A 72,089-nucleotide genomic window follows, 5' to 3' on the forward strand; every position below is an offset into this window, starting at 1 on the left:
AGGCCAAATTTGTGCAGATAGGTTCTGATAAAAAGGCTTTAGCTGCAAGTAAATTCCATGTGTGAGAAAATGTAAAATTTGCGCAAAAACATGCGAAGGACAGTGATGGACAATTTACGTGCCCGATGACGCCAACATCTGATACAGAAAATAGTCGCTACTTAATGGCTAGTCTAGGAATCCTTTCATTTTAAAATCTCTTAGGCTCTTCCTTTCCTTCCTACATAATTAACCTTTAAAAATACACATTTTAAAGGCCACACAAACATGAGCATTAAATGAATAATTGAATTCTTATGACTTCTAATAAAAATTAATGAGGGACTTCATAGCGGCCTGCACTCATTGCGAAAATTACTATCGCTACCATACGGTATTGGTTCTGGTGAAGGTAAAACCGATATCTCTGCCTTCAACTCAATCTTTTCGTCACAAAAACTCCTACGGCTTCAAAAAATTAGGGAAAGTCAAAGCAACAACTTTTTTAGTGGTTTCCCAACAAAAACTAAAAATGTTTAATAGTGAAGAAATAGTCCATACTTTCAGTAGAGTCGTAGGTTAAGTAAAATAAAAATCCTTCAGTCTTCCTCCACTTATTTATTAAACATTTAGTTAGCTTAAAATTCCCTACAGATTTCGGACACAGTGATGTCCATCATCAGGGGGTAAAAGGTTTAAAATTGGTAACAGGCATTATTTGATCACCATTATACCAGAGTAACTAGATTCAATAGAAGTAATTCATCTCATGGAGGTACTATGATATTGTCTACTAACAATGATATTTTTGGCGATAACAATAATTGATAATCTATTATCTGAAAAAATGTTTTAATTTTCTATTGTCTACCATGAGTATTATGACCTTTATATTGTTTGTATTTACGAACACCTGATGCTGATGTACATGAATTCTGTCAAAAATTACTGACCTTGCTAGAATTCCTGCCTTTAAAAAGTTAATTAATATTATGTGAATATCTTAATATTGATTTCCCTGGTGTGTGTGTGCTGCCTAAGTCTTTCATCACCTGAGTCTCTTAATAGTTATTTTGTAACTTGTATTTTGTTTCTTTGTAAATGTTGCAAAAGAGTCAATGAATACCATCTCCTTCCTATGGTCTACTTTTATAGCTCTATAATGTAAAATTTATACAGTTTCTTTTTTACCCCCGTAGTATTAGCAGAGCTTCGCAGTACAATAAATAACATTAGAAGCAATACATCATCTGGTACAAATAGGCTTACCCTAAAAATGTTTTCAAATCTGCCAGAATGCACCTTAAACCATCTTATAAATTTAATAGATAAGTTGGAAATTTTTTCAAGCATAAAGCAGGTGATAAAAAACAAGTTAATAATTATCATCCAATTGCACTCTTTCCTCATCGAACAATTTTCAAGAAAAGGCTTCTATCTTTTCTGTTTAAATAAAAAAATATTTACTCCCTATCGATTTGGATTCTTGAGTAACAATAACTATATTTTCCCTTTTTAGTATACAGGTATACTCTTGGCTTAAACAATGATCACCGGACAGCAACAATTTTCTGCTATTTCTCTAAAGCTTTCGATTGCGTAAATCATAATATCCTAATATAATATAATAGTTGTGCATAGTTTCTAAGGTCAGTAAAGTTATTATTGATATATTCATCGATACTAAAACCACTTTTAGCCACAAGATATTTTGTAATAGTACTTTAAACTTAAGAGGTAATATTCTATTTTGAGTGGCAATTTTCTTATAAAACATGGGACCATAAAAAGATTCTATGAAATTCGGTATGGATATTAGTGTTGTTTCTAATGAAATATGCAAAGTACATCTTTAAAAGTTTCATAGTTAATGATATGGTCCATGACTTGCCATAGATATATAAACATCAGTTACAATATTGAGTCTTGAGAAATACATTCTACACTTCGTCCTATAGTCCAGGTTTTCAAGGATCCTAATGGCCTTTCTCTGATATCTATATCTTTTATTCTAAGAAAGATAACCAGTGCATTGCTAACATTAGCCAAATCTAAATTACGAGTAGATATCTGCATTTATATTTAATTGGTGAGAATAAAATTAATCTGAAACCTTTGATTATGTCTCCTGTAGATTCATGTGTAAATCACCAAGTGCAAATGCCTTTTTTGTTTAGGTGTGAATAAGATCATTTATGTATATCAAAAAAAGCACTGATCCTTGAGAAACCCCAAATTTTAATTCCGCAAAATCAGATTGTGAGCCATTCAAATTAATTATTTGAGATCTGCCAGAGAGATAGGATTCTATTAATTTTATGCTACAGCTCGAAATGTTGTAATATCTTTATTTTATTACAAGGGTTTTAAAAGAGACACAATTGAAAGCTTTGCTCAAATCGCAAAATGTGACTTCAGTGAATTCCCCTTTTTTTTTATTTAAGACCCTCATTTATTATTTCTATAAAATGGTTAATTGCTATTGTTGTTGACTTAGCACTTCTAAAACCTCTTTACTGCTAAAAAAACCATTGGATTCAAAGAAAACTATAATTCTAAATTTTAGGGCTTTTTCAAAGATTTTCGAGAAGATAAAGACTATTGACATAAATCTATAGTAAGTCAGGTCATTGCGAGGGCCTTTTTTATAAATAGGTGTAACTCTAGAGATTTTAGGGACAGTGGAAAAAACGGAGTCACCTAGACACAAATTAAGAAGCTTTACTAATGGATATGTAATGATATTTACAATATGTTTAATAAACTTAGTATTCATTTCATAAAAATCACGACCGTTTTTGTTTTTTAATGATTTGATTAGGTCACACAGCTCAATGAAAGATATTTCGGTAAATGTGAATTTATTATCTGGGTGTGTATCAGCTGGGTGTATAACAGTGTAAGTGTAGATCAGCTATGTATTTCTTTTTTATCTTAATGACAGAAGTCAACTTGTTAGTGTTAATATGACGACGTCTTCTTGTAAGTTGATAGAATGTGGGGTGCCTCAAGATTCAGTCTTAGGCTATATTTTGTTTTTACTGTTTCTAAGTAATATCGCTAGTCTAGATATTAGCGATAAAATCTGTCTTGTCTTACAAAAATACGTTAGAGTCTTTTGTACTTCATGACACCAGTTTAGATGTCGTTGATTCTGTGAGGTTTTTGCGATTTATGGTAAACTTCTATAAAAGTCTTTAAAAATGGGACTTGCACATCGATGCCTTATCCAATAAATTTTACATGTAATGCATTTAGATCAGTTTCCAGGGAATTAAATTTAGTAACGCCTAGATCAGTATATTACGCCGTTTTTGAGTCGCATTTTCGATATGTCTTCCATTCTGGGGTACGTGTTGTGCGACTCAATTTTAGTGCATTTTTAAACTATAAAAGAGAGCTGTTCGTTATTCATTGATACTAAATAGTAGAACTTCCTATCAAAAGAATTTTGCTTAAAATATAAAATATTATCTTCTCCTTCTTTATTCATATTTCGTAATTCTTTAAGATCACGCTTGCTGCCGAGAGTATTATATATAGTGAACCATTTTTTAATTAAATAATATTAGAAGGTTATATATGTATATTCATTTATCTTTAAACTTTTTATTTTTTCTTACTTTTTTATTTCCTTTTTATTTTTTGTGCTATATCTACTATACTTACATATTGCGACTTAATATTTATAAATATTTATATTTTATGTTTTCTGTATTGTGATCTTTTGTTTATTTTTTGCACGTTTTTTATTATATAATTTGTCTAGTCTATATAATTTGTAATTTTTTTGTTTTGACAAGAAAGCAGAATATTATTATTAAATACATAATATTTTTATTATGCTGTAAGCAAATTTTAAAAGGTAATGAAAGAACATTATATTTTTATTTTTATATATCGGTTTTAAAATATATAGAAAAAAATAAAATGAGAAATTTTCGAAAATATGCATGTATGAATTTTCCTACAATAATGGTCATAAAAGTCCAGGCCGCATCTCCTGGAGTCTCACTACTACACTTCTAAATTTTAATAAATGCCCCTGTACCCTTTTTTGCTTAATAAAATATTATATTGCCTTAAAAAAACCTTTTCTCCGTAAATATTTAAGCACCGCTTTCAATGTTTCTTATGTCCTAAAGGCACATTACTCGAAACGGTCGATTCCAATTCCTGCCACACTGTATAAGTGACCCAATATTTTTGCACGTCTTCCTCTCGAAGGCCGCTTTATTTAAGCAATCAATTTGACAAAGCCAATAAAAATAAAGAAGAGACAAGGCAAACGTGGCAGAAAAATAAAATCTTTGGTTCCGACAACGTGACAACACTACACAACATTGTGCGATTTTTTTTCGAAGTTCTATCCGAGATTTGAGCCCGTAAATGGCCATTATAAACAGTTAAATACGTCTGTTAAGAAAAACTTCTTACGTAGTTTATTTAGTTACAATTAAAAAAATATATTAATTTTTAAGAATAAGAATAAACTAAATACGGCAAATTTAAATGACATTAATATATTAATAAATAATGAAAAAATTGATTACAAAAAAGATATTAAATATTTAGGAATTAACTTGGGTCCAAATCTTAATTTTTATTCACATGTTGATACGCACAAGACGCAAAATTTCTCGAAAAATTAGTTTTTTTTGCCAATAGATACCATGTTAAACATTATGTCTGTAAAAGAAAAAAAAATATTTAACACTTTTATGTTTACATTTAAAATTAAAAATAAATTGCTTTCTAAATAAATTTGTGAAAAAACAAGACTATTTAGTGACATGCACAATTATAGTACTAGACAACATGAAGATTTTATAATAACAGGCGCATTTACTTCTGAACGATTGACAAATAATATTCTTCGAAAAGGTTTGCAATTCTTTAATGAAATTCCAACTAATTTATAAAATTGTAACAATTTAAACATATTTAAAATAAATTTAAAGCGTCATATATTTTCCTTCCCATAAAGGGATTAAGACTGATTTTTAAAATTTATGTATCTAGAAATTTGATATTAAGCATTTTAATTCAATTTGTCCTTTATATCGTATTATGTGTTTATAGTACCATAGTAAATTTATATATTATTACTAATAGTTTTCAGTTGGTTGTACTTTAAAAAACAGGGTATGCGGTATTATTGCGAACGTAAGTGTGAAACTTTTTGTGCAGAGTATTATAATTATTTTTTGGCTTTTATATGTAGCTGTTATGCTAATAAAAACAAATTAATATTATTATTATTACCTTTTATTCTTAATGATACGTTATACTGAGTTGAGAACATTTGTATGAGTTTGAATTCTCCATAATTTTTTTGAACTAATTAATGAAAATATTGGTGGTTTACTCTAAGAATAGAATTTACGAACAATAGATACACATAAGTAATTTATTTATGCGTATCTCTGTTGCATAATTTTAAGAGAATGGAGTTCCAAGCGAATAAGTTGCTGCATAAATTATTCAAATACATGTGTGTTTGCTTGCATAACTCAAATAGGTACGATACACCCTTGTTTAGGTGAGATATAAATCTGCTAAATAAGCGTGTACGTTTCTGTAAAATTTATAGCTATATTATGATCGGAGTATTTATTATATTTTTGAAGTTTTAACAGTGGATCTTGGCTATTCTCATCAGTCATTAGGAGTTTTTTAAATTTTTCTAATTTTATATAATAGATTTATTCGAATATTTTTGTAATTTATAAGTAAGGCAAAGCCTATAATCTTAAAGTTCATATACATTTTTTATAGTTTCATTTAGGAATTAAGTCTTCCAAAAAAATTCAATGAATAATACCTAATTTATTTTCATTAACGTCAATTAAAATTTTCAAACCAACGTTAGGTTGTATTCAAGGATTTTTTGAACTCACATTTTGTTTCTCAATTTTCAACAACTTTTTTCAATTTTTATTTTCGTCTATTTAGTTTAATTCAGTGATACTTCCAAATGACTCCATTATTTTGCCTCATAACGATAAACAGTTTCTTCAGTTTCCTCCCCTGCGTCACTTCAATTACACCTAAGAATAACATTATTGCTAACCCGACCCTATTTAAGCATACTCATGAATTGCCGTCTCAAGACCTAAACCTCATTTTAGGGGCTAAATCTCTTAAAGCTTCTCGTTTCCCAAACGTTTATAGATTCTTAGGTTGAAATTTAGTTTTCACTCCACCGCCACGCCACGCTCCTGCTACTATCGCTTCGCACTACTTCAGTAAACATTTATTTCAGTCTGAGTTTGTCTTCGGTATAATTCATGTTGAAACCCGTCTCGCTTTCTTGCGGCTGAATTTATAAAGCTCGATATCATTAAAAATGCTGCTGATGTGAATGGATTTAAGCTGAAATTCAAAATTATCCTTATTTTTTTTTCAGAGACCTTGAAGGTATATAATGTAAGACGTGAATTTATTCTACTTATTATATTTTATCTGGTTTTTGTCGATCATTAAAGATTAATAAAAAAGGCAACGATAACCGATCGGAATGTTAAGGGCTGACATGTAAAGATAGGGACGAGCCTCTGAGAATCTTTAAGTTTTATGATTTTAAGAGGTTTTTCGGAGTTAACAAAATAAACAGAAATAGCACTTACTAGTACTTATGCGGGTGAAAAGGTCACCTCGGAGAAAATTATAATGGTGGGATGTTGGTATGTACAAGTTTTCAAAAACATAGGCGATGATAGATGTTTACCAGAATTCTTTTAAGGGATGTTTCTAAAATGATCCTTTTTAGAATTCAGTTCGACGGTAATTTTAATCGAAAAGAGTCGCGCAGCAGTACCCACTTGTTCTCCCGTAACTTGTCTCTGTAATCAAACCTGTCAAATTACAAAGGTGAGAGTTTTCACTGAGCATTGTTTTACCTTATGTTTTTCCCACTATTTAAATCATTATCAGTATAAAGAAAGTAATATTTAAATGCGCATCCTTCCGTGCTAGGTGTAGTGACTTGATACCTTGGTACGTAAAACAACGCTAGCTAGTGTAAGTAGGTGTGTGGCACTAGTGCAACCTAGAGTGTTGTGACACCTGGGATTATTTTGTAGACTGTGTAATTGGCCATTACATCAGTGTGTTGTTTTATGGAGTGCTTGCTAGCACTATCCCATCAACTCGATTTCTAATGCTGGACATCAGTTTTTGTTCTGCCTGGATTGGAGAACAACTCTTTAACAAGGTCTACTGATGTCTATAATTTGAAGGATGTTGGTCTTATTGATAGTTTTATGGTATTGTGTACAGGTGCTATAAACCTGAAATGGCCTTGTGTAAACTTATTTTACTTTTATTTAACAATCACAATAACTAGGGTAAAATATTTGCTCACAGGTACCTTTTACTTTTTAGGTATGTAGTATCGTATCATTTCATATTAATGATCTCGAATCCTGACGTAAGCAATACATCTATAGTCTGTCTTCTTACACGCTCCAAATATGCACCACAAGTTACTGTAAGTACATTTATCGTTTTGCTACTGTTTAAAAGTTTACTGTTTACAAGTTTATTGTTGTAATACATCCTGACAATATATTGTACATGTATTAAAATCAAATAGAAATAACTGTAAGTATTATAATACGCCCTCTCAAGAATTTAGGTCCTGACAATAATTTATAGAAAATATCACAAAGTAGAAGAATTTTGTTTTAAATTTTCATTATATTTGACAAATTAATAAATCAATAACATTTCATCAATAAATCCTTAATTCTTATTTTTTTTAAATTGACTTTAATTAAAAATCGTATAATAATATACAACTAGAGCTTTCGAAATGAGGAAAATGCACTTTATGAAATTAAAAATCTCATACTTTAATTGGTGAGAACTTTTCAAAATAAAAAAATTATTAAAAAATATTAAATATATTAAATAAAAGCAAATTAGAAATTACTATCAAAAAATAGTTAAATATTCAAATAACATAAATCTTATAACTTCTATGGACTAAAAAATGCAGATCTTGAGGATAAATTGTGAATTTTAAAGTATTTTAATTTATTTTTTAATGTTATAATTTCTCTCTAGCCTAAAAAAAATTATTATTAAAATTAAAGAAAAATTTAAAAATAATATTAAATTAAGTGTAAAAAAGTTGTAGAGGGAAGGTTTTTAATTTGATAGATTTATAAAAGTAATACATCCAAGATGAAGAATTACATTTTAAAAGTTTTTCAATTTAAAAGAATAAAATATAAATTTTGAAGAAAATACTTATTTTTTTAAATAAATAACAAATAAAATTAATTAAAAAATCTTTAAAAACTTGCAATGTAAAAAATTATTTTTATTTAAATTAAATTAAATAAAACTAATACAGAAAATTAAGTAGTAAATAAATCTTTGAATTTTTTTTTATTTAAAAAAAAATCGATAAATAGAGAATTAAAATACAAAAATCTCATTTATTATTCTTAAAGAGACCAACACAAAGTCGCTACACGTGTTTTTAAAGGCCTGATGATGCTCTAACTAGAGCGAAAGACGTGCATCCTGTGATTATATATTGTGAGACCGTGACTTTGTATTTTCTTTGTTTTCGTCAAGAGAATTAAAATAACAAAATAACTCTTATATTTAAATACTTTAATTTAATTTATTAATTGAATACATTTTTTAATCAGAATTAACATATTCGGAAACAAGTAGATTTAAAAAACACAATTTATATTTTTTAGAAAATATAGATTGTGTTTTTAAAAAAAATGTATAATTTTTGTAATTAATTATAAATTAAGTAGTCTAAAAAAAATATTTATTAGAGATAAAAAAACTTAAGAATAATATTTTTTTTGAAAATTTGTTGAGAGGTTTTTGCAAAATAATAAATAAAACCTTTTTAAATTTTAATAATCTTACTACATTTTAAAAACTAGTGCAGAAATATATAAAAGTTCTGTTTTTTAAAATTGAACACCCACACACACACATTTTTTGATTCTACATCGTAAATAAAGGCAGGTTTTATTAAGTCCTATGATACTCAAATTACGAGAGGGTTTTACCACTAACCAAAACTCTTTATTTTTACTCTCGACACGTGTTTCGCTAACGATGTTAGCATCTTCGGGAGAAGACTAATAAACTATACTAAAACTACTTATAAATGGCCTTATATACTAATGATGTAACCGAATGATCCGATGATGGCCGAACTTGCTTTGAGCCTGCTTAAGATTTAGCACTAACTGAACTATATAATTGACTATAAGAGATTAGACCTTTATCCCTGTTAAGAATCTTTATTTGATTTATGAATATTACTTAACTTTCGTAAGCATCTAATTTTCTATTGTTATTACCTGGCTTGAGTAATTTTAAGTTATCTACCCTTACAAAGTGACCAGTATTTAAAAAATATTCAACCACATTTGACTTTTCAACTCTTCCATATTTTACATGTTTCACATATTTATCTTCTGGTTCGTCCTATGTATATTTTATTGCAATCCTTTCAATTAATCTCATAGATCCCGGACTTTTCATTGTTCTTAATTTTATCTTTTGGTTTTCCTAAAAGATTTCGTATTTGGCCGAACCTTGATAGACCATTCTTAGACCTAAGTCTTTGAAAACCCTATCAAAGCCTCTCGTCAAGATAGGATTATATGGTATTGCAACGAAAGTTTGCTTATTTTTATCTTTTTGAAATGTGTTAAAGTTTTTATATTTTCTAATCGGCTTATCAATAATCGTATCGTCATAACCATTGACCCTAGCAATTGCTTTAATTGTTGGTTTTTTTTTTAATTCAATCTGCTATTACTTAGAAGAAATGATTATATGGTAAACGATGTACCAAGAAATTCATGGTAGCCATTTTATGTTGAAAACAATAGTTAGAGTCGCTAGTTACGTATCTAAAAGTATTTGTTTCTTTTCTACAAAATTAACAAACAGAGAGAAAATTTCAATGATAAATTTCTTAACACGCGTTTTCTCTTTTGTAACATATTTGTACTGAGGACCACTAAATTATGAAATTTAACAATGAAGGTCTTTCTATACCTAAACTTTCATATTTTTATTAAAATTACATTTATTTAAAATACATATTGATTTTTTACTATTTATTCAATACTAACCGAGTGTCGTTTAAACAACCCTGTATACGAACTCTATTACTAAGGTATATCGATAGTGTTTCTACAGACGAGAGTGACTTTAATATCTAATATAGATTAAAGCATCAAAGGCTTTTTCGTACTCCACCAATATGACAAGTGTTTTATTATAATCAATGGACTGTAATATTCTTTAGGACTTGGTGATGATCGTTTATACCATAGCCTGGTCAAAATCCATCCAGTTTCGTTTTTAATCTATTGACAATGATTTGAGTAAATGCTTGCATATGTAAAACAGCAGACTAACAGGACTATAATAGCCTTTTTATATACAGGTCCGGCAAAATTATTTCTCACATTTTAATCTTTAATAAAAACGCCATAGTAAATGCTATTTATCTTTTATTTTTACGCCATTTGTTTTTATTAACTTTTGACAATTACAGAGTTGATGTGGCGACCATTTTTTTCGGTACACGTTTGAAGCTGATTTCTGAAAGTTTCCATCACTCGAGCAGTAATTTGCGGCGATATTCCTGTAATTCCTTGGTGTGTTGCTGTTTTCATCTCGTCAATGGTTCGGGGACTACATTGAAAAACTTTTGCTAGAGTCTATTTAACTACTTTTGAGCTTTTATCTTCTTCGATTGTTCTGGTAACCATTTCATTATTGAATGATCAAATATCTTTACGCATGCTTTCTTCAGTTTTATGTTTACATCGTATTTACTCTACAATTATCTCCTCTTCTTCATTAAGTTTTTGTTTCACCTAGTGCTCTATAGGTTAATACTTGCACAAATTGTTTTCTTTATTAGCTGTTCATTCATGACATTTCGAAAGATGTCTGCGTTATTGGGTGAAATCCATTTCTTGTTATTTGTCTTCCTTATCTTCATTCGTTCTTTCTTAAGGTTGATGAATATTTTTGTTCTTATTATCCTTATAATTGCAATGTTAAAAAACAATTTTTCAGGAAAAAACTTAAAAAGTTTCTAATATAAAAATCAACTTTTGTATTAAAATTCCTCTTTAATGAGGGTTTTATTATTAAAGTGCAGTGTTGTAACAATACAAACATGACATGCCCGTGTTGCTGTAAAACAGATTCGACTACGAGCTCATTAATTTACAAAAGTGGGTCTTGGCCCGGCAACTGCCATAATGATGTCATTGTTAAGCCCGGTATTGCTGGTTGTCAGTTATACAGACTTCGGCCAAAATAAAATTAGCGACGAAACAATCGAACCGAAATCAAATGCGACGGCAATAAGCATTAATTTTCAATTGCAGCTGATTGAATGCCTCACAAATACCTAGGAATAACAGGCTTAATTTTGTGAAATAAAATCGGATCGGCGCAGTTTTGATATTCCCCGAATGTCGCACGTAAAAATGTTAAAAAATGCTTTTTCTAATCTTCTTTTTATTGATTTATATAATTATAAAATAATATTCCTAATACTTGAAAATTTTGTTTTGTTTTAACCATACTTTTGAGCCTTAATGTCAATCATATCCTGTTTCTAAAAGCTCTATAGAGTTAAATTTTACAAATTGTTTTAGATTTAAATTGTAAACTGACGTAGATTTTAAATACATTTTAACTAATTTTAATTAGAGAGTGTTTCATTACTGAAGCATTTTTTAGTGAACGGAAGTTTATATTAATAGTAGTATATTTACTTGGGTAGCATTTTTTTAAGGTAAACAGTATACTCCCTACAATGAAAGCTACCACGGAAAGTCAAATAGCAAAAGAATAGTTTTTTCGGCGTAAGACGAAAATCAGAACAGGTAAGGATAGTACATGCCGACACGTGTTTCTACTTTTGGGCTTCTTCAGGACAGAGCAATCCAGAAGAAAAAGTAAAGAAAGAAAAATAATCGTAAGGGATCATGAACATGAGCAAACAACCAATTTGAGCTTTATGATTCTCACTGCTTTATCTTGTTTGGTGTCACAGTGAGTACACCAAATAAGGATGTGTTCGAAAAAAAATGCTCGGACACGTTAGTTTTTATTTTTTGATATTAATTTATGTATACAAGGTGGACCAAAAATGAGCTACAACTATCAACTTAATTTCTTTAAATAGAAACACCAATTTTTTATTTTATTTTTTAGTTCTGTATAAAATTTTAAGTATATTTTGATTACCATGTCCTATACCTAACCTCAATATTTATTAAGAAATTTGCAGTTAAATTTTTTATAAACAACCATGAATTTTTGGAACAGTTTATAAAAAAAAACACAACAAAAAAATTAAAATAAATGTTCAGATTGTTGACCATTAACTTCCTGACAGTAAGCAAGTTGATATTCAGATTCTTGTAATACTTTACTTATTGTTGTATTTCGGCTCTAATTCTATTTTTTAATTCTTCTAAACTTATCTATTATAAGTTTATCAAATTAATCTTTATATTTTAGATAACCCCATAGATAAAAATCCAATGGGGTTAAATCTGGCGACCTAGTTGGCCATTCAATAAAACCCCCCCTTCCAATCCATCTATTTGGGAAAATGTTGGTAAGGTAATCTCGTACTCTTCGCGAATAGTGTAGGGGGGGCGCCATCGTGTTGGAACCATATCGAATCTGTCGGTATAAATGAGTTTTTACCATTTGGATAAAGTGCAATTAAACTAAGGACTATCTGATTTTAAAGCAACTCTAAATATTTTTCAGAGGTAGGTGCGCCCTCCATAAAATAGAGACCCACAATTGACGTGCCCACAATTCCTGCCCATACGTTTAACTTTTTGGGAAATTGTCTGTGACTTTCCATACTCCAGTATGGAATTTCTGGTGCCCAATAACGAAAATATTGCCTATTTACAGAACCATTTAAAAACAAAACTTGCTTCGTCGAAAAAAACAATTTTACTTAAAAATTGTGGGTTTGTATTACATTTATTCATCATTAATTCGCAAAACTCTATTTTGCGGATGTGATCATTGTTAATAAGCTCCTAAATTAAATGAATTTTATATGGACGCCATTTATTCCTATGCAAATATTTAGACACATGATTTACTAACCGACTGATCTGCAGCAACTTGTCGGGTTGATTTATGTGGATTTTCTTGTAAATCCAGCAAAATATCTAATTGTTTGTTTTCTGGAAGCGTGGGACGGTCCAGGTTATATTTGTCTCTAACATGACCAACATCTCGAAACTTTCTTTGCTTACTACCGAACGTGTAATAGGCCTCTCCGGGTACTTATTGTTAAACAACATTTCATTTTTATTGTTCGAGTCTTGTCGCCATATCCTATTATCATCAAAATTTCAATTCTTTCTTTTTTAGTTAAACGCGCCATACTTGTAAACTTTGCAACTGCACTTGACATTTGCTCACATTTACGTAAAGTAATACATACTGTTTCCATGCGATTAAATGATGACAAGGTGTTAACAATCAAATATACCTATTGAAAAACTATAAAAAAACATGTTTGAATATGCTTAAAACACCCAAACAGTTGCAATTTTATTAATAATTTTAGTATTAGGTATAAGACATGGTATACAAAATGTAAAAACTGAGGTTATATCGGGAAATAAAACTCACAGGTCCAGTGTTTACAAGCGACTTACTTTATTATTACTCATCCTTTGACAGTATGGTTGACATAAGAGTGACACATATTAAGACAAGTTCACATACAATATGTAACGTACCGTAAGTTGCTACATGCATTAAAAACATTTAAAGCATAATATTCAATACTCCCATCTGTGTAAATGTTTTCCAAATGTCAGTAAATACTAACCTAGCACTTAACAATTCCCAACTTATCTAAAAATCTATAATGCTTTTGAGAATTTAAACCTTTAGTCAATAGTTCAGCGAGCATATCAGCTGTCGGTAAATATTTCAACACTATTAAGTTATCAGCAATTAGCTCTCGAATAAAATGATGCCCAACATCAATGCGTTTCGATCTTTTATGCAAACTTGGATTTACAGCCAGCCTATGTGCATTTTGATTATTATTATAGAGAATTACCCCTTTCGATTCTAACATAAGCTGCTAAATGCGGACTAAATTCCTTAAATATATGGCTTCCTTAGATGCTTCCGAGATAGATATATATTTAGCCTCCATCCTGCTCAACGCAACTGTCTTTTGCTTTCTACTTTCCAATGACACAATAGGACTAGAAAGTTCAAAGCAAAATCCAGTATATGACTTTCTGTCAACTAAACCATTACCCCAATCAGCATCAACAAAACCTAGCAAATCTTGATTATCATTATAATATTTTAATCCATAAGATTTCGTACCTTGCAAATATTTTAACAAACGTTTAGCCTGTTTCCAATAAATCTCGTGATAACAATTGTTAAACTGACTTAAATAACTCATCGTAAAAGCAATATCAGGCCTAGTCAGTCTACCCATAGCTGCTGATATGGTAACCTTTCAACAGAAACATTATCCTTAACTAAATTAACATTTGGTACAATAGGTGTTGACACCTCTTTACAGGTACTCCTATTGAATCTCTTTAACAACTGTTCAATATACCTCTCTTGATGTATAAAAATCTCATTTTTATCCCTATTTATGGCAACTCTCATTCCTAAACATTGTTTTAGCTCTCCTAGATCTTTAATCTTAAAATTAGAAGCTAACTCACATTTTAAAAATTCTGTTTCTTTCTTAGAATTACCAAAAATGAAAAAAGTCGTCAACATAAAGCGCAATTACAATCATTCTGTCATCTTCACGTTTAAAGAATAAACAAAGTTCAAATTCTGATTTCTTGTAATTTAAATTTTGCAACAAAACCTCAACCTTTTTATACCAAACTCTTGAGGATTGCTTCAATCTATAGATTGCCTTATTTAACTTTAATACCTTATCAGAATTTGACACTTTTTGGCCTTTTGGCAACTTCATGAAAACATTTTCCTTCAGCTGTCCATTTAAAAATGCCGTTGTGACATCTAAATGACAAACTTCAAAATTAAGCTTCACAGACAAAGCCAACAACAATCTTAGAGTTGAGTGTCTGACAATTGGAGAAAAAGTTTCTTCAAAATCAATTCCATACCTTTGAGTATATCCTTTGGCCACCAACCTGGATCTATATATCACATTTTTGTCAGCATCATGCTTCCTTTTAAATACCCACTTACACTCTACTACACTACCATTTTCTGGAGCATTCACCAAATCCCATGCTTTGTTCTCAGTAAAAGAATCTAGCTCTTTCTGTGTCGCCTCCAACCAACAAAAACGCTCAGGTCTGGATACCGCTTCCTCGAACGTCACAGGATCATCTAAATCTGGATTCTCACCTATCAGGTAAGTCACATAGTCACTGTAAGTTTTTACCTTAGGTATTCTGCTTGATCTTCTTGCCTCCGCAGGTGTGTCTTCCCCTCTCACTGGTAAATTGACTTCATCAGGTAAGTATTACTCATAAGATTTATTTTCGCGAACATCAGTTAAACTGTCACTCGCCTCCTCCAAAGTTTGGTACTCTTCAGAGTCTCCCACTGAATCTGAGTCTCCTATTGAAACTGAGTCTCTAATAATTTCGGGCTCGTCCATTGTAATTGTTGTCTCATTAACATCAATTGGCTTCTCCAATATTATAACATCCCTACTTGTGGTTACAGCCCCTGTCTCTGAATTATATACTAGATAGCTCTTTATTGTGTCAACATAACCAACCAAGATATGTTTTACAGCTTTCTTATCCTATTTCAATCTCCTTTGTTTTGGAATATGCACCATCACAATGCTACCAAATATTCTTAGATTCCTGACATCAGGCTTCCTGCTATACCACAATTCAAATGGAGTTTTGCTAAGTCCTGAAGCCATACTTCTATTTCGTAAATAGACAGCTGTATGAACTGTTTCTGCCCAAAACTTCTTATCCATCTGCGCATCAAATAACAAGCACTTTGCTTTCTCAACCACAGTCTTATTCAACCTCTCACACATTCCATTTTGCTCTGGTGTGTAACTGTTAGTTTTCTGGTGTACTATACCATTCTGTGCAAAAAAACCTTTCTATGTCACGTCCAGTGAATTCTCCACCCTTATTACTCCTGATTATTTTAAGCTTTTTCTCTGTGTAGTTCTCGACTTTAGCTTTAAACTTCTTAAAATTAGATAAAGAGACCCACCTAGAGAAACCGTTTCCATTGGGCCACAGAGATCTGTGTGTACTACTTCCAGAACAAACTTGGCTCTAGTACCGTCCTCCTTGAATGGTAATCTTGACTGCTTAGCGTCGCAACAAATTTCACAATTTGCCTTTTCAGTTTTAACCAAACCACTGTAATCCAGCCCTTTCACCATTTCTTGCAAGTTCATCTGATTAAGATAACTGCTATTGATGTGGCAACATTTTTGTCAAATTCCACAGTATTACCATTCTTAATTAATTGACTTACCGACAACAAATTTGTAGTCAATTTTGGCACATATAAAACATCTTGGACCGTTACAGACATAGTTTTATTTCCAACCACTGTATTAATTAGAACATTGCCACAACTCTTGGCCTCTACAACTGTTCGATCAGCTATCATAATCTCTTGGATCTCAGGTTCATACCCATTTAATATCCAATCTTTATTGGTTGTTAAGTGGATACTCGCACCACTGTCCACATACCAATCAGACTTATTAAATTGACTCGTCAGAAAAACAACACTAAAAGCATTCACTCCTTTCTGATCATTACCTGACTTCTCAGATCTATTTTGAGGACACTTGTTTCTAAAATGTCCAAGTTCAGAACACTTGGAGCACCTTACTTCACTTTTGTTCTTCTTATCACGCTTTTTATACTGCGAACTAGACTTTGAATAACTGGAACTCGAACATTTACTAGCAAAAGCACTACCTGAAGCACTGATAACATTACATTTCATTTCCAACAATTTTTGTTTAATGGAATCAGCTGAAATATTCATCCCAGAATGCTCTATCGCCATAATCATAGGACTAAACTTTTCTGTGAGTCCAGCTAATAATAATGACCCAATCCATTCATCATCTATTTTAAATCCTGTAGCACGCAATTTCTGTCCTGTTTCTATAACCTGGTTAACATAGGATTGCATCGTATCGCAATTCTCCAACCGTACAGAAATTAAATTGCGTAAAAGACTTATCTTTTTACTGTTCCCGGAATCATCATACAACTTCTTTAAAATTGACCACAATTCAACACTAGTTGTAGCATCCCGTACATGAACGTATAACAATGATTTGAACCTCAATTGATTAGAACCCTTTTCTAATCAATGACACCCTTTTAAACATGGTGAAAATTATTTAAATAACTATTATTTATACAGAAGCATATATGATCATTTTAATTAACTAAATTAAATAAGTTATTTTTTAATTTTTGTAATTCATTATTTAAATTAATTTAATTATATCTATGAAATTGAATTCCTTGTTTTAATAACGCTTTACTTGCTTTTCTAAGATTTTATGTGTTTTATTATTTATGTATCATGTGTGTAATCTTAAACATTCTGATACTAAATTATTGATTGTGCATTTATATAAAAATATTACTATTTTCACTGTGAGATAGTTTAATATACGTTTTTCTAACTGTCTAAAAATATCTAAACAATTAGGCCCATACCTTTGAATTAAGTAAAATCTGTATTGTTGTGACGAATTCATAATTAGTTACTTATGTTATTACGTTACTTATAGCAAAAATCAATTTAGAAATTACTATCTTACACGCTCGAAAATTAAAAAGAATTTTACATTAAATGCATTTTACATAAACTTTTTGTACAAATTTCAATGTGTTGACATTTATATGGTCACACTTAGACCACTAAAAAATTTTACATTTGTATACTCAATGCTACCAAATTTTCCAAATCTTGTTTTATAGTTTAGAGTTAAATAACTAAAATCTAAATAGTTATAGATATTTAAAATTAAATTAATAGTTTTTGTCCCTTTTGCTTCAATTTGAATGTTTCGATTTTTACAAGCTTATTCTTAGGATACTACGAAAATAATATATTAGTTTGTTATTTTATATTATTAGTGTCTTGATAATGAATTTATAGATAAACATTATTTGATTTTTTAAAAATTTTATTTTTTAGGGAAAATTTTCTTATTTATCCTTAGATTCTCCTTTATTTATATAAAAATTTGTTAATTGGATATAATATCAAATCAAATTAATTTTTTAAATCCTGAGCCTTATAATTATTATCTTAAGGTAATTGTGACAACATTTTAAAAGCTTAATACACAGATTTATTGATCAAAGTAATAAGGCAATTATAAATAAAGAGGGTGCTAAAAAGCAACCCCTGGATATCAACAATAAAAGCCCTTTCGGCAAGATATTATTCCTAATTTGGCCTCCTTTCCCGAAACGTCGGCGTCTTCAAAATTAATGAAAGTAATCTATCGCTTTCGCTTTGGAGAAACAACAGTTGAATGGCGAGATATTGTTATCGCACGCCACCGCCACCGTAAACAATAAAAATGGAAACATCGGAAACACACGTTTTTGTAACTTTTTCTCATTGTGCCGCCGCTTTTGCCGCCTTTACGTGTCCTGTCAGTTTGGTTTTTAAAACAATGCCCCCCTTGTATTTTAATTTCTTTTAGGAAAGTTCCAATGAATTTTTCAGGGCGTATGTGACAAGATTAACGATGCCTAAGTAAAATCTAATATGTCATATGTTATTACTAATTTTGAAAGTTTTATTATTTATGATATAGTTTTATTTATGATATTATATTATTATTTATGATGATATTTATGATTAGTGAATAAAATAATAAATTATTAGTATTTTTTTTACAAAGAATAACTCTCGAATGAAACTGAAACGTGATTTTAATAGAAATTATATTGTGATATAAAACAAATAAAAAATTAAGTAAAACTCATTAATATGAATAATATGAATTAATATGTTTTAAACTTGCTCAGTGATTTTACTTTTACAATAAGCATTTAATTCATGTTCACCAACATTTAACCACTTCACTTAAATATCCCAAAATTCATTATTCACCAATTTCTTACTTTTATCCGATTGTTAAATTTCCCAGTAACGACAACGTACTGATATTGAATGATATACAATCGCTCAATATGCCAAAACGTGAGCACTACATTACTCACAAATCGTAGCCAAAATGCTACCAAAATCATTATCATAAAACATGAGATTGAGACAGCAATCTCCGATCTAGATCACTTGACGATAACACACTTTGTACTGAGGGGTGCAATGGACACCAAAACGCGAGGGTCCTCTCCAGATACAAAGCCTTTTTAAATACAACGAGCTGTGCAATGGTCCCAGACCAGCTCAGTATCTTAACAAGAAACAAGCAACAATCGGTCATTAAAATATTTCATTTATTACATTTTTAATTAAAAAGGTAAAACTTCACTCTTTAGTGACCAAAACTCAAATAAATTTTATAAACCAAATATTTATCTCAGACTGTTTTATCGAAACCCATAAAAATAATTCCCGAGGGGAAACGCTAAGTGTAAACCGTATTTGGTTACTTACGGTACCGCTGAGCTAGCTTTAGTTTTGTAAATATCCTGGACCTCTTTTCGGTCAGACCGATAAATATCATCTTAATGACTAAGAAAAATATTTCAATTCTTTAGAAAATAAACAGGGTCTTACACATGATGCCTCCCATGTAGTGGTTTTGTATGCCATTCTGATCGGTACGATCATGTACAAGTTCCTGCTACCAAAAATAATTTAAAAAAAAACCTTCGTTCCTTAAATAAACTTCCATGTTAATTTGTTCCGCATAATTCTATCATCTCCTTCAGCCGATGATCTCTTATACTTTGAGCTTATTTATTTTTTTAATACTTACAGGTTTCTTCAGTATCCATTGTTTCCATATTCTGCCCGTTCCCTATCCAAAAATTACCTGGTTTCCACTTACCCTCAACTATGCTAAAGGTGGAGCGTTTATCTAATCCAACGATTCTAATGTCGCCAGAAAACTCTTTCACCATTTTTAGTATGTAAAGATTACAAAAAGTCTTTATCTCTAAGAAAAATGCATGTAGGTCATTTAGTTAAATGTATTAAGCATTTCGGCTGTGTAGACAGCCATCATCAGATACTGAAATAAAACACAGGTAATTCAAGACAATTTTTAAAAGGAGCTTATTCGCTATAACATTACAGGTTTAGAACTTACCAGAACATCACAAAAAACATATATGTTCAACAAATAAAACTCAAAAAAAACTACTCTTTATCGGGAATAAAAACAACAATAAATAAAAGAATTAAAATTAAAAACAATAAGGACATCTACTATTTCAAATATAAAATTTTAACTTAGGACGATACAGATTTCTACATACAGTGACCGCCTAAAGTTCCGCATAAATTCGATATAAATTAGAGACATTATTTTTTGAGAAAACGCTCGGACCCGTCGATTTTTATTTTAAGTTGGGCATTATTTCACATAAATTTTTGTATACAAGGTGGAACAAAAAAAAGACATGACGTCATCGGTCATTTTTTTAAATGGAATGCTATATTTTTTATTGCATTTGTGAAATATAGGCGGAATTCCAAGCAAGTTTCATATAACACACCTTATCTCAAAATTCAACTGTTTCTGAAATATTTACATTTAAATAACAAAAAAACAAATAAGTACATCTATTTACAAATTAAGGTAAAATCGAGGATAAAAATAATGTTATAAACACTGCCAATTGTTTCTATTTCCAGTGGCGAAGCGTACGAGTAGACAAAGTAGACACTGTCTACCCAAAATTATCCAGTTATTTGTCATTAATTTATTACGTAATTATTTCATGTAATTGTTGAATTAAAATTAAAAAAAAAATAACACAGAATGTAGTCGCTCTCCTTACTATTATTATGTAGTATCTAAACGGCTATAATACCTCTATCTATCTATCTATAATAATATCTAAGGCGCGCCCCGCCTGACACACCAATTAAAATAAAAATGCAGGGCTGACACGCAATTAATGTATACGAGCCCCAGGAAGACACATTGATATTTGTCTTCCGACATTTGGAACATCTAATCGAACCAAATAGGCATCAAGCAGGTGACGGAGGTCCGGCCGCATCAGTATTCAGCCTATTACGTATGCAAAATTTACTCGCAAAAAGACATTCGAGCTTTTGTCTATCGAAGTCGACCAGCTATTTTATTATGCTGTTGAGGGTAATTGTTTATGGACACGCTTGATCTGGTCGGCCGCAATACATCTTCGCATTTGGTGGGGACGCGTGCTATAGTAATTTAATAAATAGTATTTTTATTTTTGGGTGTATAGAAATAGTATATTGTATACCTAGTAGGAAAAGCTTAACATTCCCGGGCGATCGTAAAAATTGCCAGTCGAGGCGCAAGCCGAGACTGGCAATACGGAGTCCGGGAATGTGGCTTTTCCTACGAGGTCTACATACTATTTTTCCGAAAATCGGGAATCATTAAAATTACGGTAAATTATTACTAATCATGTTAAAAATTTTAAATCAACATTATTATTTTTCCCTTAAATAAAAGAAGCCATGAAACATTGTTTTGTAACTACGGAAACGAAGTACATAATTTTAAATTGTCAAACTTGACGAGTGAAAAGTTTATTTGTGGCGTCTTTCCAAAGTGTTGATTTTTTAACGTTTTAAAAAGCCAAAGTAACGTGTAAAATGATGAGTGATGATGACTGTTCCATTTCTGAAACCCTCCCAGAACTCACGGAGGCAATGAATGCTGCATCATTGGATGAATTGTTACCAATAAAATCTAGAAATAAGTATAACTATGCATACAACCGCTTCATGGACTACCGTACGAATAAAAATGTAACTTCTTTCTCGGAAAATGTTGTAATGGCATACTTCTTGGAGCTTGGTTCCAAGATGAATTCTTCAACTTTATGGGCCAATTATTCAATGCTGAAGGCAACCCTTGCAATTAGAGATGATGTGGATATATCTGAATATTCAAAACTTCGGGCATTCCTGAAACAACAAGCACATGCCTATAAGCCAAAAAAATCCAAGATTTTAACTAAAGAAGAAATAAACAAATTTATTCAGGAAGCTCCAGACAAGGAATATTTAATGATTAAGGTAACTTACAAAACTTCAAATTATATTTAGATTCTTTACATGCTTATTTATTGTTGTAGGTAGCTGTATATATAATATTTGGAATTTCCGGAGCTTGCAGAATGGACGAGCTGGTTAAAATGATTGTACAGGGTGACCCAATAAGACTGTTCCTCGGCCATATCTCGGGAATTGTTCGTAAAAAAAATTAAAAAAAAAAAATTATTAGGTAAATCGGTCATGAAAAATCGTTGAAAAATATTTTCAAGTTCTAAAAATTACCACCAGAGGGCGTAATTGCCATCTTAAATTTTAAAATTGCATTTTTCTTTAAATTTCGCATAACAACCAAATTTTTTTTTTTTACATTTTTAAAGAGAACCAGGTTATCTATAATTTTCGTAAAATAAAAAAATCAGCCATTTCAAAAACAAAGATGGTGGAGCGCGTTCAGTTGTTTTTGCAATAACTTGCTTTAACTTCTTAACGGTTTGACCGATTTTAACAAATTTGGTATCGTTGAAAAGAGCATTCCTTGGGCAATAAGAATCAACCAAAATATAGTTGATTTAGTTGAATCCTTTTTCGCCTGGGGGCTAGCTTTGACACCATCACCCAAAATCCTAAAAAAATCAAAAAAATCAAATGGAATGATATGACTTTTTCTTTATGAAAAAGTAGCCAAATAACATCCAAAGAGGCCAGTGAAAACCGTTTGTCAAAATGTCTTTCCTAACCGCAAATATTGGGAAAATAAGGAAAAAAAAACGCATCCCGAACGTAATAAGTCACTTTAATATTATAGGTAGGCCTTGAAAAATGAAACAAATGAAACATGATGCATTATAAAATAATAACAGCTGTCATTTGCTGTGTTGTTGTCATTGTTATTGTCATTATTCTGCTGTGTTACATTCAGAAACTGTAGTTATTTGAATTTTGAATCTTTTCTGCAATGCCGATTTCTAACCAAGAAGCATTTAATATGCTGGCGATATATTTTGAGTGTTTGCAAAATGCGACCATCGCTGCCCGCGCCTTCTATTTGCGCTATCCGAATCGACCACGATACCATCGCCGCGTGTTTGTGCGTTTGGCCCAGCGCCTGTTAACAACAGGTAGCATCCATAGACCTGCCATGATTAGAAATAGGCAAAATAACGAACAAAATGTAGTTAATGTCCTGGCATCTGTAGAAATCAATCCCCAAATTAGTACTAGAGAGATTTCTCGAGACTTGGGTATTCCTCAAAGTACGGTTCACCGCATTCTTCGAACCCATAGGTATGTAACCTGCTAAATATCATATCTTAGGGTTTTTTTTTACATTTCTTGCTATTTTAGGCTACATCCCTACCATATCAACTTACACCAAGCCCTTTCTCCTCCGGATTTCGACCAAAGGCTAGATTTTTGCCACTGGCTACTAAGCATGATAGCAGAAAATCCTCAATTTCTTTCAACTGTGTTGTGGACTGACGAAGCCACCTTCAATAGCAATGGGCACTTAAACTTACATAATATGCACTTTTGGGCCCGAAATAATCTGCGCTGGCTTGGACAAGTTCAGCATCAAGGGAGATATAGTGTAAATGTTTGGTGTGGGATAATTGGAGGGCGGGTTGTTGGTCCATATATTTTGGACGGCGCATTAAATGGTCTAACATACCTACATTTCTTAGAAAATGTTCTTCCAATTTTAATGGAAGATATTGCGCTGAACGTGCGCCAAAATATGTTTTTCCAGCATGATGGTTGCCCCGCCCATTATGCTCTTGCTGTTCGCCAGTATTTAGATGCCACCTTCCCTGACCGTTGGATCGGAAGAGGAAGCCTATTCCCTTGGGCGCCAAGGCAAGTATTTAACACAAGAATCTTTAGACGTTGCCTATTTGGAATGATTCTGTTTATAATTGCACACGTATTAAAACTTAATGAATATTTCTAGGTCTCCCGATTTAACCTGCCTTGATTTTTATCTCTGGGGAAGGATTATGGATATAGTCTATGCAACAAGGCCAACTTCCCGCGAGGATATGATTGCAAGAATTAGGAATGCCATCTTAAATATCCCAATAGCTGAAATTGAAACTGCTGTTTCTTCAACTCATCAGCGTCTTCAGATGTGCGTCCAAAATGACGGAGGCTATTTTGAACACCTGGGTCGCCATTAGATCACTTTCTTGTTCCTTTCATGTTTCATTTGTTTCATTTTCCAAGGCGTACCTATAATATTAAAGTGACTTATTACGTTCGGGATGCGTTTTTTTTCCTTATTTTCCCAATATTTGCGGTTAGGAAAGACATTTTGACAAACGGTTTTCACTGGCCTCTTTGGATGTTATTTGGCTACTTTTTCATAAAGAAAAAGTCATATCATTCCATTTGATTTTTTTGATTTTTTTAGGATTTTGGGTGATGGTGTCAAAGCTAGCCCCCAGGCGGAAAAGGATTTAACTAAATCAACTATATTTTGGTTGATTCTTATTGCCCAAGGAATGCTCTTTTCAACGATACCAAATTTGTTAAAATCGGTCAAACCGTTAAGAAGTTAAAGCAAGTTATTGCAAAAACAACTGAACGCGCTCCACCATCTTTGTTTTTGAAATGGCTGATTTTTTTATTTTACGAAAATCATAGATAACCTGGTTCTCTTTAAAAATGTAAAAAAAAAAAATTTGGTTGTTATGCGAAATTTAAAGAAAAATGCAATTTTAAAATTTAAGATGGCAATTACGCCCTCTGGTGGTAATTTTTAGAACTTGAAAATATTTTTCAACGAGTTTTCATGACCGATTTACCTAATAATTTTTTTTTTTTTAATTTTTTTTACGAACAGTTCCCGAGATATGGCCGAGGAACAGTCTTATTGGGTCACCCTGTACAAGATATACAAGACCTACTATCTAAACTTTTAGTTACCATACCGGATTCAAAAACCAATACATCAAGATCATTTATAGTAATAGTTATTTATAGTAATAAATTATTTGTTTGGAAAATATTCAACAAAATAATGCTATTAGTTCCCAAGTTCTTCCAGTTTTCAATACTTGTACTAATTGTCAAATAACAGTAAATATAACAAATAATAAGTAATAATTTTAAAATATAATGTTAACCTTGTTTGTGCTGAAAGTTTTAAAAATAAAATTGTTTAGGAAAAAGCCTGTTCGCATTTATGTTCTAAAGTTTACTGTATGGAAATAACATTTCCTTACAGTACAGAAATGAATATTTCCTTACTGTTATTTTCGGTTGCCAGGCAACAATCAAGTTGGAGGAAATATTGACTTTTTCTTTCAAATATGTTGTCAAAAATGTTATTATTTCTTATCGATTTTCGGAAAAGGTTTTTTTTAGTGGATATTTTAGTCATTATTTTATGAACGACTGTTCGATATTGGCAATTGTATTTTAGTTGTGTTTTTATTTGTCTTTAATTAATTTTAAAATAATGGATATTATGGATTTATAAGTTATGGTTATACCTACATATGTTGTGTTTTTTTGTAAGTAGTATTTATTTTTATCTATCTATCTTTTTATGCTAGTAGTAATTATTTTTTTCTTTTTTATATCACTACATAATTTTTCTCTTTGAGTTAATATTTCATGCGCATTCATTCTCTATTTCATTAAAGTGAATAATATTGAATACACATTTTTTTCTAATTAACGATTTTTATTGTTTGTCTACCCGAAAAAAAAGTTCACGCTTCGCCACTGTCTATTTCCATGGTTGCACTTGTAAAGAATTTCCATTTTCGAATGTCACTGTCAGTTCGAAAATTAATATAGTTTTTATCAGAATAAATAATGGCTAATTTAATGGAAACCCAACGAATTAAAATTTTGATGATACTAGGGTACGGGGATCGAGTGCACACGCAAAAAGAAATAAGTAAACTGTTTAATGCCAAATACCCAAACCATCCTATTTCTCAGTCAACAGTTACTAGAATAGAGCACAAATTCATTACTTCAGATCATGTTAGGGATTTGCCAAGATCAGGTCGTCCAAAAATTGTTGATGAAACATAATTAAACGTTCTGCTCTCCGCCGAAGAAAATCCAAACAATGCAACTTCACAAATTTCAGTTAATAATAATACAGGTTGTTTCAGAACTATGGGATCAAACTTCTGGAGGTTATTTAGTGCAACAGAAGTATCCATTTGAGTATAGGAACCCATGTCCGGAAATGCGTCACTACGCCACTACGGCCCTAAGACGCGTTAAAATTTATAAAAAAACATTAATTACCTTAATAGGATCTGCTGCATTTATTTTTACCTTTTATACATGATACCATAACAACAATTGTTTAAAATCAACGCTTATCAATGTCAATTCTCGATGTCATGTTTAAAAATTTTATAGCTTGCAATTTTTAAACATTTATTGCTAATGGAAAACTTTACCAATCAAAAATTGGCGGATATGCATTTGGCATACGGAACAACAAACTCCAATGCACGAGCAGCATCGCGGTTGTATCATGAACGTTATCCCGAACGACAGCATCCTGGATACAAAAAGTTTATTGCGGTCATTGGCTCGCTGAGACAGGCATGTTTAAGACCAAGAGGCATGATACTGGTGTTGCTCGAACCGTAAGAACGGTCGAATTTGAAGAAGAGGTGCTTCAGCGAGTTGCCGATGAACCATCAAATAGCACACGTGACGCCGCTAAGAATATGAATACGAGTAACGCTTCTGTCTGGCAGGTACTACACGAGTAACAACTCCATCCTTACCACTTTCAGAAAGTTCAAGGTATGACGACTGCAGCCGATTATCATCCTAGAGTTCAATTTTGTCGATGGCTTCTGGATCACATCATTGCACAACCAAATTTTTTACGATATGTTTTGTGGTCCGATGAAGCCTCTTTCACAAGATACGGTATTTTTAATAGTAGGAATAGCCATGTTTGGGACAAAGAAAATCCTTATGCAATTTTTCCAAGAAAACATCAGAATCGTTGGTCTGTGGGCAGGCATTGTTGATGTTTATTTAATTGGGCCATACCTTTTACCAGAACGGTTAACAGGACCTATTTATCTGCGTTTCTTGGTTCTTCTCTCTTACGTAGAGAAGTTCTCCCAGAACTCCTTAAAAATGTTCCACTAAACGTTAGACAGCAAATGTGGTTTCAGCATGATGGAGCGCCAGCTCACTTTGCTGTACAAGTACGCGAGTATTTGGCTCAGCGGTTTGGGCACCGTTGGATTGCCAGATGTGGAGCAGTTTCTTGACCTCCTAGGTCACCCGAAATAACGTCGCTCGATTTTTTCTTGTGGGGACATGTAAAGTCTTTAGTCTACGAAACTCCAGTAGAATCAGAGCTAGACTTAATTGGACGAATAACAGCAGCATTTGAAATCATTCAAAACGAGGATCAAATTTTTAGTGTAGTCCGCTGAAATCTTGTGCGGCGTTTAAATCGGTGTATTGAGGTTGGAGGAAGACATTTTGAACAAATTGTTGTGATGGTATCATATACAAAAGGTAAAAATAAATGCATCAGATCCTATTTAGGTAATTAATATTTTTTTCTAAATTTAAACGAAAATAAATTTAAATTCAAAATGATTAGTGATTCTTTTAATCACAATTAGTGAACTTGATTCTTTCTCTAACTCGTAGGTAAACTGTACGTTGGAAGGAACAGAATTAATGAAATCAACAAAGTTTTCTAGGTCGTCGTCTACGTAGCGAACCCATGTTTTTATATGTTTTTTAAATAAATGGTGTTCCGAAATTTGTTGTTCTAGTTTATACATAAACAATTCGGCTAAAAAAATGACAAATTAGAGCCCATTGCCAATACAGTTTTTTGTTCGAAAAAATTATTGTCAAATTGAAACAAAGTTTTGAAGCAGCACACAATTGACTAGAGAACACAAATCTAAAATAAAATAACTGGCTAGAATGACTGACTCGATTAGTATAAGCTAATTCTCTGAGTATTAAAATGCAATAGCTCGGAGGTATGCTCGGAAACAAGTTAGTAACATCAAAAGAGATAAGCAAGGATCCGGGGTGGTATCTGGATAGGAGATAAATGTTAATTAAAAAGAATTTTTTATAAGAAAAAGGATTGTTGAACTTTAACGTAGAATGTAAAATGGAAGATAACCAAGAAGAAAGTCTGGAAGCAGGAGAATTTATGTAGACAACTACTGGACGAACAGGGTAGTTAGCTTTGAGTATTTTCAGTAGGCAGTAAATGAGAGGAGTGAAGGGATGAATTTTCTTTCGGAGATGGAAAAATAATCCTATGAATTAGAGAAAGAATCAAATTTACCATTCTTAGACTTTTTAATCACTAATTATAATAATCATTTTGCCTTTACAAATATATCGCAAACCTACAGCCACTGATACAGTAATACCCTTTACTTAATCATCCCTTTAGCCAAAAATTTGCCGCTTTTAATTGTTTTTTTCATAGATCGTTTAATATTCCACTAAACGATATTAATTTCAAAAAAGAATATAATATAATTTTACAAATCGCTCGAAACAATGGATATCCCATAAATGTTATTAAGAACCCAACACCCTCGGATCTTATCGATCTATTACTTACGTTGGCAACGTTTCTTCAAGTGTTGCACAGTGTTTGAAGTCCAATGAATTTCACTAAACCTAATATTTGTTTTAAAATCAAAAACAACTTGGCAAAACATTTAGTAAACACTAAAGATAAAATACCGATAACGCACCGATCTGAAGTTTACAAGTTAACTTGTTCCCACCCATTATGTGATATCTGTTATGTGGGCCAAAGAGGAAGGAAAATTGAAGTCAGAGTCAACGAACATTTAAGACTTGCCACCCGAAATAAAAATACATTTATTAGCAATACCAATTCTCCTTTTGCGAACCACATATTAGAGTCTGGCCGTAATTTTGATCCGGGACCTAACACTAAGGTTCTGCATGTTTGTGAGAAAGGGTTACAATTGGAGTTGTTAGAGGCATTTCAAATAAATAGGACCATAAACTCCCCAAACTGCACATGCATTAATGAGCAAGCTAAGTTCGACCGCTTACGTTCTTTTTATTCTATCAGCCCTAGAAAATAACTTTTACCTTTATTGTTTTTAACTCTTTTTTCTTTTAACATTTGCATTAATCAAAATTAAAATTTTTCCGTTGACGTAACGTTAATATACAATAGTTCCTTATAGTACCTTCCTTTAATATGTAGAAATCGCTGTTTACACAGCTGAAATGCATAATACATTTAACTAAATAACCTGCATGCATTTTTCTTGGAGATAAAGACTTTCCCATTTCGTAATCTTAATATGCACCTTCTCCTACAAAATATAGACTTCTATTCAACTTTCTGTATTTAATCTAATAAGTTTCAAGTAGCCGCTAACAGCGACTAGAAAGAACAAATATCCGGTTAAAACGTTTTAAATTTGTGAAAAATAACCATATAATGGGCAATATCCAGGTCGGATTATGGCAATTCAGCAGTTTAAACAGCACTTCCGGAAAAACTCATTGTTATTTAAATTGACAACAATTTCTCTATTGTGTTGTCGCAGAGTCGCAATTATTACGGCACTGCGCTAACAACGGGAATAATTAAAGCATAAGTTCGGGAAAGTAAATGGAAAACGACTTTAAGCAGACGTAGTGCCACGATATAATATTACGGAAGGTAAATCAGAGCCTATGTTGCAACATCTGACAGTATGTTAAGCAGCTTCAAATTGCTTTTAGCATAATTACATGTTCAAATTTGAATATTCTAAGGCTGCGAAATTTGACTTGTATCCTGGCTGTGTAATTGATGCAGTTAAATTAGAATTTGTAATTTATTTGTTTTTGGGACATACATTTATTTAATTAACTTTTAACACTTACGTTCATAAGGGCTCAAAATTCTTTCATTTATAACTTCCAAAATGTATCTGAAGAGATTCAGGCCAAACAAATAGAGTAGTTTTGATATTCTATATGGGATCCAAGATTGATATTGCTTGCTTGTAGTCGCAAGAAAGTGAAATAAAACCAAAACACTCTGTTGGAAAGATTCCTTTCCATATAATATCAGTCCTATTTCATAGCAAATGTCTTAACATTTAAAAGATAAATAAGGTATGATATAATATTCAAGTAGTCTTCTAATTAAGGCATTATTTAAAGTAAGTTAAATTTACGTTTTATGAGACCAAGCATTTAGGAGCCTTAAAATAGTATTACCTAAATTTAAGACTTCATTCATTATCAAAAGTGATCTTTAATTAATGCCGGTCAATAGTATTTTAATGACAAAACTCAAATAAATCTAAATTAAGACAAAATCTTCAACTCCATAAGTACCAAACGCATTTCCATATAGAGTGAGTCTGATAGCTCCTCTGCAATGAATTAATCAAGACGGTTTGCAAATATACAGCTTTGCTTATGATGGTTAAATCTCCTTTGTAGAAGTCTTATTTAAGTGCTAATTTAAAATGATTTCATAACGTTAAGTTTCTACTTGTAAAACGCAAAGAAAAGAAATTGCTCTTTATCAGTCGGATAAAAAAGTGAATGGTATGAAGCTGAAATTAATAAATTCTTTGCAAAGAAATAGATCATGGTAATCTGAAAACTAGTATTTAGTCAAGTTTTATTAGTATACTTAATATGAAGCGCTCGAGGATAACATAAAGGTACATAAGCCACATTTGGCCTTTATTGAGAAAAGTTAAAATGAAACTTTTGGTTAAATCCTGAAATCAGAGATATGTTCTCAAGCAAACGATGCTATGTAATCTTTATGGACGATGGGTTTATTTATTAATTTCAGAGAAAATAATTGGTAATTTGTTTTTAAAAAGGAATATATCTTAAAAATGGAAAAAATATGGCTTGTGACCTTTATGTTATCAAAAACATATGCTATATTTTTGCAATAAAAATACATAGAACCACATCTTAATAGCAATAAAATACTTTAAGTAGCCACAAATAACATCTGAATAAGATATGCAAGTAATACACAAAAAAACGTGAACAAAAACTTGGATTCTTGATTTCTAAAACTCTTCGTCAAAATCTAGATTATTGGGTTCACCATCAACACATTCCACGTCATTTTCTTCTGTTCCTACATTCACATTAGCAGAATTAGAAGCTGTTTTCAAAATATTCAGGTAGAAGTTTTGGTTCACGGGAGGGATATATTGCATGAGTTTCTTCAAGTCTTCTACTTTCTTACGTAGCTGTACAGGCTTATCCCTGCGTTAGTGCGGTGAGTAAATGTAACGCAAGCAGTGCGGTGGGGTTTGTGAAACCCCCAAAGATAATATAGAGTTTTTATAAAAAAAAAGTTTTATTTGAACTACTTTATTCAATAGTAATTATTTAAACTAATAATAGAAAAAATATGCATTTATTAATGAAAACTAAACTAACCCAAAAATTATTTTATATGAAATAAAAAATATTTCAACTTTACCAAAGAATTTTTAAATAAAATTCTAAACAACAATTATTTTTATTTATTTTGATAATGAGGCATGCATGTACCACATACAGGTACTAAATGGTCTAAGGATATATATTTTTCACAATTTTGACACTTATATTTAGTTTTACGGTTACGTGATCTTAGGCATTCTTGGCAACGCCGTTGTGTACCCTCTTTGAAACGTTTTGGTGTATTTGATGGTTGCTCAGTATTTGACAGCCTAGCTGCTTTTTGTCTTAACTCTCTCGGTATTCTAGAGCTCGATGCCCTATCCTGAACAGCATTAGATATTAAGGCCAGACCTAATTTCTTTAAAAATTCCCGCCTTTTTATATTTTCTTTTGCATTGAAATAATATATTATTTGCTAATAATATATTTATTCCAGCAACATATAGTAATCTAAAAAAAATCGTCAATGGCCATGTTCTACTGTTTCTTGAAGTATTGTATGTTGCACATAGTTGATCAACAGTGTCTACCCTACTTTTAGTGCTGTTGTAGAACGTGATAATTTCAGGTTTTACTTTTTCGCCGGTTTCTATATTTATTTTAGCATCATGATGCATTGTGCTAAACATGATCACATTTTTTCCTTTTTTAGGCGTATAAGATACTACTGTTATTCTTTCTTGAAAACCAAATATTCAGGAGTTTTCTTTGCGATTCTTGACGTTTGATAAATTTGGAGGAAGTTCCCGTTTGTTTTTTCTAACTGTTCCAACTACCGTCAAATTGTGTTGACTTATCAAATCTAAAGCTAGCGGATAACTCATAAACCAATTGTCTATGGTAACATTTCTGCCTGTTCCAGAAATAGGCGTAATAAGTCTTGTTAAGAAAATTCGCTACTTTAAATAATATTTAAGTTTAATACATTTTTGACCGTACGAAAACTCCTTCTTCTTGCGAAAAGAGCCAGACGGTTTTCCGAGTATTCCCGGCTTGAAAAATAATATTTTGTACGTATTTGGTAATTTAGTTAAGTTTGGTTGTCGATTACTATTCGTTACGGTGACATAAGTTTAAGTCCGTGGCCGTCGTGGATTGTAACGATATTTTATATCGGCAGAATTTACCATTTTATGTATTTTAATACCGTGATAAATGTTAATTGAACCAGTGATGTACAGTCTATGTTTTTAACGAAATAAAAATCCGATTAAGATAAATTTGAGTCGCTTTTATTGCAAACAAGTCTTTTGACAACTTCGTCTGGAGAGTTATTTATTTTGGACGGATACGGACCTTCCGGTTGTTTACCTGTATATACCTCCATGTTTGAAATGTAAAATGTCTTGCTATCTGCCATTTAGCCATCAGATTTTTTTTCCAAGTTTTTTAAAATTCCGTAGGCTTGTTGGCAAAGCCTATTTCCGCGTTTTCCGATATTTACTGGTTTAAAATTACCGTTTAGTTCATGTTTCAACAACATTACATTTGGATTTTGAGACTCGAAGCGGAAACATATTACCCTATTAAAATGTAAATAATATATTAAAATGTAAAAATAAGTGTGGCCGGAAATAAGAAATCTATGCTTGATGCTCCTAAATTTATTTTCTCTCACGAGCTGCGACCAGAGTGATATGATTTGTCAATTTTTATTCTGGTCCCCCGCAATTATCTGTAAAAATCACAAGATCTTTTTGGCCAGTTATGTCTTTAGAATTAAATATTTTAGAAGAATACTAGCGATTTCTTCACTACCTCGCTTTGCCGTTGTTTCCGGCCACATGAACATGGCTGGTTTTCCACTTACGCAGTCATGGACACCAAGATTGTAGATCCAAGCCTTCTGCAAATAAAAGGCAGGACCAACAGTTAGGTTTGGTGCACGATACACCAAAACACGGTATGTCAGCACGCACACATAATGCATTTCCCGGTTGGTGTGACGTCACGTGTGTAACATCCCATACCACTAGACGCGGGATAAAAACGGACAAAATTTATTCATTCGCTGAACTAATAGTTTAAGGGGGGCAAAATTTAATTTAGTATTATTTGTTTTATTTTATAGAATATACAGGAAAAGTCTATTAACTGTACAATACAACCAAAATGTTATAATTATTAATAAAATGTATTACGTATTTAGAGGATTATGGAGTTGGGTTGACTTATAATTCGTAGGACAGTGTAAATCGAAAAAATCTATTCGAGATTTATTAGTGAAACAAATTAAAAAAAAACTTTTTGTTAATAAAATTTATGAATAAGTAAACCTATGAGTAATTAAATTAAAAAATAAATAAAACACAACTTGAACTAGTTAATACATGTTTTTTAATTTTTTCTTCATTTTTATATGTATACACTTTAATTATTATGACTAATAATTCTCAAATAAAACAGAAATACATTTTTAGTAGGTACATTTTGTTTAAAAATAAAAACTGATTTTATTGAAAACATGATAAAAGTAATAAAAGGACAAATTTATATATTTTTTTCTATAATTAAGTATTATTTTTTTTTAACATTAGTAAACTTTGACATTTTGCGTTCTAATCGTTTTTTAATGTTTAAAAAACTAATTTTACGATTCAAATCTCGTAATCTGATGTATGTACGAGTTCTAGATAAACACAAAAAGAACTTCATATGGGATTTCAGTTGTAAATTTGGCCATTGTTTGATTTGCCAACTTTTTAAATAAATATTTTTCGCTCAGCAATGATGCTCCATGCATGTTTTGGAATTCAACCTCTAAAAATCCTAGTAGCATTTAATAACTCCTCATTTGGATATAAAAGGTTTTCTCTGGAAATAACTGTAAGCCAATTCTGTGACACTCTGTCAATTGTAATTTTTTTTGTTTCAACACCTAGGTTAAATTTGTCCTTGAATCTGTAGGCCACATATCCTACTATGTACGTTAAGACATCCTCGTTAACTCTATCTTTTAACTCGAAAGTTTTCAGAAGTTCGTTACTTTCAGCGTTACCTTCTGCCTCAGAAATATGTATTTCTGTGTATGCCGGCTCAGAAACGTCGTAACTTTCTAACAATACCTCTTCCGGGTCAAGAAACTTATCGGTATCGAAATTTGAATTTTTTGTCAGGCTAAAAAGAACTGTTTGCGTTAAACAAACTTCATTTTTGGGTTGGGGTTCTAATGTTACTTGTAAAGGCTTAAGCAAGCACGGCTCTATAGTTTCTTGAGTATTAGTATATTGCAGAGGAACTTTTCCCGAGTATGTACCATCTTAGGCGATATACAAAATCTAGGGGGCTGGGATGATCATTTGACCCACTCATTCCTCGAATGTATGAAAAAAAAATTTCAAGCACATCTTGGTTCAGCCTTGATGTTAAAATGTATTCAATACCAAATCTCTTTGGCACGTACTCAAATAAACCTATCATAGACCTGTTGGTTAAAATTATACCTTTCTGAAAAGGAAGCAAATATTTATGGGTCATACCCAGAACTACATTTGAGACTTGATTTAGTAAGTCTTGTTGGGCTCTCAGTTCTGTACCAAAGGCATTTTTTTCCATGCACCCTGAAAATTTATTTCTTAAATTCAATAAATCGAACCAATCATTAAATAATTGACAAATATCTGCTACTCTTTTCCATGATACGTTATCTGGCATATATCCATTTTCCCCAAGGTATCTAATCGCTTTTGCATTTGAATTTGACAATGGCCCGAATGAATAAAAAGAAGCATAACCTTATACTTGCAAAATATAGAGCAAATCCTTCCCTCCATATGAATAATAATCAAAGTAAAACCTTTTTCTAACAAATACGGAGCAAATGCTTATCAAAAGGAGGATTTGCTTACATCGAAAGTAAATGGTATGAATAAAAGTGAGTTTTTACTTCCAGTCGTGAGCATATCCTTCAAAATAGTTGCATCTAGTAAGACTTAGACTCACCTGCTGAGAATAGATAACGGATCGGTTAAATAAATTGTTCGTAGTGCCTAAAATATTCACTGGCCGAAGTAGTGAATTTGCGAAAGGTGAAATATTATAAACATCGGTCGTCTCCACAAAATAGCGATTTCAAAAGTCTATTTCGATTTGAAAATCGTAATGTGGAATGGTTAGCTAATAATTTTCTGGGCCCTTCTACAGAAACGCGAGGTGGTGCTCTTTCTTCTTTACAGAAGATGAAAATATGTTTAAGGTATCTGGCTGATCCTGGATTCCAAAAAGGTATAGGTGAGGAGCTTGGTGTAGAGCAGTCAACAGTATCACGAACAGTGAATACCGTTAATAGAATTGTTGTGCAAGCTAATCAGTGGATAAAATTTCCTACTTCTCATAATGCTATAATGGAAGCAAAGGACTTATGGCAAAATAAATATCGTTTCCCAACTGCAATTGGTGCCATAGACTGTACGCATATCGGTATAGAAAAACCCAGTTTTCATGGTGATGAGTATATCAACCGGAAAGGAAAAGCAACGCTTAACGTGCAAGCAACTTGTGACGCCAAATGTATGTTCACTAGTGTTGATGTAAGTTGGCCAGGATCGGTCCACGACAGCAGAATTTGGAAAAATTTGGAAGTTCGGCAAATTATGGCAAGAACAAGGAACAGCGTACTTCTTGGAGACGAAGGTTATGGAATCGAGCCATGGCTCATGATTCCATTTCGCAATCCCGATAATCCAACTAAAAGGAGTTACAATAATCTTTTGAAACAAGAAAGAGTAATTATCGAGCGCTGCTTTGGGCAAATTAAACGTCGATTTCCAATCTTGAAGTATGTTTCCAAACTTTAAGTAAGTGTCGTTTATTGTTTACAAAATACTGGACAAAAAAATACCATTAGATTATGGTTTCTAATATTTTAATTAATTCTAATGTAGTAATAACAAAAACGAATATAGTACAAAACAAAATGGAAAAATACTTCAACTATGCCCAAAAAAAAAGTATTTACAAGTCCAGATATGTCAAGGAACATACAGCTGTAATTTTTTCAGTATTTCCACTTTTTTCCATTATTTCTTGAAGTTTCACATTGTAGTATTCCCTCTGCACCCTGGTGGTTTTCAGTTGTTCTAATAATACCAAGCGTTGCAGCTCTGAAGTGGTCAAACTTCTTGTTTCGTCTGTTTCGTATGTTGCTAATGCATTTCTTTTTGAGGATTGTGTTGCAGAATCGCTGGAATATGCATAGTTTTGCTTGCCAGGATTGTTACTTTCTGTTACTGATGATGACGAACTCTCATTTTCAGCAGTTTTACTTTTTTCTTGTAACACGCCACAAGATTTGGCCCCTATAAAAATATTTTTATTTGCAGGGTGATAAAAGTTTTATTGTTGAAAAATTAGGTTAGAATTACAAACACACGAGTGACCCGACCGAGTTAGGGTAAATGACAAAAACGTCTATAAATTGGATGTACATAATACTTATAAAATTTCGTAATTACGAGGTCCCTGATATCGATTAATAAATTGTCCTTGCAAAAATTGTATTTGACCGTTATCATGTTATCAACTACTTTTTGCCTAACTAAATTATCTCTGTTCATTTATGGAAAATCGGAGGTCGGAGTTTTAGGTGAAAACCCCTGTAAAGAGGTCGAAATGGCACAAAAGAAAAAAAGTCAAGCACAGAAGATTAAATTGAGAAGTATTGTTACCTTGAAAACTAGTGGCTAGAAATCAAATTACAATTGATTTTTGACATGGCATGACACTCAGTTTTAATAATCCGTCCTTCGTTTTCATAAAGAAGATCAATAAACTGACTTTAGCTCAAAAATCGATTACGCAAACACAGTAGTTTTTCACATTTAAGAAAAAAAAATCAACAAAATTAAAACTCTTACCTGCAATTCTACTAACTGTCGGATTTGTATCACCTTCCATTGCTTTGAACAATAATTTTTCCCAGTCCAATAACTTTATTTTTCGATTTCCGGTCTTATTAATATCTGTTTTTTTCTTTAGGCTTGTTTTCATGTTTTCATTAACTTTCTTCATTAACTTGGTGATTTCGATTTTCTTTCCAAAAAAAGCTTCATATTTAGCTGTAATTCTTTCGACAGCTAGGTCTTTCTTTTTCTTTGCGCTTGGAATTTGTGATTTCATCAAAATTTCAGGGTATGAGGCTATCTCCTTTGCAATAAAATTCCATTCACTAATATTACTCTGTGGTTCAACTTCCTCTTCACTAGAAGTAATTTTGCTTTTTTTTACTACTTGAGTAACAAGAAATATAGATGAAACCACAGACACAAAGGAACCAGCTTATTAGTCTGAGCCAAACGTAATCACATGAAATTAAACAAGTCTCGACCTGAGGTTTTCGCCACCTTTTGCTAATTATTATGAAGCATTTGCTCGTGAGTAAAAGGTTATCGTTATTCATATGTAAAGAAGTAAATCCTTATGCTTCTACCTTTTGCTCAGAGCATTACCTTTTGCTTATAAGCAAAAGATTCATTTTTATTCATACGGGCCAATAGCTGCACCGCTGGCCTAACTTTTTGTCGCTCTGCTCCAGTAACATTTAAATGGTATTCGGTTATCTTGTGCGCAATTGTTAATTCAGATATTAAACAATCTAGAAGTGTTTGGAAACATACTTTGTCGATTTTTCCCCGTTTACAGTTAATTCTTGGTCAAGAAGGTGATTACGAACCAGCTTAGTTAAATGAAGGACATCTGCAAACACAAAAATTTTTAAACTTTCATCTGACGGATGAATGAAATGGCAATTTTCGTATGTCCAATATTCAGCTGCGACCATAAACCCATGTTCATAGGACCCATGTCGCTGACTATTGCCACCACAGTTAACCCCACATTATACAATTCTATAATTATACTTTTTATAATGTCAGCTGTCATTGATTGATCAAATTGAAAAAAAGTGGGCTGTTTTCAATTTTTTAATAATCCTCGTATCATTACAGTTTGGCAACTCTTATGAGGTCCAATTTTTTGTTCATATTTTTTTTCGATGTCTATTCTGTTGGACACATACACTTCATCAAAGGATAAAATACAAAGTTTATCAATGGGCTTCATATTCGATGTTAAACCCTTCAACATTTTGATAACACTATGTAATATACCAGGTGTTAAATCAAAAGTGGCTGCCCAGGTTCTAAGAGTTGACAGCCCTGGTAGAGGATAGCCATTAGCTCGTAAATATCTATAAGCTTTGGGACTGACACTGCGTAAAGATATGGCCGATGCAATGTCCTCCGGGCTTCAATGAACAGTTTTCTTTTCAGGATGTTCCAGTTTTTTAATTTGTCCTGGAGAGAAAAGTTTCATTAAGGATGTTTTCATCCCTCTTTGATTTTTTTTTGAAGTCTCTTTAAAAGCATTTTATTTTTTTCCCTTAATACTGAAACTTTTGCTGTGAGTTTCTCTATTTTGTCTAGGTGTTCTTGACATGGATTTCTAAAAATAAAAAAACATAAATAAAATTTCAAATTATGTAATTATCAATACTAAAAAACTTACATTTCAGGCAGAGAATCAATGTCCATATTGATGCTAGTGTCTTCATAAGATACACTGTTTGTGCTCGTCGAGGGTTGAATGAACATTGGACTAAGATTTTCTTTTAGTTGTGATGACATTAAGGACTTCGCTAATGGCAAATTTAAAGTTAACAAAGCATCTTCTTTTAAAATCCTAGTATTCTTTGGATTATAATTCAGTAACCGCTATCTTAAAGGCACTTCATAACAATCATGTTCAAAATGTTCTGAACAAATGCATGCTGAAATCGAGAAGTACAAGTTATTGAGAGGTAAATTCATAAAAATAAAGGTTGGTACCTATTAATATGAGGGGGCCACCACTTAGAACAATTTTGTACACCAAATAGTAAAAACTATGCAAAAACTCATAGTCATTAAAAAAATCATACAAAAAAAATAATCAAAATTATAGAAAATGTGTAGGTACACCAAAATAGTATTAATTAGTAATAACACTGCCCCCTTGGTACCTAAAATACATGTTTTGAACACCTACTATTTTTCAGATTAATTTTGTCTCCTCGGTGACACTACTCAACACACAATACTCGATTTATATAATAAAAAGTCTTCTTAAACTGCCAAACAAACTTTTAAATAAAAATTAATCACATATATGGCACACAAATAATAAATTTTCTATTAGGTATTTACGTTTACGTGCTTAAAAATTCACATCATCTGTTACACAGATGACGCAATGCGCAGAACTAAAAAAAATTTACTCGAGCGGCTGACATACCGTGTTTTGGTGTAGGAAGTGTTTGTTGTAAGTCAAAAGTAATCACAATTTTGTCTTTACTAATTTTGGTCGATTCCACTTCCTGATCGTTTTTATTAGTTTCTTCGGTCTTAATCGAAATATTTAGAGAGTCACATGTGTGACAAGTATCGCTTTTTGTCAGTTTAAAGCCTATATTGTATTCATTACAGAATATCCTTCGATACATATCTTCTTTTACTGGTGTAATGTTTTTATCTTGACACCAGTCAATGTAAAAATCTTTGTACAGAGATGAGATGGAAACGTCTTGATCTAAATGTACTCTGTTGGGATTCTTTTTTCTGCTGTAGTGGCTAACATACTTTGGAAAAGCGTTGATGTGGTCATGAGCAGATTGTACTTGCTCATATGGAATCTTCTTGGGTCTGTTGTGGTGCCTTCCACGTTCGTCATTTTTGGGAACACTTCTTCCCTCTGCAATCTGTTTGCAAATAAGTCGTACCCTTTTAGAAGAGTTTTGTAATCCATGCACTGATGCAAACTCTTCCTTACAGAGATCGTTGTAGATCTAAGCCATTTAATTTTATAAAATATTGATAATTAATATTTCTGGAGGATTCTTGCCTTTTTGTTTTTTTTTCTATATGAGCGTTTTTCGGCACAGCTTTAATACATCCAAAAATCCAAAAATCGTTAAAAATTTGGTTTTCCTTTCCAACCATCTTTTCTCTGCACTTCTTCTGACATTTACAGGGAGGACCAGTCATTCTATCGTCAACTTTCTTTCCTCTACTGCTCTCATACCAGCGTCCCAGGTTACGCTTGGTTTTGGCTTTTTCCTTTTTTCTTCTTTGAATATTTTGTTTTCGCCATCGTGACGGAGTAGCTTTATCGGGTGTTTCTAGGACGCCTCTTGATACATCCGCTTCATTATTTTGGGAATGGGACTGTAAAAAAATTTTAAACATTTAAATGGGAAAAAAATTTAACATGACAAATACTGAATAATATTTTTCGACTCAAAAAAGTCATAAGCCACATAAAATGGGTAATACATTTTTTAAGAAATAGGCCTAGCTAAATAAGGGTTAAGGTGTTCTAAAATTTTATTTCATAGTTACTTTATTATTTTCTGACAGAAATAAATTACTAGAATTGGCTAAATCCAGAAAAACTAAATTTATTACAGTATCGTAGTAAAAAGGCACATGCCACAACAAAAAAGAGCAAGACGGTCATAAGCCACAATATTGTTTACTAGTCGACCAAAGTGTCTTGGCCTCTGAGATGTGGATGCGCGGTGACAAAACCGACGGGAGCTCATTTAAAGTGGTGCTCACATTGTTTGCTCCGCAATACCTATACTCACTCGGCAGTAAATCTTTATTAATATTTTGTGAGGTGATATTAAAACTTTTATAGTTCAAAATGCCCTTTCAACGTGTTTTATGCGTTGCTATGGTAACATTTAATGTTTTCACCCGCTTTTTTTATTGTTATAAGACTGGCTAAAAAACATCCATTTTCGTTTCGCTTATCCAAAATACATCATGTATAGAAGGTGTGGAAAACTAAGTTTTCGATGCACGTATTTTGGAAAAATATTTTCACAACACCTTTTTCAGACGAGGTCAACAATTCACATGAGTCAATAGCTATGATTTTTTTAGAACCACCATAATAAAAATATTACAACTTGTAACAAATGTCAATAGAGTGCCCAGCCCTAGCACTATGGTAGTAGCCACTACAAGACGGACCAATAAGCGCTTCCAGGAACTTACGTGGTGTGAAAAGGAAGACATGACTGGTTTTAGTTTTAAGGGTTAGTCGGTAATTTTTCTCCAACACGAATTCACGAATCTTTAATTAATTTAAGCCATAGACTAAGGTAAAAACTGTACCAGACGATTAATAAATGTATTATTAATCGAACCGACTCTTTCATTCATCACAAACTTACAAGAAAACAACTCATTATTTAGGACAGCGTTTAAATGTATCGAAAAAAGTTATTTGAGAAAAATTTATATTTTACCGAGTTCTATACACAGTTAAAAAAAAGTATCAACTTAAAAATCACCCTGTAGATCCGCAAGTAAGACTTAGGACATTCATTTAAAATTTATTTATAATTTTTTGTGCAAGAATCACCCTATAAAGTTTATCAGTAGAGTTCCTATAATGATTAAATAATTTCGCAACCATTTTTTGTTACTCATAATGGAACTTAAATAGACCCGATACGCTGCTATTAGTATAATATTTAATAAGAGACAATTTATAGTGTGTCTTAGTTTTAATAAAAAGCAATTTATTTTTGTACTTAAACTAAATCAAATAAATCTAAGCTCGTTTTTAACCTCTGCATTACTTTGAAATAACCGCTATCTCAAAGCAGTCTGTGTAAATTTTAAGAGGCACTATAAATTTCCTGCTGAAATTTATTACGTTTCATGCAAATGCCGTAAATAGTCAGTTTCGAAATTAAATGAGTAAAATTTCCAGTTGTCTCAATTTTGATATGCTTGAGTTATTACCTAAACGATATTTCGTATTTATTCTTGGGGATATCTTTCCTTAAATATTCATTTATTTATTGATTATTCCGTACTCTTTTTATACAGGGTGATTAATGGTTGATGGTACCTTAGACGTTTACGGAGAACGGAAAATATAATTTTTTTGAAAATTTGGCATCATGGGTCTTAGCTAGTGATCTAACGATTAAAAATATTTTTAGCGATGTAGCGTTGCCGCTTATACCAAAAAGTGGTAGCAACTTTGTTATTTTAAATGAAACATCCTGTAAATTTTTTGATTTTCTGATCCGCTAAAGCTATATGATTGTGTTTGTATGAGGTGTTTCTATACCTATTTTTAGTGGTTTGTGAGAAGTGATGTGATGAAATCTCAGAACCGAAACGTCAAAAACAAGAACTGAATTTAGGTATGCGTTGTCCTTAAAAAGTTGTCCTAACAATATTTTTACAGATTTTAAAAATACGTGGAAATTGGTAACTAAATGCCCTACATTTTTCTATATTTAACCAATTTTTTATCTCTTATAGTTTCCAAGTACAAGTACACACCCAATTTGGGCCACACTGTATATGAATATATGGTACATCTAGGCATGTATTTTCCTTTAGTTCTTAATGCATTCTTAACATAAAGCAAAATAAATAATACTCTAATACAATAATGTGGTATTTTTTCTTTGATTTTAATCTTAAATTGAATTCGAAAAGAGAAAGTTAAATATATTCTATATATGTATAAACATCAAAGAGTAAAGGTGCGGCGATATATTTTCGCTTAAACGTCTGTATCCGGGACTTTTTACACGTACCTAAGAGGAGATTTTTCCATTTCGCAAAATAAAATATCTAAACGAAACTTTCTATTGCCTATTTCAACGGCGGATTCGCATTCCAAATTTATGTAGCGCTACGCGTATGCTAATACGAAAAGCGGGGCATAGCGAAGAATCGACAGGGTTTAGGCAGGAGAAAGAAAAATGGTTCGAGAGACGATTCGGATTGAACAGAGATATCATTCAATCCTTTTTCCTTATATCTATATAAGAGTACGGGAGGCCCGGAAGGCAGAAAGTGATTTTGGGGATTTTTAAAAGGTGATATATATTGGCCCTAGGTCTCAGGCAGTAATTTATAATACCTTCAAATACATTACCCATAAATCATTTTTTTAACTACGTACTCAACCAGTTGGTTTTTTGATAATATTTTTTTTTAACTGGATTTTAAGGATAATCCAGAAACCCTTGCTGGGTATCTATTGACATAATTTATTAGATAAGATCAGAAGTAACTTTAATAAATAAACGTTGTTGTACAGTTTGTAAAAATCACTAAGATAAGATTGATATCATATCTATGTATAAACAAAGAAAACCATAACTGAGTTTATATTGTTATAAAAATAGATAAACTTATAAGTCTTGTGTGTATTTTGTACCTCAAGAAATGAATAACGTAATTCTTATTATATATTTAACAGATTGATGTGTATTCAGAGTTTGTAAGAGATTTTTAGGGCTTGAGGCTAGAAGGCACTAGAATTTCAATAATAAAGTTTCGTGATTTTCAAGGAGCTAATGATACAAAACCATTTTGGACTCTCTTTCTATTATTTTTTATACATTACATCTTATAAGATGACAAAGCAATTTTTTTAATTGGTTTCTACTCGGGCAATCTGTAAAAAAATTATGTTTAATGATTATCTACATTATTTTCAAACTTTTAGATGATAGGATAATATTTATTACTGGTTACGGGACAATTAATTTTATAAACCATTAATGAAATATTGATTCTATATGACAACTTAGCTAATAAGAAAAAAATCACTGGCAGTAATTCATTAATTTTACAAATTAACGCTAGAATATAGTTATTTATGTAACAAGTGTAACGCATCTAGTGTTATATATTAGATAAACTAATATTATTAAAAAAGGTTTATTTTATTAATAATATTTTAATAACTATATTAAGTTAATTATAATAAAATCATCCTTAATGAATGAATAATAAATTACGTTAGTATTTCTATACAGTTACATTTTGACAAATATTATATTTATTAAATTATATTATTAATATCATATTAACAGTTGTTAAAACTACAATTATTAAATGGTTGATCCTTATGACGGAAATGATTGAAAGAACGAAATGTGAATTTTCGGATATAATTCTGTTATTACTGAATATAACCGGTTTTGGGTTGGATACTGAAGGTATATTATCGGAATCTGTAGCTTCATTTTATACAAAGCAAGACATAGTTGACTTATAAGATAATAAAGTTGTCAAATTAATTGAAATTTTACAAGCTGATTCATTAGTATTTCCATCACTTTGAATTAATCTAGCATCGCCATCGTTCGCTTGTAGCAGACGATAGCAGACCTTTGAAATGTGTGATGGTAAACTGGGGCTAGATAAATATAACGAAATGCATTAATGCCTATAGGTTGCTTCGTGCACTTGAATTTGAAAAATTATCTTGTAGATGGTCTTACGGCAGTACATCTAATATACTATTAAAATCTATGTTATCGTTTGGATTAAGAAGGGTGATTATTCATTTTTCCATTTTTTAAATCAGGTATATTTATTATTAAAACTGTTTGGCTGCCTTTTATATCATTTATAAATATTTTCATTAAACCTAAAAATTTATCAGAGGTTAAAATAAGTAACTAACTAGTTAAAATAAGGTAAAATAAGTATAACGGATGTGACAGAATAACGGATTGCTAGTCAGGATTTAGAAAGAATTTTAGCACGTCAACATGTTTAGTTAAAATATTAAATGATGTAAGAGTGAATGAAGAGCAAAATCAAGCGACATCTGTGGCCCTACTCGATTTTAGTAAAGCTTTCGACACACTTAACCACGAAATGTTGTTGGCTAAACTAAGGTGTTTTGGAATCTCTGAATATGGTATTAACTTCTTTAAAGAATATCTATATAATCGTAAAAGTTGCGTTATGATAGTCCAACGGTTAGAAAAACAATGTTCAGAGTTTAGGCAAACAAATTAAGGCGTACCTCAGGGTTCTATACTATCACCCCTACTTTTTTCAATCTACGTGGCAGACATGTATAAAACTGTAAAACATTCCACATTACAGCAGTATGCTGACGACTCACAACTGTATATTCCTGTTTCTATTGAAGATATGAATAATAATTCATTTCAGCATAAGTTTCAGTTTAATTTAATGGATCTAGAAAACTACGCAAAAAATCACAACCTCAAATTAAATGCTGAAAAATCTAAAATTCTTTTGATGTGTTCGAATAATAATTTAAGGCGAAATGTTGAAAATCGGATTAATATTCCTATAAATAACTCTCCAGTTCCAATTGTCCCAGAGGCAAAAAATTTGGGTATCATATTTGACAATTCTCTCTCTTTTGAACCCCATGTAAAAAACAAAATTAAAGCAGCCTATTTACGCCTTAAAAATCTTTTTAAATTTAAACGGAACTTGTTCACAAAACAAAAATATTTACTTTGTGAAAGCCTTGTTTTAACTTTATTCGATTACGGTGATGTGGTATATGGTGAGTCTTTACGTTCAAGTACCAAAAACGCAATTCAAAAAATTCAAAGTTCCTGTATGCGATTTGCCTACAATATCCCATATAGAAACCATATAACGCCATATCTTAATGACAAAAATGTATTAAATATGACAAACAGATGAAAGCATCATATGTTTAATTTATTTATCGGATTTTAAAGGAAGGCCAACCGGCTAATTTACGAGATGAATTTTTAGATTTTGAGCATGAACACATGACGCGAAACAATGATATTTTTGTTGTGCCACGCCATAGAATCATTTCATCATTTCAGCGCTCTTTTAAATTTGCGGGGGTTAAAATGTGTTATTAATTGTCATTAGTTTAAAATTGTCTTTACCCCTTGTGGACATCGACATCGACATTTTGCATTTTTGCTTTCTTTTTATGGTCTTAAATATTAGGCGTTACCCTCCTTGGTTCTTTTATCCGCTGCCGCATCTGTCGCTCTCCCGTTCTGGATTAATTTTCTTTATTATGGTATTATTATTATTGTTTGTTTCTTTTTGATTTATTTTATATAAATTAATTATTTTTAAGGGTTATTTCGTCTGTACCAATAGATTAACGGTTTTTTTAATTGAAAATGAATCCTCTTTGTCAAAATTTAAATTAGATTTATAACTGTATTTTATAATTTTATATATGGGCAAATAAAGCATTTGAATTTGAATTTGAATATACTAAGAAAATAGACATTTTGTTTTGACGTTAATTAAAAAAAATACATGAAAAGTTTAAAAGAATAAAATCGGACATATAAAATATACTTGGATTTAATTTTTATAAAGAATAATTCATTATAAATTAATAAATTTATTATAAGGCTTGTGGTATATATGTTACAATTTTAAAAATTTTAAACTTACTGTTTTTAAAATCACAAAAGACAAGAAACAGTTTTACCACTAACCAAAACTCTTTATTTAAGTTTTGACACGTGTTTCGATAACGATGTGAGCATCTTCAACAGAAGATTTAAACTAAACTAAAAGTACTTACAAGTGGTACTTAATAATAGATATAACCAATAGAGCGAACAAAACAATGAAGTATTGCCAAACAAATCTTAAACACTAACTAAATTACACAATTCAGTATAAGGGATTCAACTTTTTAAGTATGTTTTTTGATGTTTATACATAATATAATTACATAATAATAACTATGTTATAAAATCACTTCCCAACTTTAAGTAACTGTCCTGGAAAAGAAAATGACCTCACTGCTTAACAAGTAATTTCAAAAGTTTGCGTATCTAATCTAGATTTTAAAATGGTAAGATACTTGCTAGATTATTGGTTCAATAGAAGTGTTTTTTTTTAATACATAGTCAAATGTATGCCGCTACTTTAAGCTAAATTATTAATTGTACAGTCAAAATAAATAAATAAAAAAAACAGTAGTAAATGGAAGTAAATGGAAGTAAATGGAAGTAAATGGAATAAAGCTTTATGAGTCACAACAAATGCTCAAATTGTCTGCCGTCATTCCTAATACACATTCTACACCTTTTTAGAAAAGATCGAGTTATTAATCGGGCGAATTTTTCATTGTTGATCTATTTAGCGGCTATCTGGATCTATCGGAGCAATTTAGCTATTAGTCGGTTTTCGTCTTCTATCGGATCATTGTAGGCTTTGTCTTTTATTGCTCCCCAATAAAAGAAATCCAAAGGATGTACACTGGGTGAACGCGCGGCGGCCACGCTATTGTTTCATCCCGTCCTATACACCTGTTCGGGTAATCTGTGTCCAGAAATTCCCTTACTGGATAAGCATAGTGGGCCGGAAAGCCGACTTGTTGAAACCACATGTTTTGGCAAATATTAAGTGGCACATCTTCTAGTAAGTCTGGTAATTGATTTTATAAGAAATCTAGGTAAACTTCGGCATTCACATTTTCAAGCTACTCGAATGGACCTTTAAGTATTCCTGTCCACATGTCCATTTTTCAATATTCGATGTGCCGAACTTTTATACACGCCTGTCCTTGTTTCTATTCCACGTACTGAGGTATTCGGATCAGTGCAACTTCTTGTAAGACTTCGGCTGCGAAGACTAGGACAAGCGCTGTCTGCCTGCACCATAAATTTAGACCCTCTAGAGGTTATCGATGCACATTAATAAATACTCTGTAATCTGAATAACGCTCTTCATTTGGATACAGTCTGGCGGCAGCATTAGCGTTACATCGACATTCTTCATAGATGAGATACATCTTAGCATATTCCTGCACAGTATAACAATTTGGCATGGTTTCGTTTACAAACTAAATAATCACACGGTTATCGATAATCCAGAAAAGAGTTAAAATCCAAATCAAGTCCAATAAACCAAGCCAAATTAACTAAAAAATCTAAAAAAGTCAAAATAAATAAAACACGATATTAACACGAATGCAGAAAGATGCGTAGTAAACGGAGAAAACGAAGTAGCAAAGTACATCAGTAGAAACGATCTTAATTAATGACCTAATTTGCGTCACTACCTGCCTTACTCACCTTGTAGGGGTATTTCTGAACAGTGAATACCCGAGTAATGATCCCAAACCATTCATTACCTTAAGTTTGCTGACTTTATATTTGTATTTAAGCAACCTTTTGTTAGATTTCCGTAGAATTTAATATAGTGTCAAAGCTGCTGTTGTTCATATTATTTGTTCACCCTAATTTTAGTACGTATCAAATAAAATTAAATTTTTTTAAACGTTAAGTTCAATACCAAGAACATAACTGGCGCTGCGAATAGGATAACGTGATTTGGCACTTTATCGATTTTTGTTGTGCTGAAGCGGCTGTTAAATCTTTATGTATTATTCCGACTTTAAGAGGAACCTTCGAGACATCCTTCCATCTCCAATAAGTATTCAACATCTTCGACAGAGAAGATAAGAAAAGAAGAAGATCAGAGAAGCTGTAGAGCCGCACGTCATATACCGTGTTAACTCAGATCCTGATCCACACCAGCAACCAGGCCCAAAAGCTTCAGTTTGGCATGGTTAAACTGAAGCTTTTATAGAGATCTATTTAGCCGTGACTCCTACAACACAACGCTGTTAAATCTTTATGTATTATTCCGACTTTAAGAGGAACCTTCGAGACATCCTGCATCTCCAATAAGTATTCAACATCTTCCACAGAGAAGATAAGAAAAGAAAAAGATTAGAGAAGCTGTAGAGCCGCACGTCATATACCGTGTTGACTCAGATCCTGATCCACACCAGCAACCAGGCCAAAAAGCTTCAGTTTAACCATGCCTTTATAGAGATCTATTTGGCCGACTCCTACAACACAAGCTCTATGGAGCATTCCTTGATTGTATTATTTCATTTTTATTATATTATTAGGTGTCCTAGCATTTGTCACATTTTTTGGCAGAAACAACGTCACCAGAAAGCAATCCCACTGAAAATTCTGCAAAAACTACTCAACGAGGGCATTGAACAGTTTAAACCATTAATTACCTTAAATCTGCTGACTATATATTTGTATTAGTCTTATGACATAATTAATAGTTCGGCAAGACTAACCGGTTTACAGAGACTATTTCTAAAGAGTTGAGTTTGTTCGACAGTCTTGATTGTAAAGTTTTAAACAACAAGAACAACTCCCTAGATCTAATAGCTTCCAGAAACCTTGTTAAATTAAATGATAAAAAAAAGAACCTATTAGGTCGGCTTCATGGGTTCTCTGTATGGTCGGTTTTCTCAGTCAGCAGTCTCGTACTTATGAAGGTTTGAAAGAAAAATTGTTTATCAAGATAATTTTTAAATATCTTAACGAATTGTCTAAAAGTTAGGATTCTCCAGATCCCGTCTAAAGCGTAATTAATCCTGTAACATTATTATTTAAGCAACCGTTACCGTAGCATTTAATATAGTGTCAAAGCTGCTGCTATTCATCCTAATTTTATTACGTTTTAAATAAAATTTCCTATTTAAAAATGTTATAAGTTCTGTACCAAGAACGTAACTCCCGTACAGGTAGATAGGGCGAGGTAGAAAAATAGCCTAGCGCCATGTTCACCCAATTTAAATAAATTATTTAAATGTACCTACTTTATGGAAAACAATAATTAAGAAAAAGCGAGAATTAAAGAAGAAGTGTACACTAATCCATTTTAAAATCACTTTTCAAACAGTGCAGTAATTGTCTTTTCCCGGAGAGTTAGTTAAAGTTAGGAAATGATGGTTAAAAGACACAATTTTCATCACAAGCTGAGCAAAAATCTGATAATTTCTTAAAAATGGTAACAGTTGTATTCGAATTTACTTTTATAATTTATCGATTTCAGGGTTACATTACAAAAAAAATTGTTAAGAAATTCAAAAATTTGTAACCACAGTACTAAAAAGATCAACAAGGGGAGTCCATTTTTTCCGGTTTTCAACGAATGCATGATTGAAGAGTATTCAAATTTGATTTTTGGGTTTTATTAAATTAATTAAATTTACGTAAGATATGCTTAACTTGTCAGTATCTTGTTTTTTGCTTACATTGTTTTGATGTTTTTTTATGTTAATCTTTTCTGAGATTAATGTTTTCTTATAGTTATTTTGAATGTCGATGATCTTTACCTCTTCGAAATGAAATTGGTGCATGTTTTCGTCAGCATGTTCTGCCAGAGCTGTTATTTTTTGACCTTAATAGTATTTCAGGTTGGACGCTTCTTTTGTGTTCCATTATCCTAGTTTTTAAGTGAGATCATCGACATTCAAAATACCTATAAGAAAAAAATAATCTCAGAATTGATAGACATAAAAAACATCAAAACAATGTAAACAAAAAAAAGATACTAATAACTTAAGCACATCTTACGCAAGTTTAATTAATCTAACAAAACCCAAAAATTAAATTTGAATACCTACTCTTCAATATAACCCTTGTAAAACCATTCAACAACATTTAAAAACATACTTATATATTTTACTTCTTATATCTTAAAATATTTATAATGATAACTAAAAAAAAACGAAAAAAAACCTTTGTTTTGTTTAAATTATCTAAACACCTTAAAAATTAAAGTCCAGAACTAAAATATTGTTCATTATCGTTAAGTACATTGCTACTTACAGACCAAGTACATATTCCTCAACAACATATAAACCAAATACAATTATATAAAACCACTATGTTCCCACATTTATCACAATTAAACGAAAAGCTTTGATGTTTCTGTTGTAGGTATATTTAAATGTTCTCATTTAATTTTTAATTTTTAAATTTTAACCATAACTCCTCTTTATTTTAATACACTTATTTAATTTGCTTTTAATTGTTGATAATTATTTTTTTAGATCACTGTATAACATACCCTTTTGACTTATCTATACATGTTTTTACAATGTTTTTTTAATTTGATAGTGCCCTGAGGAAGGCCTAATATAGGCCGAAATGTTGGCAATTTTTTCGAGTCAAGAAATAATCGAATCAAGAATTAAGAATTAATCGAACTAAGCCCTTAAGAATTAAAAAAAATTGGACTGGGCCACTAAAACAACGAACACATTTTTAAAAAATATTTCCTTTGAATCCCTGGGCACCTGATCTATTGCCCGTTATCGGCTTATCGTTAATTTTTGGGACCCTATATATATATACAGTGCGGTTCTTAATTGTCCCTCCCTCTCCTCCTCTTATCTTTTAAATGTGTTTATGTAAAATTATGAAATGCATGAAATGGCACACATCATTAGCCAGATAAATATTAATTTTTGGTCCCTAGCTCATTTTGCAAATCTTTAATAAAGTTAAATAGAAAGAGGAGTCGTGAGATTTATCATTTGAAAGCTCTCACTAAATGCTTTATGGTCCTAGAATATTAAGACATTACTTCTACCCATAATAAAATGACAGCCTTTCATAATCTTATTTTTTGCACTTTTATTTATTTTTATTTTCACTATACTTGCTCAGGTGTAATTTGTTTGTAGGTGTGTTGTTGTTTGTAGAGTTTGAATTGAAATTTGACAGCAGAGCCTTACTTAAACATGTTAGAAAATGCAGTCATCCTTGAGATTATTTTAGACAATGCTCATGCTTTTCAACAAGATAACCCACCGGCTCACTTTAGCAGAAATGTTAGAGAATATTTGACTAATACCGTAATTGATGGATTGGTCGTCAAGGGCCTACCGAATGGCCAGCCAGGTCGCCCGATCTTACAGCTCTGGACTTTTTTCCATGGGGCTACTTAAAACAAAAAGTCTACGTCACCCAGCCTATCTTCTATCTACGTCAAAGAATAATTGATGCATGTCGCAATATTGATATCGTCACTTTCCAAAATATTCGTGAAGAGCTTTCCAATAGATTATTTTACTGTCTTGAAGTTATTGGTGCACATGTTCCACATCTTTTGTAGAGACAAAGTTATATTTCTGTGTTACCTAACTATTTTAAATGGAAATAAAAATGCGAAAAGTAAGATTTTGAAAAGCTGCCATTTTGCTATGAGTAGAAGTAATGACTTAACATTCTAGGACCATAAAGCATTCAGTAGAAGCTTTCAAAGAAGAGAGGAAAATAGCCTTTTCCTTTTTTTCTTCTGTTTTTTTGTCCCGCCGCCATTTTGGTGTTTTACAAAATGAGCTAGGGGCATTTAGGTTGCTAATGATATGTGCCATTTTATACATTTCACATTTTTTAAATAAATGCATAAAAAAGATAAGGGGGGGGAGGCAATTAAGAGCCGCATTGTATATATACATATATATAAATAAAATAAGCTTTAGCAAGTAATTAAACTCCGTAAAGGTCATTTGATGAGTTACCACCGAATATATCTCACAAACTTCAATCCCGACCAAATTTCATTATCGCTACGAGCAGGGACGAGGCCACGGCCACATCGTTCGGGTTTATTAATTTTCGGTAGCAAAAAACGTACGGCGTTAATTTATAAACGTGTTCGGCGTTGCTGTTTGTGATTTTTTTGTTCGTATTTCGCTGGCCGACTACGGCCTTCCGAGAGAGAAAAACAGGTTGAAATTTGCATCTATTTCCAATATAGAGGGGTGGTTTGATTCCAAAATGAAACTGAAAAACCGGGTCACACTAATAGCTGCCTACTAATTGCTTTTATTTTTATTCCCTTTTTTATTTGGTGTAAGCCTAGTTGATTTTAGATTGGACATCAAAAGTATAAATAAGTTCGTATGTTTCTATTGTTTCTGCCATAAAATCCCCTTATATATTAAAGTCAAAAATAAAAGAAACAGAAAAGACAATTTAACCAATACTATAAACACGTATCCCTAAAAGATTAAAAAAATCAGATATCTGCACTAAAGAGCTATGATTTCCAAAGCATAGTTGAATAGAGAAACTCCTATATTTTATAGTTTTAATTTTTATCTTTATTATATTATTATCTTTAACAAAGATGTCACCAATTCTAATTATACGCATCGTGCATCTTATTATTTTTAACAAACGACTTGTATGGACTAGAAGATACATCATATTAAAAGTTTTCTTTTTTTGTTAATTCTACAATTTCTGTTAATTATTCGGTTGATCATTTCACAAAAACTTTTCTTTTGATTTTCAAGTATACTTTATATAAAGAATAGAAAGATATAAATAAATTAAGGTAGAATTATCATAACACTGCTCTTTGTAATTTAATATTTAATTTTTAATTATAATAAATTGCTTTTTTAATCCTAAAGACAAGCAAAATTAGCATACATATCTACATGTTGCAAGTAATAATTTTTTTGTAAACTTACTACTTTGTAAACTTACGTCTAGAATAAACGATCTCGATTTAATGGAAAATGATTATCGAATTCTTAACAGCAGAAACTAATTAAAATAAGATGGCAAAAAATAAATAAAAAATAACAAAATTAAATGTCAGGAGAAAATTTAATTAATCAATTCCACAAAACTGTCTCACTTTGGGCAATAATTAATTATCTTCCAAGCATCAAAGCTATTCATTTCAGTATTTTAAATGTTTCTATTTCTTCTACGATAAAGTTTTTTATTTACCTATATTGTTAAAAACAATTATAAAAAACTAAATTAAATATATTAAAACGTTTTTAGAAACCCTATATTAATATTACCCTATATTAAGTTTTCTAAAAACTGTACATTTATATGAAAGTTTCAGGCAAAGTTTTATTTTTAGTTATTTTTATTAATTATTTATTGCTTCGCTTTCCCTTCACATTAGAATAAATATTTTAAAAATGCCTGGATTTTCGCGTAACATTTTGGAACATTTTATCGCCAAACGACGCAGCTCCCACGAAAGTCAGATGTTTATTAATCCAGACCTCGGGCCGGCCGGGGCGGTGCCTCTATGCGGGCCTCTATGCGGTTTCCTATAAGTAACGAACGAAAACACGATCTGTACAAAATTCCTTATAATAACTGTGGCAAGAGTTATGTAGGACAAACTGGTAGATATCTTGAAGAACATCTTAAAGAACACTAAAGAGATGTCCTAAAGAAAAATGGTGTTCGCGCTACAGCATTAGTCGAATATGTTAAGGAACTGTTTCATTCGTTTGATTTTAATAACATACATATTCTGGATCAACAAAAATTCTTAATTAAACGCAACATAAGTAAAATGCTACATATTAAAAAACATAATACTGTCAACTTCGCGACACTGAAAACCTAAGTTCTGCATACTCAAATCTAATTTATAAATTACCTTCTTAAATATCGCGATCAAGCAACAAGACTCTATTCCTAAAGTATTAAACCACACCTATTATCAATTTTTTATATATGTATGTATACATAGACACTTCTCATTCCTCTTCTCTAGTTTTTACACCTAATAGTGAATTTCTCTAGTCTACCGGTTTGTTTCCATTTTATATATTTTATTATATTTTATCAGCTTTTAATTGTAATTCCTTCTCTACGTAACCGCCTTTTAATGTTATCTACGTTTTTGTCCCTGTTATATGTGTTTTTTTTTTTAATTTGACGAGAGAGAACTACGATTTCGGTAAGGTCCTACCTAAAAATATACTCTGAAATTTCAAAAATCGTAATCAATATTATTTAAATTCCATCTTGTGAATAGTCCAGTGATTATACTAAATTTGTGTTACATACAATACACACTCGTAATAGAAAAATATAAAAAAATGCATATATGATCAGTGATGAGCAAGTAAAAATCTTTAACTCCTTTCTTAGAAGACGGAAGATTTTCATAAGGCATTGATCTGCAAACAATTATCTTGCCAGGGAGTCAACACATTAAAAACAATAATAAATAGGTTTCATTCATTCTATAGGGTTTATGTATTTATATCATATATATATTTATTAGCAAAAAAATGTTTCTTATTGTAGTCTTGTATCTCATAGAATAATCATTTCGGTAGTCATTGTAGGTCATCATAAAAACAGTAAAAATCAATTTTTAAAATTGAATTGTTTGAATCCAATAACTAATATAATTCAGCCACTATAATCAGGTACTTTTTTCTTCTCTTTGGCGAAAAAATAAAATATCTTTTCCTTATATATAGTAATATCAACCGTGATCAAGATCAAAAGTAGTCATAAAATAAGTTACTTGATATATTTATTTTTTAATGCACATTTCCTTATTTCAGATTGTATTACAAAACTCTAAATAAGTACGTATATGTTTATATTATTCAGGTTGAATTCGCCCTAATATGTTAAACGAATATCTAGACATTCCTCTCACGTAAGAAAAATCTTTGGGAATGTACAATTTTGGTACTTTAAGGGATGATAAAAGCTTGCTTTTAAGGAAAATTGCCCTGCCGCAGACCGCAGTGTGTTACCTTTTTCAGATTACCTTGATGGATTCAATTCACCGAAATAAATCTTGAAAGTTTCTTGGATGACTCGAAAGATAAGGACGCATAAAATAAAAGATTCCATTTGTTTGGGTCAATGGAAAGATTAAATATGGCACTTTTTTAAAAAACGACTTTGATATTCTAGCCAATAAGATAAATATTATGGTTTACTGGCTATCCTTGTCGTCAAATTATATTGCAGGAATATTACATCTGTAATAGTGCGTCTTGCAGCAATATTTTAAAACGACCTTACACTGATACAACTTACGTCACTTTTCCCATTCTTTTCTTCACACAGTGAGTATGAATTAGGTTGTGTGAGTGCCAACTAGAATATTATCAATTAGTTTAGGAATAAAGTCTGTAAATTGTGAAATATAAGTAATTAAACACCTGGATAATAATAAATAATTGTACTATCTATATATTTCGATAATTAGTATTATATTTCATTTAAACCCACTTAATAAATATTTGTTTGCAAAATTTAGCAGATACCTGTGAAATTAATCAGTTATTTAATCAGTCATTAAATATCTTACATAAGCAATATGGCTGCAATATTACACATTGAATTTCAGTGATATATATCGCATTTGTGACGGTTATTAAATATTGCAAAAGTATTGCAGGTGCAACAGTATATACGCAATACTGCAGATAAAATATTAAAATATCAATTGAAATAAAATATTGTTGGAATTTTATATAAACAATATTACTGCAATAGTGTGCTTGTAATATAGATGCAACATTACACAAGCATTTCACTGATATAATACATTTTCATCAATAATGAAATATTGCAACAATATTACAATTACTACATATGAACGTTATTAACTTTACAATGTATGTGCAATATTGCATTTTCTATGTTATTTGTGCAATATTGTAGCAATAAACATCCAATATTATATTTGTTTTTTTTTTAAATACAATGTTACTGTAATGTTGTAACAATATTGCAGAAGTAATACATCAAAAGAATTATTGCTGCAATATAACATGCCGACAGGGATATAACATCTTTAGATTAGTACCAGGCTTCTAAAATCACTGCCAAGAAAATTTGCATATGCCATACAAGCCAAGAAACTTTAAATATTTTTTACTTTTATCAATTATTATTAGGTATTGTTGAGAATATCTCAAATATCCTTTTTTTGTCATCAAGGCGTGTTTATTTTTGTTCCATTTATATCCATAATATTAAGGACATCACTGATCGCTTGAAGATTTCCAGAGGTCATATAGCAACCAATTTTAAGGGCTAACTTTTAAACGCTAATACCATAGCTGTCAGGCCCTTTCGTTTTTTTTGATTAAATTTCCACTTAATGAGCACCTTTAAACCCACTATGTATAAAAGCTGCTAAAACGTCTCACGGTCAAACTTTAGCTGGTACACAGTCTAGCTTAGTTACGGCACCAATTAAGTTGGGTCACTTGACTTGCTAAGATGTAGTGTGTCAGTCGAGACGATTGAAGTTTAAAGTTACTCCTATTTCTGATTACTTCTTAAACCCTAATTAGGGTCTTCTCTTCAGATTCTTAATGACTAATCCAAGTCTAAGAGTTGCAGTATCAGTCAAGTTGAAACTATTGTTGAAATGTCGTGTGTTAGTGGAGTCTCGTGTCATAATTGTGGTCTAAGTGAGAAGTTCAAGAGTTAAATGGGTCTCTTTTCAAATTATTTTTGACCAAAGCAAGTTCAAGACTTGCAGTACCAGTCACGTTGGCTCACTCTTGCTAAGATGCAGAGTGTTAGTCGAATTGTGAGCCGTTGGAGTGAGAAGTTGCTTACCAGTTATCCCTATTTCTCATTAATCCCTAGCCTACAAAGTTATTATTATTAATTTTTAACCCTAATTTCTCCAAATTTTTGGTGACCAATAACAAGTACAAACTCGCAGTACGGGTTGGGTGGCTGTTAAAGAAATTGTGTGACTCTAATCACTAGTCGTATTCGTGGTTACAGTGAGAAGTTACTTACAGAGTTTTATGACCTTGTTAGCTCTTGTACCGTTTCTTTTCTCCGATTAAATTTCCACTTAATAAGCACTTTTAAAGCCACTTTGTATAAAAGCTGTTAAAAAGTCCTTGTTAATATAGTAAAACTCAAGCTGTCACGCAGTCTATCTTAGTTACAGCACCAATCAAGTTGGGTCACTAGGGTAACTAAGATGTAGTGTGTCAGTCGAGACGATTGAAGTTTAAAGTTACTCCTATTCCTCATTACTTCTTAAGCCCTAATTAGGGTATTTGTCCAGACTCTAAGTGACCAATTCAGGTCCAAGAGTTGCAGTATCAATCAAGTTAAGTCACCATTGCTGAAATGTATAGTGTTAGTCGAATCGTGTGTCATAGTTAAGCTTGAAGTGAGAAGTTCAGAAGTTACCTTTGTTCTCCAGTAATCTTAAAACCCTAAAATTAGTCTTTTTTCAGATTATTGGTGATTAAAGCAAATTCAAGAGTTGTAGTACCAGTTAAGTTGGGTCGCGGTTGAAGTGAGAAGTTGCTTACCAGTTATCCCTAATTCTCATTCACAACCCTTAACCTTTTTACGTTATGGTAAAATGAAAATCCTTCAGTCTCCCTCCACTTATTTATTAAACATTTAGTTAGGTTAAAATTCCCTACATGTTTCGGACACAGTGGTGTCCATCACAGGGGGTATTAAAAGGAAATAGTTCCGAACAAAAGACAAACAGACACAGAAAAAACTTAAGGAATTTATATAAGGTACACTTATAAAGGTTTTTTAAAATTGGTAACAGGAACATGCCCCAGGGTTTTTTATTACTATTGTTTTCAATTTTAATTTTTTATTTTTATTTGTTTACATTCTGTTGTTGACAAGCACTGTAGGTGACATTTATGAGAGAAGTTCTAAAGGTGCCATGGTACCTGATGGTGGGTTACTACAATTTTTTTTTTGGTAAAAGCAAGAGGAAAGGAGAAGGTTCATAGAGAACATATTACATGGCGCGGTTAATATAATGATTCGTACGATGCGGAGGAGGAAAGCAACGGATAAGTACTATTTAAAAGAAATTGTAAAGGGTAAGAACGATGTATTAAGAGACTCTGAAGAGTTAAGACACAGTGAGTTGAAAAGGTGAGTACAAGAATGATGTACTTGATCATTGACACAGTTATGGTGGTTGTTTTGTATAGCTTTATTTATTTCGAGTATTTCCAACAGATCAAGTTTGTTGCTTTTTCGGCAGAAATGTAAAAGCTTTATGTCAGTAGCTGGATTAAAACTGTGGTTATTACTATTAGTATAAAAATGTCTTGTCAAAGTTAGATTTGATGCTTGGAGGGCAAATATTTCGGTTCTTGGTCTTCTCAATCTCCCTAAAATGTTCATTGATACGTATAGAAAATCTTCTACCGGTCTGTCCAATGTAAAATGGATTGCAATTCCCACTCGAGCACCCTATCCGATAGACTCCTGATTTTTGTTCTGGCGGGATTTTGTCCTTACAGTTGATAACAAACCCAAGTAACAATTTACAGTCACCTAAGTTGAGATTACTATTATTTTCACTAGTTGCAACGTTGTTTTCAGTGCAAAATTTAGTTGGTTTTGCAACGACGTTTATTTTCGACCAAACTTCAACGTACTGTACCTGTATCGCAACTGTTGTAAAACTCTGCTGTTTTTACAACGTATTTTTTTACTCTAGATGGTAGCAGTAGTAATTTACACTTAAAACAACGACGTGCAGACGTGTTTCCTCATCGTTAGCGAATGGGTATTACATTGCCTGATCGTCTGTGTTGAGCATTTTTCGCTGTAGAGAAAGCTTTTTGACATGTTTTGAAGAGTTTAAGGAAGAATATGAAAAACAAAGGTAGAGAGAATAAGAGGAAGAAAAAATATTCAATTCAACATAACCTACTTAATCTATATTTTTATAATTAATTTTTTGTTTGGAATAATTGGGATTTATTATTTTCGTTTTGCTTTAAAAAATGAAGAGATATAAAGACTTTAAATATTCTGCAACTTACTACAGACGCAAAAAAAAGACTTGCAATGGATGCAAAAATGCCTACAAGTTAAAGTTTTTGTTTATTAAAGTTTGTAAAACGTGCTGCATACGCGCAACAAACTGCAAACAATAATTGAAACATTAAAATTTTAGGTTAGGTCCATCCGTTCTTCCTCTTGCTCGAGGCCAACCAGGGACAACGACAGCGGGTTTCTTATGTAACCAATAAAAAAAATTACTTATTTTTTTTTTTCGAAATCCGTTATAAATTTAGGGCGCGCGTGTTATTTAGGGCTAAAATAACATCTTTTCACAGTAAACTATGTCCCGTTTCTAAATTAAGTGCTTGTATATCTTTCAAAACGGGTATTTTACCCGTATATAATTCACTATATTAAACAACATACAAAACAAATATTAATAAGGACTGTTCAAGAGATGGATTAAAAAGGTTGTATTTTTGGAGTATCTGCTTGATCGATTAGCTTATTTATCTAGGGGAATCGAGAAAAGTCTAGAAGAGTAGGAATGGAAAACTGCGAATTTCTGGCTATTAAGGTGATTTGAGTTATAAGAGATGGTACTGTCAGTGGATGTAGGCTTACGGAATATTGAAAATTTGATCTTATTGTTTATACGTATTAGTTTAAGATTTAAAAATGTTAAAGATTCATTGGTTTCAATTTCAAAAGTAAAATTAATGCATGAGTGTAAAGAGTTTAAGAACGTAATAAAATTTTGAAGGTCAGAGGAGCTACCCTTACAAATGGCAAAAATATCATCCACATATCGTTTGACAAAGAAAATGTGTTGAAAGAGGGGACTAGTTTTTATTTTATTTTCCAAGTCTGACATAAACAATTCAGCTAAAAGAGGGGACAGGCTAAAACCCATTGCAACACCTAAGCTTTGTTTATAGTATTTATAGTTTAATTGAAACAAATTTGATGTAAAACTAAGTCAACCAGAACACAAAGGTTGTCAATATGGACTTTCTCAAGATCAGTATTTTTTTTTTTAAGTAAGTCTGCAACTAAAGGTAAGCAGTCCTCAGGAGGAATGCTAGGGAAGAGGTTAGAAACATCAAAAGATACTAGAAAGGATGAATCGGGTAGAATGATATCTTTCAACTCTTAAACTAGTTGAGTGGAATTTTTTATAGAAAATGAACTTTTAAACTTAGTGAGATAAAGTAAGGTGTGGTTGAGCCAAGAACTCAGCTTGTCACATGGAAAGCCACAATAAGAAACCACTGGACGAATAGACATCTCATGCTTGTGGATCTTGGGCAAGCCGTACAACAAAGGGATGGACGGATTGATAGGTATGAGTTTAAATTTATTTATGCTAAAATATTCTAAAGTTGTATTTACTTGTTTTAATGTATTTTTGAATTTAACCAAGAATTTGTCAGAAGGACAGAGTTTGACAACAGAAAAATTATCTGTGGACAAGAAGGTTTCAACTTTTTCAACATATTGAACTCTGTCCAAGATCACAAGAAAATTGCCCTTATCTGCTTTAGTTAAGGTCAAGTTATTAGTAGTGATCTTATTCTGTAAAGATTTAATCGTCTTAAGATTTTTAAGTTATCCTTATTAATTCTTAACCCATATTTTTCCAAATTTTTGGTGACGAATAACAGATAACGCCAGCACTGTTTAGCTGCGGCAAAACAAAGAGTAGGTCTCAAAACCGCCATTGCGCACGGTCTCTGAATAGACGTCATGGAAGTTGACAACAGAATCAGAAATGAAAATCAACTTTTTACAGTCGACCAGATAAGTTTTGAACGCATATTTTTTTTCCAATCTTTAAGCATTAAATCTGATTTTAAGCTTCTAAAATAAAATTAAAAGAAAAACTATAATTACATATAAAGAAAAGAGGTGTAGATTTGATTTTTTTGTAGCATAAAAGATACATGTTTGTAAAATAATAGATAATAAAAAAAATCACAGTAATTGTTAAAAATTTTGTTACACCTTCAAATCTGGTATATAAATAAAAAATTAGTAAATACAACATATATCTGAGAGACACACGTTTTTTCAGGGGATGAAGGGGTGCAAGCCACCCCCAAATATTTTAAAAAATCATTGAAATTATTAATAATTTTGAATAATTTTGCTACACTTTCAGACTTGAAATGTCTGAAAAAAAAAGATGAAAAATTATAAAATACACCACATTATTAAATATGTCAATTCAGTGCATAGACAAAGTAATTTTATCTATAATAGATAAATCACCAATTTATTTTCAAATTCAAATCCTTGGTATCAATTTAAGTTATGGCGGGAGAAAACTTTTAATAGGAAGAATATGAATTTTTTTAATGGTTTTTTAGTTCATCTTTAATTTGTGTATGTTTATATATAACGTCTCTTTCTGTTTTTTTGTATTATAATTTATTACAATTGTTTTTAAATTTTGCACCTACTTCTCTAACTCCTATATATATACTCATATCCTATTTCTAACCTATATACATATCAAATATAAATAAAATAATAATATAACATAATTATTATATTTTATGGCAAACAGTTGTGGCAAAATAAAACCCACCAATTATACCATAGTAATAATTTAAGTGGTTATTAGGGCTATGCTTCTAAATTAATGTTGCCAAATATCTATTTATATTAAAATAGATTCATTTTATTTATTCCCGAATAAATCGAGAATTTTTTTTCACAACAAAGCCATGCAGTCTGTAGTTTTGCATGTAATTGATGTTATGTATGTCTTTCTTTCAATCATCAAGTCAGTTACACTAAACATTTAAAAACGTGGCATCACTTTACATATAAATCAGAAATGCTAAACCGGCCATTATAACAATGATGTAATTTTGAATATTTCTAACCTGTTTTAAAATTCAAATTAACCGAAACAGGGGAAAACTTAATTAGAGGTGTCTGTCCCTAATTGAATAAATTCGAATTTTTAATTTTCACCTCGGCTCTCGAATTGGAGATATTTCCTGTGTTGTTCTATATTAAATGAACTAATAAGAAAACAGATAAATTGCGTCGATAGGTCGGCGAAAAGTCGGGTTTTATTGATAAACATGAAGTTTCCTATTTATTTATATTATTATTACGTAATTATTACACAAGGCATTATTACATAAAAGATGATTGGGCATAATTAGTCACCTATTCATACAGATCTCATGTCTGTATTTAATTTTTTAGCTCTAGTACATTTAACCCATCGTAATTCTAAAAAACATTTAGACAATATAATATTGGATCTAATTTTAACCTTTTTTTGTATAAAAAAAAGCTGCTACTCTACTAATGAGCGTAATTTATCACATTCGCTCTGCAGGAGCAGATGACTGACAGAACATTGTTATCGCTCGCTACTTCCGTGAAAAAATACAAAAAAGAAGGTGCGCGGGTCTGATGGTATTATAGTATAATAATAAAATCATTAAACTAATTTATTGAAAACATATGGCGGAACAATTTAAAAAAATAATGTATTAATATTTTATAATGTTATATTTTTTTATATTATTATATAATATTGTTTGAAAAATAATTTGTGGTGAATTTTGGATTTGTTTTGCAGCAGCTGCTGCTGTTTTTATGCAAAAAGAAGCATTTTTTATATATCAATTAAAGATTATAATTGCTGAAATAGGACAAAATAATAAACATCGTCAATCTGATTTGCTGAATGTTCATAATACTAACTTATTACATAATATGACTTTTTAAATTTACTCCTACTGATAAAGAACAAATTTATAAAATTGTTCTTAATATAATCTATTATATTTCTGTGATGCTGTGGATTTTGTGTTTTTACCTTTTATAAAATTGTATGACCAGCATCTTTGGAATAATGGATGAATTTTTTGAGTTTAATATCATCTAAGGCTGTTTTAGCAGATAAATTTACTATTACTATTACACTTATTTGTCTGTGCTGTCCTTTCATTATTCTATATATAACACATATTGTATTGAGAATTAAGTTATAATTTTCAAACAACTGGAAAATAATTATACTAGAATAAATTAAATCTAAGTAACTAAGCTAACGTTTTGCTTCTGGTTAAAGTTAATAACCCTACGGAATTAAGTCAACTAAGATCAATATCAATTTTGCCAAAATTCTCAAAATTTTTGCAAAAAGCTATGGCAATTCCGATAACTATTACATAGATTTAATATTATTGTAAACAGTCGGAATTTAAAGCCGGATATAGTTATTCGACAGTACTATGTGATATAGTATACGATATTGTTACTTCACCTACATGAGTCTTTTTTGGATAGCCTGAACATAAAAATAGTTCAAAAGCGCAAAATTGCTGTCTGAGATATTTTGGCAAAAGGCATAGACAAAGAATACCTCACAAATTACCCAAAAGATATTATAAAAATTAGCACTGAAATTATACAATATGGGATTCAGGTAGCTTTCAAATCTCGGAAACAGATCTTCAAGCATATATTTTGAAATTGGGCACTAATAAATAAATTTTTGAAATTCCAAAATTTGGTCGTGAAAGCATGATTTAAAATTTTATATTCCTTTTAAATTAGATTCATTTATGTTATAAATTTTCACAATATTTGTCAACCTCTAGGCAAACATATAGAAGAAAATAACGAATAGTATAAAATTTATTAATTTCGTGGCATTCTTTTACCGGCAATCTACAGACGAACTAATTTTATTACCCCATTATGAAGATGGTTAAATCGGTTTACTTGTTTTATAAGAAATCGGAAAATGTAATAAAATAACAAATATTTATATTTATAGACGTCTGGGCTCCAACTACTCGTGAATACGTTCTCCAGTCCTTGATTGAATTGCTTATATTGGAATGCGTACGGCCTCCGGTCCCTCTTCTTTCAGACATGAACCTTTTTTCGGTTGGAAATAATCAGACACATTTAAGTAATTTGATTTACACTATAGAAAAAAATGGTCTTTGTGAAAATATTATTAAATTTCTTGTAAAAGATAATATTGAAGCTTCTGGAAATTATGTTTCTCATGTACCACATAGACAAATATCATTCATACTTTCTATATTGGTTAAAACTGAGATGCCGATGGATAATGGAAATTCGACTTTTTTATCATTTTTCATAATCACCGTTTAACTTCTATACTATTCAATCAATGTCTTTTTGTACGTAAATTCTCCCAAGTGAATTTATCAAATTATTACAGAGGTAATGCAAAAATTGAAAACGTCAGAGCATATAAAGAGTGTCCCAATAAGAGCGCACGTTTTAATTGGTAAATAAAAGTCATAATTTATTTTAAACTGAGTGTTATTAATATTTTCATGTAAAGCTAATACACTGCAATTAAAAGTGAAAAATAATATTTGGCAAATGGCCGCCTCGACTTTCGTGACAGTCTTGAAAACATTTAAAATTTTCAAGGAATTTTTACATGACGAATCTTCAAAATGTACGTTAAAGTCGCCACACATAATAGCCAAAGTGGTGGGCTTAATAACTTCATTTAATAATCCCTCCAAAAATATTTACATAATTATCAATACTCTCAGACGGTGATCGATATATACAACCAATAAGATATTTCTGATTATTAATTTTTAAATTACAAAACGTAAATTCAATAGTCTTTTCTATACATTCCAAGGAAACTTCACATTCATTAAAATTGAGATCCTTGCGGATATAAATTGTAACGCCCCCACCTCTCATATCAAAGCGTGAGAAGTAAGAGGCTAAAAAATATCCTTCAATACAAAGTAAATTTATATCTCCATAAAAAGTTTGAGATTTATTTGAATTACACCAGGTTTCAGAAATACAAACTGCGTGAGGAAGATTTACTGAATTTAGGACACTTTCAAGCTCTAATTATTTCTTAAACTTCGAATGTTAATATGATAAACTAATAGGCGATTTTTGTCGTCATTATTTTTATCAATAGAGGAATTTACGTATTTCTTTGGTGCGAGGCTTCCCTGGAAAACTGTGCCTCCCCATTACGAGCAGAAATAATCTTTAGAAAACGATATCTATTAATACAAGCTCCAGCAGGCCAAATTGATGGCTGGTAAACCTGATTAACATGGTGTAATGGAAATGATGCAATAAAAGATATTCCCCTCTCCGTTTTATTCAATTCTTTAAATTTAAAAGCTATCTCAGGTGCTGTAACTTTTAGTAGGTTTGCTAGTCCCTCTGCAGATGTACTTGGATGAAGCCAATATACATGTAGATACCCAAGTTTAGGTATTGATTGAACATCGGAGCTCGTATTAGTTCCTACGACGCCGACGGGCTTGCGGCGTCGTCGAATGGTAGACGGTGAAATAGATTTAACCGTATTACCTAGATCACAGATTTAACGAGACAAATTTGTCTCGTTAAATCTGTGCCTAAAGGTCAGTTTTCATGTGGCGATAATGTCGCGACTCTAGTGCCATGACACTAAAAGTCACGACATTTTAAAACATGTAAACTTCAAAGTCACGTTGTCGTGACAACAATTTGACGCCGTGGCATTAGTGTCGCGATATCATGTGACATTTTATGTTAGTTCCAAGTAACAAACCTTGTGAAAACTGCAATTCCGCATTGTCGTGACTACGTGGCATCAATTTTACGAGTCCCGCGTGTGAAAGTGAGGTTAAAAAGAATAAGTTTACAAGGTTTAAATAATGGAAAAAGGAAATGGTTTTTTTTGATATCGTTCACTTTTTAGAGGAATATGAGAGAGTTCCTTGTTTGTGGAATAAGATTAATCGTGAATTTAAAGACAGAATCGCAAGAAGCAAAGCAGAAGAACATTTATTAGCTAGAACTGGAATTAAAGACGTAAAAACATTGCGCAAAAAAATAAGGAGTATTCGTGGTACATACAATACAGATGTACGGAAAATTAAAAACAGTAGAAAAACTGGAAGTGGAACGGGAGATGTGTATGTCCCAAAGCTTTTTTGGTTTGAAGTTGCTGATAGATTCCTAAGACCAACAACAGAAATATTCTCGGAATCAAACCTGGTAAGTGAATTAATACTTTTTCTATAGTTAATACATTTATTACAAAATGAGAAATATTCGCAAAATCATTTGATCTTGCCAGTCTACAGCCCCTTCTCCAACAAAATATGTCGCATAATTATTTCTTTTTTCACGGGCTTCGTTGCGGTAATTTTGATTTTTTGTAGCCCTTAGATTAACTAATCCCTCAGAAGGTTCCTTATGCCAACTTCCTTGTATAATTTTACGCTGCTCAAAGTCTTCTGCATCACAAGTTATGCTATCATTAGCGGGTCCAATGGTTTTTCGAATCCAGTTGTGTAGGGCACAAGTAGCTTTTGCTATTTTAACTGCAGTACGTTCAGCTACACATATTGGTTTCTTGTATATACGAAATCGACTGGCTAGTATACCAAAAGCATTCTCTACAATGCGCCTCGCACGGCAATGTCGGTAGTTAAAGATCTTCTGTTCGTATGGCATGTCTGGACGTCGAGGGTATTGGGTCATGAGATACGGTTTTAATGGAAAGGCATCATCTCCTAAGATAACACATTCTGGTGGAATCTCTAGTGCATTTGATTCAAGTGCAGTTTTAAATGCACAATGATCGAAAATTGCGCCATCTGATTGACTTCCATATCCCCCGATGTCTATTAATGTGAAACAATAATCGTGATCGACTAGTGCTAACAGGACAATGCTAAATGTTCCCTTGTAATTAAAATACAAAGATGTCGTATTGGGTGGGCATTGAATTACCACGTGCTTGCCGTCTAATGCTCCCACGCAGCCTGGGAAGTTCCATTTCTTATCAAATCCTTGTGCTATATTCTTCCATTCGTTTTCGTCCCTTGGTATCTGAAACAATAATCAACTATTATACTAGGTACTGTAAAGCTCAACTAAAAAAATCATTTTTCTAATTTTCAATTCTAAATAATTTTTTTTTACAGCAACCGGATGATGACGAGGATGAAGAAGAGGAGGAGGATGAAGCTGCTCGTACAGCAATTGAGAATCCATCTATGGACAACAATGCTAAATAATGCAAACACCACCGGAATCTTAAATCCATCAACTAGCAATACTTCAGAGTCAAATCCAGCAAGAGCAGTCACAAAAAGGCCACTCACATCTCGATGTCGCAAAAAGCAAATATCATCAATCGATAATGCTGTAGCCTCCTTAGAAACAATTTCAAATGCTCACACAAACAACGAATTTATAGCATTTGGGACTTCCGTTGGTATGCAACTGGAAAAGCTACCGTTACCAGCAGCATTAAAATTGCAGAGTGAAATCCAAAATCTGATTACACAAACTCGCTTACAATATTTAGAGCAGAATTCTTTATCAGATTCCTCTCGTCCCAGTTCATCCTTTAGCACAAGTAGCGTGCATACTCCAGCTACAACCCAATATGCACAACATTTTGGGGAAGGCGGTGTAACCAATCAATCAGTCGCAATAGACTCTACGCATATAGCGCCACCACTAAGTTCTCCACTACAAACATACTTTTCGAATTGGTCACTTCAGCAATTATAGTGTAAGCAACGTGTTTTATCGCGCTTATACAAATTATGTTACATAAACATTTTTATGAGTTAGTGTTTTTTTATGCGTTTATAATAAAAATTATGAGGGATCACAGAATAAATGTTTTGTTATCATATTAACGTGTTTCAATGTTACATTTGGTTACATTAATAAATTACTTACCTTTATAAATTCCTTCAATCCTGCATATATGGCGTCCAACACATCAGGTAGGAATATACTTATTGAACATTTCGGGACTCGATACAGATACTGTAAAGAAGATAATGAGTCTCCTGTAGCCAAGTATCTCAGAGTTATTTGAAGCTTCAATTTAGCTGATAATGCGTCTCGCATAACAGTATTCTTCTTTTGAATGCTAGTTTGAACCTTCCCAAGTAGAATATTAAACATAGCCTGGTCTATGCGCATGAAATTCAAAAATCTTGAAGGATCTTCTGCAGCAAGTTCTCGTATAAGGGTGTTACATGCACCCAATTTATTTCTTCGTTGGATCCATTGTCTTGACCCAGATTTTTTCTTTCACTTTTCCTTTTTTTTCTTTATTTTCACTTATAATTAAACTTAACACTCGTGCAGCTGCCACAATCACTTCAGTCGACGCCATTTTTAGTTTAATGCAAAAGTCAAGACATTGAATACATGAAAACACTCACAAAAAATGTCATATTGTCATGACTTTAACTGTCATGACTTTATTATGTCACATGAAAACGAGCCTTAGATCCATGCAACGCTTCGCAACCGTATGAGTGACTGCATTTTCAACGGCGGTGCTTACTTGGGATAGCGTGACCTTGGTTTCTTGGGATTAACGCTGGGTTCGCTGGAAGTAGTACTGGCAGGAACGACATCCGTTGGCGTTGGCGTCGACGAGGTTCCTTGGGTGTTCAGGCGAGGACGTAGGTTTCGCCTTGATGATCTTGCTATTTCCCATTCATTACTGTCAGATGTCGCCTTTTGCTTTGCTGTCGAACTAATTTTATGCGAAGTCAACTGTGGAGTGTCAATAGGTTTATAGGTTTTGTTGTTCATGGAGTTATTAGTAGATGACATTGATGGTAGATTAGATTAGATTAAAATAAGGGTGAAGTTTCACTGCGACCTAAAAGATCTATTGTGTGCCCCTTTCTAATTACTGCTTGATGTTATTCTCAAGTCAAATTACTTCGTACAATCCTATGGCTTTAATAAAGGCTAGTAGTTGTGACGGTTCCAGTAATGAGATATTTCCTTCTGGAATTTCATAATTACCGAGGTGCATGGCACGACTTTCGGCAACTGTTTCGCATGTAGTTACTAGGTGTTCTGGGGTCTCTTCCTCTTTCCCACAGAATCTGCATTCACCTGTCTGTTCTAGTTTTAGTTTCCTGCGGTGTTCTCGAAGGTGACAGTGCCCTGTTAGGAATCCTGTTACAATCCGTAGTTTAGTTTTAGTTAAACTTACTAGAGCTTTAGATTTTTTTGGGTCGAGGGTTCCAAGGAACATCTTGGAGTGTCTCAACCCTGGATGATCATCCCAGAGGCTTTCTCTGAGTTGATCCTCTATTTTTGTAAGCTCATATAGGTAAGTATTCTTTCCTATGCCGCAGAAAGGTTCCGGTCCTACAAATTGAGAACCAGATCCCTTTTTTGCCAGAATATTGGCTTCTTCGTTACCTTGCACGCCTGTATGTCCAGGTACTCACAATATTGTGACTTTATTTCTCTTTCCTACCTCATTAAGTTTGCCCAAACAGTCTCTTACCATTTTAGAACTGATGACATGTGAACTCAGTGCTGCTATGGCTGCTTGACTGTCGGTGAAGATTGCGATGTCCTGCTTGAGGTAGTCTTTGTTCAGGATTAATTGAGCGCATCTTTCTATAGCGTGTATTTCCGCTTGAAAGACACTGGTGTATTTTCCCAGTGGCTCTGAGTATTTGGTGCCAGGCCCAAATACTCCAGCTCCTGTTCCTTTTTCGGTTTTAGAACCATCTGTGTACCATTTGATAGTATTCTGTTTAAATGAGCGGGCGACAGATCCATTTTCCCAGTCACTTTTGCTGTCAATTTTTGTACTGAAATTCCTAACAAAGTGATATTCCCGAGTTATATCGTCCTTGGGAAGATCGAACAGGGGAATGGATCTTGTTTGAGATACCCAGGCTCTCTGATCAATGTCCCTACTGTTCGTTCTATCCCTTGCTAATCTGAACATGGCCCTTTTAGCAGCTCCCTCTACTGCCAGGTGAAGAGGTGCCAGGTCAACTATGACCTCCAGTGCTGCTGTGGGGCATGTTTTCATAGCTCCTGTGATGCATACGCATGCAAGTCTTTGAACCTTGTCAAGTTTACGCCTTACTGTACTTAACTTTGTAGTGTCATGCCACACCACTGCCCCATATGTGATTATGGGTTTAACCATCATGGTGTACATCCATCGCAGTATTTTTGGGGAGCATCCCCAGTTTTTACCCGCTAGGTTCCTACAGATCATAATGGCTTTAGTGGCCTTGTTTACTGTGAATTCTAGATGCTTGATTGACACTGATGGTAACTGACCTGTGGATTTTTTAATGTTTTGTAACATTAAAATAAATTGTTTTTGTTCCAAAATTTTATCTTCTAGGTGAGAGATTAATTTACAAAGATCACTCACCTTAGAGCTTTTAAATTTTAACTCCATTCTTGTTTTTGAGCAATCTGGTTTGCCACACACATTGTTTTGATCTGAGTTAACCTCAAAGCCACTGCTATTGTCGGAAAATACATTTTCTCGCACAGAAAAAACTGCAACCAGCCTTTATTTTAATTCACAAAGCACTTCACTATTAGCAAAAGTTGATGGTAATTTTTGAAGAACAATTAAGTCAATTATTTCATCTTTTTTTAACTTTTTTAATTCCGCTGATAGAACAACGTCTGTTATGTGAGCCACCTTCTATATGTGAGCGCTAAAAGTAGAAAGTAGAAAGCAGCCCTAGTATAAAAAATATCAACGAATTTATACGCATGTACTTAAATGAATTACAATATTAAAATACGACTTACCGGTAAAACTGCTAATACAAAGTTACTGACGGACACATTTTCTCACGTTTAAAAACTGTACAAAAGTAAATAGAACAAACAGGATAAGGTTTAGTTTAACAGGAGAGCGGAAATAAGGTTATTAAGATTATTAAAAATTAAATGGGGTTCAAAGGTGAAAATATAATGATAATGTTTACCCTCTGAAATATTACTAAGAGGTCTCTTTGACAATAATAGACTACTTGTTTGAATTTGCTACTCGATGTTATATTGTTGAATGTAAAATCTTCGTTTCTTGTTGCTTTACAATTGTGACATTTTCGATCATTGTATCGTAATTATGATACTTTGGTAGCAAAACAATTTTTAAAGAATCGTTTGGGGTTGTAAATAAACAAAAACAGTTGACCGATGTTTTCATGGTTTACCTAGGTTAAATTGGCTTAAATTAAAAATAAAATAATTCAACTTGAATTATCGAATTTTTTGAGTGACTGCTTCATTAAATATTATCGAAAATATGCACACATCGAAATGGTCCAGTGGACAAAGCTATTAAAACACAATTAAATGAACTCGGTTGGATGAAATTTTTAAAAATTTATTTGGAAAAAATTGAATTTAAGCTTATCTGATTTGATTCTGGAAACTC

At 31.9% G+C, this 72,089-nt stretch overlaps 1 protein-coding gene and 1 long non-coding RNA gene across 2 annotated transcripts; both read left to right on the plus strand.

Annotated features, from left to right (window-relative positions):
• The first annotated feature begins 15,038 nt into the window (after nt 1-15,038).
• LOC126736005 (uncharacterized) lies at nt 15,039-41,823 on the plus strand. Its single transcript, XR_007660585.1, has 3 exons — nt 15,039-15,415; nt 15,481-15,519; nt 41,583-41,823. It is a non-coding gene; the product is annotated as an uncharacterized LOC126736005 (long non-coding RNA).
• Nucleotides 22,648-24,936, plus strand: LOC126736003 (uncharacterized). The gene is made up of 2 exons (XM_050440174.1): nt 22,648-23,508; nt 23,569-24,936. The coding sequence occupies exons 1-2, from the start codon at nt 23,180-23,182 to the stop codon at nt 24,170-24,172; spliced, it is 933 nt and encodes a 310-aa protein (XP_050296131.1). The 5' UTR covers nt 22,648-23,179; the 3' UTR covers nt 24,173-24,936.
• Nucleotides 41,824-72,089: the final 30,266 nt, after the last annotated feature.

The sequence above is a fragment of the Anthonomus grandis genome, chromosome 1, assembly GCF_022605725.1.
Source record: "Anthonomus grandis grandis chromosome 1, icAntGran1.3, whole genome shotgun sequence".
NCBI lineage: Eukaryota > Metazoa > Arthropoda > Insecta > Coleoptera > Curculionidae > Anthonomus > Anthonomus grandis.

Excerpts from the sequence above, each read along its gene's own strand:
- LOC126736003 (XM_050440174.1), top strand. The coding sequence starts at position 23,180 with ATGCCGATTTCTAACCAAGAAGCATTTAATATGCTGGCGATATATTTT. Across the intron at positions 23,509-23,568 it reads CGCATTCTTCGAACCCATAG|GCTACATCCCTACCATATCA; the intron begins GTATGTAACCTG and ends TTGCTATTTTAG.